Source organism: Hypomesus transpacificus, chromosome 19 (genome assembly GCF_021917145.1).
Source record: "Hypomesus transpacificus isolate Combined female chromosome 19, fHypTra1, whole genome shotgun sequence".
Lineage (NCBI taxonomy): Eukaryota > Metazoa > Chordata > Actinopteri > Osmeriformes > Osmeridae > Hypomesus > Hypomesus transpacificus.
The window spans coordinates 7,232,032-7,292,979 of record NC_061078.1 but is presented as its reverse complement, the minus strand read 5'-3'; the positions used below and the strand labels follow the sequence as shown (position 1 = coordinate 7,292,979).

Genomic DNA, 60,948 nt, shown 5'->3' with positions numbered 1-60,948 from the left:
ATTCTTTTCTTTCTTCCTCTGGGCTTCCATCTGTGTCCTTCTCTTAGTCTGGAATAGGTCTGTTCTCCAGACATCATCATTCTTATCCTCATCATCATCACCAATGTCCAAGCCAGTGTATTGCCAAACTTATACACACTGTGTGTGTGTGCGTGTGTGTGTATATGTTAACACAGTGTGTGTGTCTGTGTGTACAGTATGTGTGTTTGTGCGTGCATGAGAAGTTTGATTTATGCTGTTTCCATGGAAACTGCATTTATGAAACACACCCTTTAGTTTGTGTGTGTTTTCTGTGGCAGACAGTCTGGTTGACATGTCCTTATTAAGGTATCCAGGACAACCACAACTGTACTGATTAGAACACAGTGTGTGTGTGCACTTTCTGTTGAAGGGTGAGTGTGTGTTTTCTGTCAGTGACAGCAAAACAGCATACAAGAATAAGACGTCAGTTGTTGAGGCATTAAGATAGGATGGAGAGCAGAGCAGATTAAGACTAAATATAAACAACTTTTGACAGATTCTTTACAAAGCTGACAGGTACATTCAGAGGTGTGTTACTAATCCTGCTCTCTCACTTCTCCTTGTTGACTTGGCTACTGCACATCCCTCAGGTTTCCTCAACCTCTCATCATCTTAAAGCAGGGCAAAGCAATGGTGGACCAGTTCTACAGTGAGCGTGAGCTATATTTAGTCTCCAAGATTTTCCTTACAACCAATTATTGACCAAACTAGGCCAGACTGACTTTCACATTCCCTGCTTTGCAGCAACACACACACTTTCACATACACTCACTCACTCACACACACACACACACACACACACACACACACACACACACACACACAAACACACACAGGTTTGTGTATTTCTAAGGACAATGATTTGTAAAATGATCTTTCACACAAACAGTAAGAATTACAAACAGTAAATAATGTGTGTGCGTGTGTGTGTGTGTTTAGAACTGAGTTATTGCAGCATGGTGACAGTATCAACCCCCATTAGATCTCTGGTCTGAATTATTTATCACCAGGAGATTGAGATCACTTGAATAGAAACAGCCAGTTTCATCTATCTTTTCTCTCCTCCCCCTCCTCTCATTTTCTCTCCTCTCCTCCCCCTTCTCTCCTCCCCCTCCTCTCCTCTTCGTGACTCCTCTGCTTTCCTCTCTCCTCTGGATGTGAAATCTGAATGAGATTAGAAATGAGGAGCGGTAGGATGAATTTCAATTTGAGAGGATTACATGTCCCCAACCTCTCTCCCACTCTCTCTTTTCTCCATTCTCTTTCTCTGCCTCCCTCTTTCTCCCCATCTTTCTCCTCCCTCCATCCCTTTCTCTCGCTCCTCCCTCTCTCTTCCTCTGAAAACAGAATAATGACTACTACAATGAGGACTTGGGGAAATTGGCACCATTGTTGCTACATAACAATGCTTCCAGTGATTATACTCTGCCTGTCCTTCTCCGCCCCTCTCGTGTGATGGCACACGTTCTCTTTCACACACACACACACACACACACACAAACACACACACACATACACACACACGCATACACCCACACACATACATACACACACATACACACACGCATACACCTACTCACATACACTAAACAGACACCCACTTATAAACAACTATTCATACACTTCGGCAGATGGTCAGGGGATCTGGGTAGATTCTAGATCTGGCAAAGACAATAATCTTCCCACCCACCTGAACCCCCGGGCCCCCCCATCGCAGCCCAGGAACACATCAACCCTCCAGAGCCCCTTCCACAGCAGCGTCACCCCAAACAGTCTCATATCCTCCATGTGTATGTTTACGTTTAAAGACAAATAGAGAGAGAATAGAGAGATCACTGAGTGAGAGAGAGAGAGAGAGAGAGAGAGAGAGAGAGAGAGAGAGAGAGAGAGAGAGAGAGAGAGAGAGAGAGAGAGAGAGAGAGAGAGAGAGAGAGAGAGAGAGAGAGAGAGAGAGAGAGAGAGAGAGAGAAGAGAACATAAAGAGGTCTAGAGGATGCAGAGGTGGTGGAAAGAACAGAAAGAGAGAGAGAGAGATAAAGAAAAAGCAAACAGAGAAACAGCATAAAGGACGACAGAGAGATGAAAGAAAGAGATTCAGAGAGACAGAGAGCTGAGAGCATAGAGAGAGGGAGACATAGAGAGAGAGTAGAGAGAGAGAACAGACACAGAGAAATAGAGAGGGGGAGTGGTATATACGCGTGTAGCAGGGAACTTTAAAGCAGCATTCTTGCCCAGCAGCCGCAACCAGAGCAGCTCCGAGCAGCACTCTACCTGACACAGACACAGTCCCAGAGACTCAAAGACCCACAGACAGACAGTGACACAGGAGCACAAAGACACACAGGTAAGGAGTGCTGACTGCAGAAAGAGCAGTGCTGGCTCATGTGTGAAAAAGCTGTGTTTTGATTGCTGCTGTATCTTTCTTTCTATCAATCTATCCATCTATCTATTTAGATAGATAGATGGAATAGATAGCAGAATTTGTATCTTTATCTTGCTGCGGGCTAGAGATAGTGGTGCCTGTGTGTGAGCAAGCGAGCATGCAGTGTTTGTGTGTGTGTGTACTGATCCATTGTTCCAATATGTTGCACTAGTAGTGGTATCTCTTGTTTTCTCTTTGGGATGAATGCACAAATGCACAAGTACATACACATACTCACACATAGTATGTCAAGGCAGGTGTGACTGTCATAGAGAATACTCATATGGAGACAGAAGATACATACGGAAGGAAAGATAAAACATTGACTAGGTGTCTCTTCCCGCCCCTCTGCTCTGCTCTGCTCTCCTCTGCTCCTCTCCTTCCCCCTTTCCTCTCTTCCCTTCCCCTCTCCTCTCTTCTCTCCTCTTTTCCTCTCATCCTCTCCTCTGCTCCGCTCTGCTCTCCTCCACCATGGTATGGCTCAGGTATTTTAGGGGTCCAAAGTAGAGCTGAGGAGTGACATTGTCAGGCTGGGTGAGAGGCACTCTGGATGGGGGTGTGAGCAGAGGGCAGCTGTACTGGGGCAGGGCTGTAGGGTGGGGCACAACCACCTCTACTGGTACAAACTCTTTATACGGTAATCTGAACCTTACCTTCATCTGCATATTGTGGAACAATATATGGAATATTTAGGGCTGAGATCTAGTATTCATGTTCACCTCTTACTCTAACACCTGTGCTTAAGAGACCTTACGTGGAGACAGAGGGCTATACTGTTTAGAAATCCCTGAATGACGGTTTCAGATCTGATTGTAAGTGATGGTTGCAGGGATCTGTCCAGGAGCAGATCTAGTGGTCATCCAGTGAATCTCCAGAGGGAGGTGAGAAGAGTGTGTCGACGCTGAGATGGTTACTCACTGTCTCTGTCTGAGAGATCGATCATTACCACAAGTATCTGACTTACGTCATAGACAATAAATATATTATGAATGTCTGTAGCTGGATATTGTAGTTTAATGTAATCTAATGTAATGTAAAGCTATCAAATCAAATAGATCAAAAAGAATTCAGAGATAAGAGGTGACGTGTTGTGCTCTGTCGGTCTCAGCTTCATACTGGCTGCATGCCTCAGACAATTCAATTCAAAGTGTTATACGACCCCTCTTGAAAAGAAAGAAGATGTCATGAAGAATGGGGGCTGATTGGGGTCTGTCAGACAATGTCTTGCCTTCTAAAATCCGCCAGGTGTTAGACATTGTTACAAACGGTCGCACAGTCTGTTTGGTTTGTAGAATTAAAGCTTCTGAAAAAGCGTTGCACAAAATGTAAACTATCTAGACTAGTGCTGAGTAACCATAGAAGAGAAGCCCAGTATTGGCCAGACCCTGAACACAGAGATCATGTGCAGACCAGGGGGTTATATTCTCCTGAACGCTAGTCTGGGGTCTTGTCAAAGAGACTTGTCTTAATGTGACTCCCGTTTTAGTAAATGAAGGAAAATCTATCACTCATGTAAAGGTATTCACACAAACACAAACTCCCAAGGACATACCTGCCACTGAGGGGGGAGGAGTCTGAGGATCATGTGCCACCATGGGGGAGGAGTCCGAGGGTCAGGTGACGGTCATGTCAGTGGTGGTCATGGCAGAGCTCACCTCAGGGGGTCTCTATCCAGATCTTGATGTCCCTCCGGTTCTGTGGTGTGACGGCTCTGCAGGTAGGTAGGTGAGGATGGGTCTCACCATGGGGGATCTCACAGCAAGATCCAGGCAGCCTTGTCAGCCCTGTTACATCCAAAATGCATCCCACCATGTTTTCTATCTCTCCATTCCCACCTCCATCTACTCCTTGATCCATGTCTCAAACTCCCTTTCACACTACTGTCTTTTTTTTGTTTACACTTACATTTTATTAATTTAGCAAAGGCTGAACAAACTGTTGTTTGGCTAACATCAGCCTGCTCTGATATCCAGGCACTCAGAGAGGATGGTGCTTTGATGGCTCGCCAAAGTCTCACACACAGGCGCGGGCGGGTTCTAGCAGGGTTCTGAAGCAGGGGCCATTCAGGAGGAGATTAATCAGAACCTCAGAGACAACCTGAGCCTCTTATCCTGTTGGAGATAGGGTAGGGGCTGTGTGTGTGTGTGTGTGTGTGGCGAGGGGGGGATATAAACAGAGACAACAAAGTGTGTTTGCATTATTGTGTGATTGTATGAGTGTGTGTATGTGTGTGTTTATGTGTGTCTCTGTGTTACCGTAATAAGGAATAAACGTCCCATAGCCTCCACGGTCAGCATTGTTTTTCTCCAAATAAACAGTGATCTCATGGAGCCTGACTGGCAGGCTGTCCACCCAGACCATGCCTTACACCCTGGGAGGAAGTAAAAAATAACAAGAAAGTAAAATAGATTCCTCCTGTCCACCTGTCTGTATGGCAGTTTGCTCTGAGGGGGATGGGAGCTCATCCTTTTTCAGAGATGGAGAGAGATTGGGGTTAGAGAGGTGGGGTGGAGGACATGACGAGTTGAACAGACTAACAATGAGCTACTTGTTTTACATCAAGCGCTGAGTGGATGGTTCACAGCAACAAAGATAGATAGTGTGTGTGCGCCCAGACGCCGCGTGCGTATGTGTGTATATCTGGAGGTGTATGAGTGTCTGGCACCAGTCCCAGTGAGCGAGGCTGCCTCTCCCTGTGGTGGCAGGAGATAGTGAGGATATTCATATGTCTGGAGGAGGAGGATGTGAACATATATGTGCTGCCAACAGCAGACAAAGTGAATCATTTAAACTAACAGCAGTGAGATGTTCTGGTCTAATGATGTCCCTTTATCCCTCCATCCCTCAATCCCTACCTACCTTTCTTCTATTCCCTGTCTTTCATTCTTTCTTTCTCTCTCTCCATCCCATCTCTTCCTCTACTTCCTCCTCCTTCTCTGTCATTCCCAGAGTAACAGCAGTGTTTGTTATCGTCACCACCAGACAGCTCAGTGTGGAGGAGAGCCTCACAGACATAGTGACTCTGCCAGGGTGTGCTGCCCACACACACCTCCAAACACACACACACACACACACAAACACACAATCCCAAGGAGAAAATGTTGGTTCATAATGCATGAATCGAAGTGCATTACATGCTGCAGTCGAATAATTATTCACATTACATGATTTAGCTCATGACGAATGTTCATATTTTCGGTCAGCTTTTGCCCTCCCCCCTTGTTCTCTCTCTCCCCTCTCTCCCGCTCCTTTCATCTCGTCCTATATCCTTCTTTCTTTCTCCATTGTCGTCTTTCCCCTTCCGTGAGCACAGTTATTGATCTCCCTCAACGGAGGAGCTGACAGCTTTGATCTCTCACACTATATATAGAAGTAGGACTCCTGGCAGGACACAACATTGAAATATTCACTCAAGATGCAACTAAAATCTAAAATGCTACTGACAGACTGCTCCTGCCCCCTGCCCATAGATGTCAAGTTGAAAGAGATCTCCTGTTGTTAGGTCTTGTAGACTTCCTGTCGAGATTAGAGATTGAATGTAGAGTGAAGTTTTGTGTTGATTTCAAACAGCGAAGTCTCTGTTTATCAAGACGCCCCCCCCCCCCCCCCCCCCCCCCCCCCCTCCTGGGTGCCCCCCTCTCTGCCGTGTTCTAGAGTCCTGGCACGGAATCATGCCCAAGATGAAGAACATTTTGCCAAACACTACTGAACCACAGTAACAGAACCCTGTGTTTCCTTCTAGAACCTTGCCTACAGAATGCTGTTACTTATTCTAGAAACTTGGGTCTGGGGCTATACAGAATGTGGGCCAGTAGCAGAACCAGATCTCTGGTTGCGATATTAATAGTGCTCTCACATCTGTGGCCAACTCTCCAGGGGGCTCGTTAAGGAGGAGGAGATATCTTGTTTCTGTTTGCTTTGTTTCATAGCTGTTTCAAACTGACAGTCTCCATTGAGCTCTCCTCAGAATGCTTCTCAACCTGCCTACATGGGGGCTGTCGGCAGTGGCTGAGACAGAGCCTTCATCCACATACCAAGTAGCACACACAGGATGTGTGTGTGTGTGTACAGGCACAACGCATTTTTATGTGTGCTCAGACAGAGAGGTTGTGTGTGTGTATGTGTGTTTTGTGTGTGTGTGCCCGGGCACCAAGTACCAGATGTGTGTCCAGAATGTGTGGTCAGATAAAGGTGATTAATTATCTATTCTGCTCCCAGGACACTAGAGAGAATCTGAACCTGTTCACACAGAACAGAAGATCCTGATCACTACTATTGATCAGCCTAAGGGCTGTTTATCACCACAAGCAGGGATTGATCAAGCTGTGATTAACCACGTTTCACCTCTACAACAGCAAATACATGACAATCCTTAGAGATTGCACACAAACACCTACACAGCACCTGTGAAGACTGGTCTCATCTGGTTCACAGTGACCGATCTAGAAAGGTGAGGAGGAGGAGGAAGAGGAGGGAAAAGGAGATTGTTTTTTGAGGAGGTCTTCCCGAGGGAGGAAGGTTGTGTTTTGTGCAGTAGAGACACCTAGGAGGTGTGGAGAGCTGGTTATGAAGCTTCCTGTCTGAGTCTCTCTGAGGTATCATTAGCAGAGAATAGTGACATCACTCTGACAGGTCCTGAGTAGAGACACCTGCTCCAGCTACACAACAGTATCACAGTATAACAGTCACAGTCCCACAGATCACTACACATCTGCAGTCAGGCTTATAGACACACAGTTGCACCTGCAACATCAGCATTCTAGCTCTAAGACTATTGAGGTGTCTTACTAACACATTGACGTGTAATTACTTCTCTACTTCTACTGGTCCATTCTCTCATGACAGGCAGAGAGAGGAGGGGAGAAGGATGGGTTTCTAAACTCTGGACTGTTTTAACGTTTGTTCAGGATCAGCTAGTTAACAAACCTTTTACTTGCTGAGCAATGTAAGCTGACCTCTCCGTCTCCTGTATACCCACAGGTAACCATGGCAACCTTTATCAACCGTCTTCTGTTTGGCCTCCTGTGCCAAGCTGCCAGTGCGTGGGCGTTTGCCCGTCTCAGTGATGACGCAGAGCTGCGCTCTGCCTTTTCGGTGGCACGCACAAGCAGCATGGAGGGTGGGGCCAAAATGGTGGTGACCTTTGACACTGTGTATGTCAACATCGGCGGGGACTTTGACCCGGGGGCGGGGCTATTCCGCTGTCGGATCCCAGGGGCCTACTACTTCTCCTTCACGGTGGGCAAGTTCCCCCACCGGGACCTGTCCGTCATGCTGATGAGGAACCGGAATGAGGTACAGGCCATCGTGTACGAGGAGGGCGGAGGCGAAGAGAGGCGAGTCCAGTCCCAGAGCGCAATGCTGCAGCTGGACTTTGGAGACACCGTCTGGCTGCGTCTCCACGGCGACCCCCGCTACGCTCTCTACAGCAACATGGGACACTACACGACCTTCAATGGCTACCTGGTGTACCCTGACACATACACTTTCCAGCAGACGCGCCTGCCACCGGCTACAACGAGCAACAATGAAGCTGTCATCAGTGAAGCCACCGACCACCACACTCTGTCAGATGAGGTGAAGGAGAAAGAGGAGAAGAAGGAGGAAGTGGAAGGTGAGGAGGAGGAGGAAGAGGAGGATGACCAGAGGTCAGCATTCTCCGTGGGCCGCACCCAAAGCATCGTGGGAGAAGACCAGGGCTTCCCACAGCACCAGCCAGTCAGCTTTGACACAGACTTCGTCAACATTGGTGGGGACTTCAACGTATCAGCGGGCGTGTTCACGTGTCGCATCCCCGGAGCCTACTTCTTTTCCTTCAACGCAGGGAAGCTTCCCCATAAGACGCTGTCCGTGAAGCTGATGAAGAACCGTCTGGAGGTCCAGGCCATGATCTATGATGACCACCAGGGGGAGCGTGCGCTGCAGAGCCAGAGCCTGATGATGTCCCTTCGGCGTGGGGACATAGTGTGGCTATACAGCCACCAGAGGGAGGGCTTTGGAGCCTATAGCAACCATGCTAAATACATCACCTTCACAGGCTTCCTGGTCTACCCCGAGTTGCAGACCAGTCCCCAGGCTCCAGAGCTAGGACAAGACCTGAAGGTGGGACAGTCCAACCCCAACCCACATACATCTCATGCTGGCCAGGCCAAAGCCCACCCTCAGCCCCAGGCCCATCCCCAGAAGCAGGACAGCCAAAAGCCCTGACAGCTGCCTATGTGAGGGGACCAGGACCATACCACTGAGGGGGGTGGGTGTGGGGGGTGTTGAGCTGTGGAGCTCCTGATGTCGTCTTATCTGCATCCAGCTGGGTTCCCTCCTCTGGCTGACTCCACACTCAACGTAGTTGGGCAGCCAAGGCAGGGTTGTGTTTGTGTGTGTTAATATTCTTCTCCTCTGGAATGATACTGTCCTGTACTGTATGTCTTCAGAGGCATGTGATTTTACTTTAGGGATGCTTGTTTTGTGTCAAAATAAGTCCTTTATGAGTTTTTCCCCTCTTTCGCTCTGGAGTGTTGCACCTCAGTTGAGACAGCTGGCAACGGTCATTGTAACAGCAACATTCAGGTTGAATGAACAGCCCCCATGATGGAGATTGGCTGGACCGTGACAGCCCCCTTCCCCACCCCCCCGCCCTGCATCCTTCCTGGCTCAACCTTGCTTCCGTCCTCCAGGCAAGCTGCCATCATTTGTTAAAAAATAAATCTGAGTGAGATTCATTTCTCTCTGGCTGGAAACGGTGGGGAGAAAACGTGATTGTCTCCATCCTCTGTCCAGGGCACTGCTGAATTGCTGAATTCACACTCACAGTTGGAGCCTCTAACAGACCAGACTCCAGTCAATTACTGACTCACTGACTGTTCAGTGAGTCAACCAGAAGAAAAATAAGTCCACTTCAAACTGTGAATATCACACTTATGTCAAGCACACTACCAGAGGTTTTAGTCATTGATGACAGTGCCTACAATAAAGTGTATTTGTTTCTAGAAACATACCAATTTGGACAAGTGGGGCTTTATGCAATTGTGACATGCACAAAGTGACTAAGTACTGGTTTACTTAACCTCTGTGCACACTATCTGACTTCCTGGTCATACAAATAAGTCTGTCAGCCTTTGTGGGATGTTACAACTTGCCAAGGTATTAGCCCAGCCCAGCTAAAACTCTGCCCTTGTCCCTTATGACACAAACAGTTCTAATATCTACACCGCAAAATGTAGATAATCTCACTTTTAATCAAATATTTAGCTCATTTTGTACGGTTAATAAAAAATAGGGATGGCTGCAGCCTTCTGGACATGGTGTGTTTGTGTGAGGGAGATAGCTGTGATTTTGTCTGGGGATGTGATGAAGAAATGCACAAGGGGCCCTCCCAGAAGAAGCTAGCACTCCTACAGAATCACTTTCCTCCCTTTGGGAGGCACGGTTTCTGATTAGTGTTATGGACCCCATTTGGATTCTCTGAAATAGCAATCTTCCCCCATCCTCTGAGAACACACAGGTGAGAGCTGAGTGGAGGTGCTAGGAAGGGAGTAAGGTAGGTCCTGAGAGGGAGAAAGAAAGATAAGTACTAGTAGGTGAGAAAAGTAGGTTCAGTATGTTTGTGTATAAACAGGGTAGAAGCCTGTTCCATCTTACAGGACCACAGCAATCAGTTTCATGCATGCTGTTATGGACATGTCTACGACAGAAATACAAATTAATTGACGATTCCTTTAATAAATACTTGTCTTAAAGCTTTAAAGGTCTACTTTCCATGTAAAAATGTGTTTCTACAGACAGCTTGTTGTACAGTGCATAATACCGTGTAACGTTCCTGTTGTTATTCAAGACTATTCCCAGGATTACTGGGAAATTGTTTAATAAACTGCTCTAATCAGTGGCCTATTAAATCACTCCAGTCATGATAAATTTACTGTTCTGGTGTTTCCTAAAGTTGTACAGTGAATGCTTTATTGAACTATGTCTATCAAAATAAAGAGAAATCCAGTGATTGTTTCATCCCTGAGTTAATGCTAATGACCAACTCACAGGTAGTACTGATGTAGCATCATAGTTGGTGCACATCACGTTAACATTGCAACAGAAAACCATGAATGCTATTTTAACCACATCAACAGAGGCATCTGGTGGTCTATGTCCAGAACTGCAGGAGCCCCCCCCCCCCCCCCCCCCCCCCCCCCCCCCCATAATCTCTCTTCCCGTTGTGGAAATACAATGTGTTCTCTGGGGATAAACAAAAGATACATAGAACACAATACACAGAACAAAATGACACAAGATGACCCTCTTTTATACACGTCTTTATTTACATAAATACTCAAGAGAGAAGAAGCAAGGCTCCACTCCAGTTCAGACAGGTATGTCTACACAGGGTCTGGGACAGTATTAGGGGGGTCAATATGGGGGGTAGTTATTTCTTCTCGGGTGCCTTGTCCCCTGCAGGCAGCTTGGGGGCATCCTTGGGCTCACGGTATGCAGGGAACACCTCCCACGGAGTGTTCAGGTCAAACTTCCGGAACTCCTGAGAGAGTTCCACAGGTTCCGCCACCACACGCTTCACCTCGTCATCGTAACGCACCTGGATAAAGATGAGAAAGGACGTCAAGACGGATTAGATTCGATTTTTGACATAGAAGCGTTCTTGTTGCAGTTAACCGTTCTTAACTTATTCAGTCTATTTAATGATCCGTCAGATCACGAAGACAAATTCAATCTCCTAACATGCCTTACCTCCACATATCCGGACAGGGGGAAGTCCTTCCTGAATGGATGGCCCTCAAAGCCATAGTCTGTCAGGATGCGCCTCAGGTCAGGGTGGTTGGCAAAGAACACCCCATACATGTCCCACACCTGGACACACACAAGTAGGGCATATTGATGAGTCCTGATCTAGAAGTTAGGCTAGATGAGGACAGGGTTTAGGGCAGAGCAGCAGGTATGGGGTACTTACCTCCCTCTCATACCAGTTGGCTGCCTGGTGCACAGACACAGAGGAGTCCACTGGTGTCAACTCGTCTGTGTATGTCTTGATGCGGATACGAGAGTTAAAGCGCAGGGACAGCAGGTTGTAGACAATCTGCCAACACACACATGGATCTACTCACTTTCTAACACACACACCTGTTGTGTGAATGGATCATCTCTGACACAAGCATCACACAGCATGCAGTCAGGCAGCAGCAGGGGCACCGTATAGGGGTGAAAAGTTGAGACAATTCCAAGAGCCCCTGACTGACAGTAAATATAAAAACTAATAGAAATGATAAACTTTTCTTATTTTTTTTTCATGGGGCCCAAAATTCCTGGCGGCACCCCTGGGCAGCAGGGTCAGGTAAGGTACCTCAAAGCGGTTCTGGCGCGTCGGTATGTCGACAGCAGTGAGGTCAATCATGTTCCTAAACTGGCTGTTGGTGTGGTCCCTGAGGAAGGTCAGCACTGGAACCACCCCATCAGGATGGATCATCACCTCCAGCTCATTGTAGCAAGTCACCTGTGTGTGTAGTGTTTGTGTGGGGGAGAGACAACCTGGTCAACACTTGATTTAGTTTGTCAAACAATATAACGCATCCTTTACACAAAACACAAAAGGAAGCATGATGGTATGTTCCAAAGTCTCCAGGTTGGAAAAGCAGGATGGAACTGGACTGACCTGGACCTGCTGAACGTATTTAGGCATCATCTCTGCCACATACTCCCCAAAAGCAGACAGCTGGTTGTGAGTGACGGAATCCTTGGACCTTACTGTGGCTGCAGGGCGACAGAGAACAAAAATCACAACACAGAAGTGGTTTTCAGAGTACCAATATCGGCAACAGATCAAATGACGTGGCAATCCGTGCCGAAACGGCCAAATTGTCAGGCTACCGCGATTTCAAAAATAACATGCTGGGGCCCTTCTCTAATAGAGATCCCGTCTAATGTTTCTCTAATCCCCAAACTTTCTTAAAATACACTTACGTCTAGTTTCAGTCGTTGTGGTCTCCGCCCTCGCCTGCACCAGACATGCGCTTCGATTGGCAACTGGAAAACAGAAAACATTCACTTTCCATGTAGGCAAGCAAGATTGCTGCCTGGTTTGCTACGTCAGTAGATGACTTGGATGTCTTAAGATCATTTACCAGCTAGCATACAACATAGCACCACACAATGATAAACTAAACCTACCCTTCAATCATTAAAATAGTTATTTCTAATTTGCTAGCGAACTTAGCTTCTCTATTACACAATTATCAGTTGCCTATAATTGTGTGGCTGTCGGCAAGCTAGCGAGCCAGTTTCACAGAAGGTCATCGCTAGACAATTCGCAGGTTTAATCTTAACACATCGTAACGTAATTCCAACCTTGGCAAAAACATACGCAGGCCAGGGCATTCTAAATGACAGGCCAAATAAGCATGTTGTGAAGCTCGTATATTGCAAATACCATTTAAACTTCGGCAAAGACCTCCGCGGACGAGACGAACTAACGACGCCGCCATCTTTGTACAAATGTAATCTTTTCTTCTTCGCATAAAGGCAAGCGTGGAGACCAACTCAGGGTCTACTCACTAACGCCAACTTCTGCACTGGAGTCCGTGTAAGTCTGGTGTATTTCGTCTGCAGATCGGATAATCACTTAAAATTAACGGTAACATTAAATTGAATTAGATTAATGGGAGAAATGTGAGAACTTGTTTATTGAATTCCAAGCAAGCAACAGTCTTGTAGAAAATGTCTGGATACAGTTTGAGCCATTTCATAAACAGATAGTAGGCTTTACATTGCTTTATGGATGTTGCTGAAATTATACAAAAAATAGATTTGTAAACTTCAGTTTTTGACACAGCAGAGACAAGTCCTTCGATATCCCTCGTCATAAATATACGTTTTGAATACAATTTAGACCGAGTCAATTCTTGACCCCCCTTCACAGACTTGCTGGTGGTACCCTCTGAGCATCTCCAGTTGTGCTGATCGAACCAAGATGTGTGGTCGGACAGAGGCTAACGTCTGACAGGCTTCTTCTGGACTCAAACTGTGTAACTAAACAGATAGGACGAGTTAAACACAATAAAATACACAGAAAATCAGTCTCACTCTATATCTCACGTACACATGGTCTAATGGTACACTCTTGCTCTCTCTCTCATTAACATTTACATTTACTCATTAACGCTCACTTTCAAGCACACGCACATTCTCTTTCTATTGATACCTTCAGAACACACAAATGCTCTCTCTCTCTCATCTGCTTGGATCTTGACTCACCCGTATGAGGTAGGCAGCGGCTAGGGTGGCACTACGCGAGCGACCGGCCTTGCAGTGAACGTAGACGCTGGTTCCATTCTGCCGGTGCTTCAAGGCGAACTCAACCCCTCTATGGAGGTTCTCCATGCTTGGCACTCCCGTCAGGTCCACTGTACTCAGCCTCAGCTGTTCCACCCCTGCAGCACTCCACTCCTATGCATAGACACACACCCCGATGTGGTTAAAGGGGCAATTGACTGCAAAACCGATTTTACCTTGTCATTGTTGAAAAACGACAGTTCGGAGGGTAAACTGAACATACCGTGAATATCAAAGTCCATTGACACCTCTTTCCTATTCAAATCTCAAAAAGCAAAAATTTGGCTGTAAAACGCTAGCTTTTCAACAAAGCCACCGGTCCTACGTAGGACCGGTGATCGCCCTCTTATTGGCTCTGGTCTGTATCTTTGTCACGCCCCAGAATTTACATCCAGACCAGCCCGAGGTAGCGTCTATCTCCGATACTAGTTTAGCTGCGCGCTGCTCGGGGTAGGCTACTTATAAGGAATTACAAAGAAGAACGTTTTGAATTATAGCAAGGATATTGAAAATGGACCACGGTCGTAAATGCTGTGTTCCAGGCTGTACAGGGAAGGCTAACACTCACAGTCTTCCCAAGGAGCCAAACATTCAACAGGCATGGCTGCTGTTGTCTATGAGAAGATCCCGGCGAAGTTCGACACTCAATCATTCATTTGCTCTGAACATTTCACCCAAAACAGTTTTGACAACCTTGGACAATTTCAAGCAGGATATGCTAGGAAGCTGAACCTGGAAAGAGGTGCTGTTCCAACCGTATGCTCATTGCAACCGCAAGCTAAGGACAGTATGATGTTGTGCTAACAGTTATTAGCAATGCTAACGTTTCCTGTATATAGCATACCAGGTAGAATGCTAAATACGTTTCTACACACATCAAATGACTCTAGCTAGACTAGCTGTAGTCGGCATTAGAAGGGAAGCTTCCGAAAAATAGCCAGAAAACGAACTGCAGTCTGGCTTATTGCTAACGCCTGTCTAGATAATCTATTTGAAAGAACTGGAGAAAGGCAGGTTCTAGATACAGGATAGTTAGCATTGCTATTAACTATTACTAGTAACACTTAGACTGTAGGCATGTAAACAAGTTTAGCTTGCTAGTTAATGCAAGAGCATAGGTAGAATGTGTGATAATTTAGCCTAGTTTATTGGCAATGGGGCTAACGTTGATTCATGTTCCTGACTGTGTTTCATTCAAATAAATAACCTGTGTAATGAAAATCTACAATTCACGATGCATGTTTGTCCAGATCTTTGTCATGTTATTTTACAGCAAGATATCTAGAGCTAGCCTAGCTAACTAACTGAAGTCGAGTAGAATCAGGATATGGTTTGGTTGCTAAGCTGTAGCCTAACGTTCTACCCACCTGAATCAATCCAGTTTGCTTCAACAACAGAAGTGGAAACAAGTAATGTTATCATTTCAAATTATATATAGTCAATCTGTTGAAAACAGTGTTGTGTAGACACAATAGATTTATTTGCGCATTTTTATTTCAAGTCTCTAACTTCGGTGTTGCTGTTGGCCGTGTTGTGTTTTTGCTCCCAGCTTCACTCGTTGATAACCAACCAATCAGCTTGCAGCTGATCTAAATATTAACGAGCATACCATAAAAGGAGAAAAGCCAGTGTTTTTTCCCGGGAACATTTCAGAGGATCTGTCAGAGGGCATAGAACAGCACACGGGCCATTTTCAACCCAACCAATGTTACATACCCTATTCGGAGACCTTAAGGAACAGTGTGAAATACCCAAAAAACCCAGTCAATTGCCCCTTTAACACTTGAATTTTAAAGTTGGGAACCAAATACACCCACCACACAAGTGCATCCCTGTCAATATGGTAACACTGGTATGAATGCCATCAAACGTAGGCTGTAGTAGGACTCATGTTTTCCCTAACTTACCTCAGTCGAGTTGCAGAAGTATTTTGTCTCATACTCTTCGTTCATGGTGATGACTCCCCTGACATGCTCTTTTTGCACCAGCTGAAATGAGAAATACACGAATGATTGAGATTGTATTTCCCAGTCAAATGATGAAAGATGACAGAGTAGCACAAGCTAAATTGTTACCTCATCTGTCATAGATCTGAAAGGCAGAGCCCCAAGTATTATGGTTTGGTCCACCCGGTCGAACCACCGCCTCAAAGACACCTTCTCCATGACAACATTGTAGGCTAACGTGGGGTAAAACAGCAGTCTTGCTAGTACTCCAGACATAATGACAATTACAGTTATCCCTCTTTAACAGACGAGGAACTAGCTTTGGGTGACTTAATGATAACTTAACCGTGTTATACTTTTTACACTATGCATTTCAATGACATAATTCTGCCGGGAAGCTTCTGCTGGTTCCTTGGCTTGGTTTCGCTACACGTGAAGTTGTAGCTCGCCTCTTGTGGACGGGTGTCAAAGTACAGATCCAAGATGATAATAAATTACCGTTTAAATGCGCTTTTCTTAGGTCTCATTGAACATATAAACTCACAAACCACCCTGTCCGTAAATAAATACACGTGTATTTGAACAGACGGTCAATCATTTCACAAGCTACCTCAAGGTAACTTTTTCAATGTTATCCATAACTAAAGCACCCAAGTACAGTGTTGTTGTATTACAAATGAACATCGTCAATCGGATTGGCTTCCCCGTTTTGTCTTCCTGGCAAAATTGATAAAATATGACACCTGAATTAATTATTAAATTGAATGAGGGTGTCAGTGGGATGGCTACTGTCAGTCTCCCATTGCCCTCCTCTGTCGACCACACTATGTACAAAGAGAGGGGACAACTCGCTATCAAAACATTCAAGTGTTTCTTCAACAGCAGCGAAATATTTTTTTGGTCTATGATTTGACACATGTGACATTTGTGTTTAATGGTGAGCATCTTACATGTCATGTTAAAGTAGATAACATGGTTTCTCAGGATTGGTCCTCCACCCAATCCCCTTTTCTTGAAGACGGTTGGACAATTCAGGAAAGACAGCCATTTTGCACAGCTTCCTCGCAAGTGCACACAAGTAAAAGTAGGCTGTTGTTAAATAATATAACGGAGACAGCTATCTAGTTGGAAACAGAAGCAACAACACACGGTCTCATAGTTTCATTCTTGGCTTGTCGCATTTGTATTTAAACGACACAGGTAAGTACATTGAAAGCGAAAATATTTGCCAGCTAATTTGGTTGTTCTAGCTAGCTGGCTAGCCAGCTGTCAAACGTTAGACAGCCCACATATGGCATGTTTGGCCATCTCAGCTGATAAGCTAATGTTAGCTAACCAGCTAGCTAGCACGAATGCGTCATGACTGGAAGATTACAGAGGAATACCAGCATGCTGTCACATAGTATGGCTACCCTTTACTACAGGGACTCGCATCCAGGTCATTGCCACCATGCGACCTCCCGTGTAAACTAGTGTTCAACAATCATTTGAAGCAAGCATTCAGGCCTAGCTATGCCGCTCACTAGCTAGCTGACTAGGCCCCCTATCCGCCCCTTTGAGATGCACACCCCATTGGACATGTCTGCATTTAGACGCACGCTAAAGCCCTGTGCCCGTTGAACTTTTACCATGGGTGTCAAAATCAGGACAGCGGCCTCAAGACAGCCAAAAAGGCGTCTCTAATCGAAAATATGGATGCGCACGGCCGTGTCGTGGGTCTACTGTATACAGTATAGCTAGCATCCCTCGGGGTCTCTGTCCGCGTCACCTGACACACCTAGTCAGTCACAAACTAGTCATACCAGTGTTTTAAGAGACCTGTGACAGCCACAGTAACCAGACTGTGAGCAGCCCCTTACTTTACATGATAGTAAGGCAAATAGCCTGTTTGATAGTGAGACGCAATGAGATGCGTGTCATGTGCCACTGCCAGGCAACATAGTGTACTGAATGCAGCCCTGCCCTGTGCAACATGATCCTGAATGGCATCTTCAGGGGTGAAGGGTTAGGAGAGCAAAACAGTTGGCCACCTATGTCATCACGGGTTGTAACATTGCAGTGTATAGTAGCAAACAATACATGTTAGGATATCATGTTTCTTGTGATTCTGGTGGTTGTGGCATGATTTGACTGACATGTGTGGCTTTCCAACAGCACCAGTGTAAAAGGGCAGGTTTCAACGTGAGAAACTATACAGGGTGAGTACACCTCACTAACACCAGCACTCTGATACACTGACTACAGGCCTTGCAGTCACTTCCACACACTGCCACACTGCTTGCAGAGAACTCCTCACACATATTGCCATTAGCCTCACATAGCAGGTTAGCCTTAGCTTTGTTTGAAAGGTGCTGAGATGTCAGGGTTGTTCAGTTTCTGAAACTGACTGTACTAGTCTGAACCTTGGTGTGGACCTGACTGATAGCAGTAGTGATCTGTAGTGGCTGAATGAGAGGCTATTGGGCACACAGGTTGGCTTTTTTAGCTTAGTGACTGGCAGTGTGACTGGCACACTGAGTGGTTGATTGATTGACTGGCTGGTTTAGACCGTCAAGTGTGGCCTGCTTATGCCCATGGTTTGTTGGTATGTCTGTTGGGTGATTCCGACCTAAGCCATAACAGGCAGCACTGAGACTGCGCCTCCTCTACCTCCTTCCCCCAAGGGCTGGCATCCAGGCCCTCCTTCCTGTAGCACCACTGTGGTCTCCTCCCTGTCCTGTCGCTCAGCAACCTCGTCAGCTGTCTTCCTGTCCTGTCTGTCCTCCTCCTCCGCCCTGACTCTTAGGTGTGTTTGTTTTTCAATGTGGTCCGTCTGTGATGATGTGTATTTGCGTACAGCACTGTACATGTTTGTGTGTTTCTCCTGTCTTTCCCTAAGTGTCATCTGTGTGTGTGGCCTGTTTTGTGTGTGTGTGTGTGTGTGTCTGTTCCTGTAGTGTAGTGATCGGCCCTGGATGGATAGCCTGGAGGCTGAAGCTCTTTACCTGTCCCAGGAGCAACATGGGCAGGTCCAGTGTGACCTGGACCCCAACACCCTGGGGGGGTAAGAATTCCTCACTCTCCCCCTCCCTGTCTGCCAATCCTCCCCTTGGGGGCAAAACCCCCCCTTCCCTATCTTGGGGCAGGAGGATTTGTTTCTGTGTTGGTACAATACTGGTAATAGTCATTTCCTGTTAGCTTAGTGTGCTATGAAGTGGTACTGGCAGCTAGTCTGCTTGTTCAGACAAAGAGGAGAGGAGCTAGGTGTTGTGTAGCGAGGAGTAGAGTGTTGTTTAGAGGGTTTTGTGTAGACAAGATTTAAGGTGTTGTATAGACAGGATTAAGGGGTTGTGTAGAGAAGATTAAAGTGTTGTATAGAGAGGACAAATGTGTTGTGTAGAGAAGGGTAGGGTGTTGTGTAGAGAAGGGTAAGGTGTTGTGTAGAGAGGGGTAGGGTGTTGTGTAGAGAGGGGTAGGGTGTTGTGTAGAGAGGGGTAGGGTGTTGTGTAGAGAGGGGTAGGGTATTGTGTTGACTTTCTGTGACGGTGACTAAGCCAGCCATGCTGAGTGCAGGTTGTTTACTCTGTCTGCTGTTATTATGTCCTCTGTTTATGATGCCACTGGCATCTCCCACAGGTCAGCGAGGTGTGTGCGCGTTGTTGTGTGTGAGATACAGCCACTGTCACATGACCGACTCCCCTTCCCCAGCAGCGCCGGAACCTGATAGTTGATCGTCCCTATTCTGGAGCAGGGATTACCCTCTTTGGCCCTGTCCATCCATTCCTACTGTTCTGACAGCCTTATCTACATCGATCTGACAGCCTGTTTATCTGTGGAGGCAGCAGATCTGCTGGGCTAGGACAAAGCTGCACAATGGCTTCAGGGGCCATCAGCATTTTCATTGTGGCCCCAGGGGCCACAGCCCCTAGTGAGCTGGCTGGACGCAACGCTGCCTGGCTAGTCCTGCTCTCCTCTCCGCCTGCTCCGCGCTGGCCTGTCTGTCCTCTCCTCTGCCTCGCAGTGTTGCCGTCGTCCGGTCAGCGAGGAGCTGTCGTCTCACCGTCTTTTGAGAAGTGTTTTGGAAGGTTTTCTTCGTGCCGTGTCGGTGGTACAATAGTCAGCTTTTATTTAGATTTTTTTTAAGACGGTTCTCCATGAGGACCGTGTCTGTTTCTCCTCCCCAGCCTTTCCTCCTCCCTACCTCTGCTCCTTTCCTCCGTCTGTCCTCTTGTCCTCGGCTGCTCTCCTGTCTGTGACTCGTCCGGAGGCTGTCGCATAGGTCCGTCTAGCCGGAGTAGTTTTCCCCTGTTGATTCTGTTGCTCTGGAGAGATATCTGCACTCAACCATGGCCTCTTTTAAACTGGACTTCTTACCTGAAATGATGGTGGACCATTGTTCCCTAAACTCCAGCCCAGTGTAAGTACTGCATCTCTATTCTTTGCTGTCCATGTGGACCACCTGGAGTTTTTGAGTTGCTGTCTACTAAGGTCTACTGCATACAGCTGAACTAAATGGCGACAGAGATCCTGCTTTTTTTGTTAATCTATGAGCAGAGATCAAAAGCTGTGTCTGTTTTAGGCTGTGTGTTTGTGTGAGTGTGTAGGTTGTGTGTAGTTGGCCTACCAAAACCTACACTGTACCAGTTGTGTACCTGAATCCATGTCGGAAATGTGGTTGGATCAATCCCAGTATGACAGGCTCAAAATGTACGTCTTCACATTCAGTTTGGTTGCACTGTTTGAAATCTCTGCAAGATATAGAAGCCATAGAGATGCCATTGTTGTGTTCTTAGGTTGGTCAGACTATGCATCCCTCTGGGTAGAGTAATACAACGTCCAGTTTTGCACTGTGTTGGGCTGAGACTGGAAGTTGGCCTGGGCCTGACTCAGTCTCTGCGTTGTGGGCCTGAATATGGGTGTTGGCCTGAGTCCGGTCTCTGTGCTGTATCATGTCTGCCAGGTGTGTATCTGGGACAGCAAGTTCTCTGTTCCAGCATCACAACATCCTTTACAACTGACTCGTCATCTCTACTGTACTCTCTCTCTGTCTCTGTCTCTGTCTCTGTCTCTGTCTCTGTCTCTGTCTCTGTCTCTGTCTCTGTCTCTGTCTCTGTCTCTGTCTCTGTCTCTCTGTCTCTGGTATTGATCTCTCTCGGTCTCTTCTCAGAGCTAAGAAGATGAATGGGTCGCTGGAGCACCCGGACCAGCCTGACATCGACGCCATCAAGATGTTTGTGGGTCAGATCCCGCGCTCCTGGGCGGAGGAGCAGCTGAGGGAGCTGTTCGAGCCGTATGGCGCCGTCTACGAGATCAACGTGCTCCGAGACCGCAGCCAGAATCCCCCGCAGAGCAAAGGTATCTTAAAAGGACCTGTCCTTCCCTCCCCCCTCCCCCCCTCCACCTTTGTTTGCCTCCCCCTCATTTGTGACCTTCCTCTCCGTAACAGAGTATGCTTTGAATGCCACTCAGAGCCGTAACCTCTAACTCGATGCCATCCCCATTCCTCTCACCTAATGAAACTAGGTTTTGACCCCTGAACTGTGCTTTGCCCTTTTGTACTCCAGGCTGCTGTTTCATCACGTACTACACCAGAAAGTCTGCTTTGGAGGCCCAGAATGCACTGCACAACATGAAGATTCTCCCTGGGGTGAGAATACCCCAACTCCTCCCTCCCCAGCCCTGTGCCCACCCGCATCCCTTTCCCCCCCATCCCCCAAACAGATCGGTATCCATTCCTTTCTCCCCTCTTGTGTCTGTGCATGTCTCACTTCCTGTGTAAGTAAGCCCCTTCTCTCCCACCCCGGCTTTCAGATGCACCACCCCATTCAGATGAAGCCAGCTGACAGTGAGAAGAACAACGGTAAGTGTTATAGAATGTTGATTGTCTAGAGTTTCTGTGTCTGGGCTGTCTGGAGGTGTAACAGAGGATCTGGTCCCTTAGCTCTGTTAGAGGTCATTTCTCTCACGATCTCTCTGTGACTAGCTGTGAGGAATCCTGTACTTCTTGGTTCTCACCTCCTCTCTTCCTGTCTCAGCGGTGGAGGACAGGAAGCTGTTCATTGGTATGATCTCCAAGAAGTGCAATGAGAACGACATCAGACTGATGTTCTCTCCCTATGGACAGATTGAAGAGTGTCGCATCCTGCGAGGTCCTGACGGACTCAGCCGTGGTGAGGCAGATTCAGTTCACCTCAGGACACATGCACACACAGTCGCACGTGTGTTCAAAGGGCTGTTATAGCACTAAAGAATATGTTTGTGTGTATGTGTGTTGTGTGGCAGGTTGTGCCTTTGTCACCTTCACAGCCAGACAGATGGCCCAGTCAGCCATCAAGTCTATGCACCAGTCTCAAACCATGGAGGTAAGACCTGGGTGCTGCACACATACACACGCCTGTAACTCTATTCTAATTCCATGCCAACACCTTAGAACAAACGCTTAACCCTTTATTATTACTCAGCTATACTTTGTAGGGCTGCAACTAATGATTATTTTAGTAATCGATTAATCTGTCGATTCTTTTTTCGATTAATCGATGAATAAAAAACTAAAACGCATTAATTTCCAACCTTTTATTCAAAAACAGAACTGACAGTGCAAATTCACAGTGCAAAACTTTTTCAGAATGTGCACAAACAGGCACACAATTTTGAAAAAGTTATTAATATTAACGTAGATTTAATGCTATTTTCAGAGATGAGCAATTTATTTGAGTTTTGTCTAAAACATTTTTGAAAATTGAAAGGTTGTGGAAGTAGGTCAGACTTTATTAGAATAATCTGGTGTATATGTAGGATTTCTTGACACAAATTTGAAAAAAGTTTAGATTTGCGAGGAAATCTACCGAATGTCGAATATGAAACTAACTTCACCTCGGTCAATTAACACACCTTTTTGACGTATTTAGTGCGAAATGCTCCCACAGCTTGGATGACTGTCGTACTGATTTCTCCGCCATGTGTTTCAGAACAATGTTACTCAACAACGCCTCTCCGATGGTCTTTCTACCTCCGCTTTGCTGCGCGCTCAACTAAACTTAAAAAAAATACTCAAACATCTCCGCAACTTATTGAGTGGTGTAATTATCGCGCGACCCAACTAATCGATTAATAATCGATTTTAATCAATTCGTTGTTGCAGCCCTAATACTTTGGTTTGGTCTATTTTTTCTACTGCTCTCTCTCTCTCTCTCTCTCTCTCCACCTCTTCCAGGGCTGTTCCTCCCCCATGGTGGTGAAGTTTGCAGACACCCAGAAGGACAAGGAGCAGAAGAGGATGGCCCAGCAGCTTCAGCAGCAGATGCAGCAGCTCAACGCTGCCTCCATGTGGGGAAACCTGACGGGCATCAACTCCCTGGGGCCCCAGTACCTGGCAGTAAGCTCTCTTCAACACTCTCTTCCTAACTTTCATCCCCATCTCTCTTTCTCTCTCTACCCCATCTCCTCTTCCCCCACACCCTTACCCCCCCAAGGTCAGTCCTGACAGATGTTTCTGTGTGTGTGTGTGTTGTGTGTTGGTGTAAATGTCTAGCTTTACTTACAGCTTCTCCAGCAGTCTGCTTCCTCGGGAAATGCCCTCAACAATCTGCACCCCATGACAGGTACACACACATATTCACACATGGAAGCATGCACACACATATACATACTAGCAAGGCCGTACACATACAAACGCACACTTACCCTAACAAACTCACAGACAAGTCTCTCCCTTACTTCATCTTCCCTGAGAGAGAGATTGAGAGAGTGTGTGTGTCTTAACTCCACCCGGCTGTGTATCTCAGGGCTGAACGCCATGCAGAACCTAGCAGCCCTAGCGGCAGCGGCTAGCGCCACACAGGCCACACCTTCTGGCTCCAACGCCATGACGACGTCGAGCAGTCCGCTCAGCGTTCTCACCAGCTCAGGTACGACCACCGGGCAGAACCTCTCCTGGGACAGCTACAAGGGTTGGTCCCTCTCCTTACCTCCACACACACACACACACACCCTTCTGGGAAATCTCCAAGGGCATGGTCCCAGACGATGATGGCAATGATGATGACAAAGGCAGTGTAACAACATGGGCTCCCCCTCCCCCCAGCAGGCTCCTCCCCCACCTCCAGCAGCAGCTCGTCGGTCAACCCCATGGCGTCTCTGGGGGCTCTGCAGTCTCTGGCCGCCGGAGCTGGCGGTCTCAACATGAGCTCCCTGGCAGGTCAGCACATCCACCCGTACACACCCAGCACTCAGACTCTAACTGCCGCGGTGATCCTTATAGAATCATAAAGGATATATACCGCATGCTTAAACGTCTCTCTGTGTTTTTCCATGTCCGTCTTTGCTCCCGCGCCCCACCCAGGTATGGCAGCTCTGAACGGTGGCCTGGGCAGCGGGGGCCTGTCCAATGGGTCAGGCAGCACCATGGAGGCCCTGAGTCAGGCCTACTCTGGCATCCAGCAGTACGCTGCTGCGGCCCTGCCCAGCCTCTACAGCCAGAGCCTGCTGGCCCAGCAGAACGCCAGCGCAGCGGGCAGCCAGAAGGAGGGTGAGGACCTGGGAGAGGCCAGAGGGAGGCGCGGGGGAAAGCTGGCGCAGGGATTGGGATAGCGGGTTGGATGTGTCTGAATGCGTACCTCCTGTGAGATGTGACTGTCCTGTCGATGTGTAACTCAAACACTCCTGCTATCTCTGTACTCTGTGTTTGTGTGTGTGTGTGTGTCCTGGACGTTAGTGAACAGGAGAGCTAGGTCAGCCGGAACTAGAATAGAAATCTAGGCTAGAGAGTGTCACCTTCTGCTAAGGCTTGTGTCTTGTTTTGAATCTGCTGCAACAGCCAGTGAGAGTCGGAGCACGGGTAAGACCCCCATCCATCACCACCTACTTCTGGAATGTTCTCTTCATCTCTGACTAACACTGCTACAGTAGTGACGTAGCCTGAATGCTAGCACTCTCCGTCCCATCACTCACCTGCACCCAGTACTGTCAGTGTCAACCATTGATTGATTTATTGATTGGTTGAAAGGTTAATTGCCTACCAGTTCACTGAGTGACTGTGCCCCCCACCCTTAGGTCCAGAGGGGGCCAACCTGTTCATCTACCACCTGCCCCAAGAGTTTGGAGACCAGGATCTGCTCCAGATGTTCATGCCCTTTGGAAACGTCATATCAGCAAAGGTCTTTATCGACAAGCAGACCAACCTCAGCAAGTGCTTTGGTGAGGGGGTGGTCAGGGGTTAACATGTGAAGGCATGGTTAGATGCCATGTGTGGTTAGTTCATGTGATATAGGCAGGCTCCATTAACATTTAACTGTGTGTTTCCCCCTAGGTTTTGTGAGCTACGACAACCCTGTGTCGTCCCAGGCAGCCATCCAGTCCATGAACGGCTTCCAGATTGGCATGAAGCGCCTTAAGGTGCAGCTGAAGAGATCCAAGAATGACAGCAAGCCCTACTGACCCCCCCTTCTGCACCCTCCCTCCCCCCCCCCCCACCCTGCCTCCTATGTGCCCAACTGTCTGTCTGGGGCAGGCTCAGAAAGGGGGGCTACCTGGTAAGTGAAGAGAGAATCAGAGCCTGTTAACGCCCCCCCTCACCCAAACACACACACCCACCCCTTATTTAACCCCTCCCTCTCTCACTGTAACTCACCTCTACTGGGGCTTGCCCCCGCCCTCTCCCCTCTGTATTAACTCAAGTTCACAGACACCACTATTGCAACACAAATGTGTTGAAGCTGCAGGAGGGGTTGTTGCTTATGAGTTTGTTTACCTGAAACTGGATTCTTGTGTTCTGTTGTGATTTTTGGGGAATTCGTTTAATTTTTTTTCCATTTATTTTTATTATTTTATTTAAAATATACTTGTATTTTTTATTTAAGAGATTTGTCATATTAGTTTGCTGTGTTCTATTTAAAGTCTTGATGATGTGTTGCACAATGACAGCCTGTTGCCAAAATACACTCTTGCTGTTATCCCTGACCCTCACACCCCACCTAATTTTTTAGCCCTGCCTCCTGCCCCACTCTTAGATACACACACACACACACACACACACACACACACTGACATTGACCCCCCCCCAGCCCAGAGCCGGTCAACTCCCACAGATTCTCTAGACACCCTGTCTATTACCCCACAGACAACGACATCTATCACGCAAGATAGACGCTCAGAGAGACTGCGTAGCAGCTGTCTACTTTCACTCTTCCTACTACTAGCCTGGGTACTTCTGACACTATTAGCCTGGGTACTTCTGACACTATTAGCCTGGGTACTTCTGACACTATTAGCCTGGGTACTTCTGACACTATTAGCCTGGGTACTTCTGACAGTACTAGCCTTGGTACTTCTGACACTACTAGCCTTGGTACTAATTCCTACTGTATCTGTGTGCCAGTAAACCTGATGCACATCAGTTCTTCTCCAAGTCTTGATGTTGTATCAGGGAAAGAAAATCATGAGTGAGAGACTAAATGATTATTTATTAGTTGTTTTGTTTGTTACTTTTAATTTATTAATTCAGTAACCAAAAATAATAAGCTTGAATTTTTGTTCTGGGAATCTTCAGCTAAAGGACGAGTTGAGTAGGGCTGGATTACTATACTGGGACAACCGGATGAGCAGGAGGTAGCTCTCTGCTTTTCTCCTCTTATCTCCTCTTTCTCCTCTCCATTTACAATCTTCCTCTCCTCTCCGGTTGCTGCCAGAGCTTGTCTTAGTTTTAATTGACCCAACTCAGAACCCTCCTAACGGGTAGAACAGGAGACCCCCCCCCCCCCTCCAGAGGTTCTAATGGGTAGAATAGATCTTGATCACCACAAACCCTGTCATCTACCCCAGCCTTTGACGAGGCATCCAGGAACTTGTGTTTTTATAGATACTGTAGGAGAACCAGGTGTCCACATGATGATGATGATGATGATGATGATTCTGTATATTACTAAAGTATTATGATGCCTTTTCTATTTTTATAGAGGTTTTATACTCCTCCTGAGCAACAGGAATCTATTTATTGCCTAAATTATTTCACTGAATTGAAATGATTGTTTTGAGAATCTTCAACAGTATTTTGTAGAATCCTTATGTGAAGAGGTTGCCATGCCTACTTTAAGACTACTAGCCTTAGTGGGCGGTCCTATCCATCTACACAGCAATTGTCAATTATCTAGGTGTTGTTGTGGGCCGGTCCTTGTTGCCATGACGCTGTGTCATGGTGTGGAGGTCTGAGGTACAGGATAGCGGTCCTAGCTGCTGAGGGCCACAGATAATCCCTCTAGCTCGGTCTCATTTCCAGTCTCTCTGTCTCACTCTTTCTTTCTCAAAGGTGGTGACTGGGCTGGGGTGTTATAGAATTTTCCTAGTCTTACAGAGATAGTGGACATAGTGGCACCTTGTCCAACTAAACCACCATTGTCACCATCACTAAGATGAAACTCGAGCCTTAGACCATCCCCCCCTAGTGGTCTAGTGGATCATTTGCCAAACGCCACAGACCTGTGTGTGTGTGTTACAGTAAACATGACGAGCTGTAACCACGTTGGAATAGGAAGTATGTTGGCTCAACTGTGTTTCACTTTATTTAGTGTACCGTTATATCCACCAATCGCTACCGTTACGTTCTAAAAGACTCATTTAACACTATCCAATCAGGGTAGAGGTCTTTGTTGTCGAGGCCCTCGCTGCACTGCTGCCTAGGACACACCAAGTACACACTGAGACTGATAGTAAAGCACAAGCCCACACCCAAAGATGTTCAGCTCTGATGAGAGGTGAAGCCACCAGGTGGCGTCAGTGAGTCCTGAGAGGCCGCATAGCCTGATGCCAGTGCAGAGCGATACAGGCCACCTAGTGAGCACTACTGGAGGGAATGTGAAGGCACATGTTTATACTGAGCTGAAAACCAGCCTCGATCTATTTTGCTCAAGGTTTCCACAGAAACCTATGGCGTGTGTTCAATTTTGTACAGAAATCCAGACAGGTTTGGTAGAAGCTATGCTAGGAGAGGCAGACTTGTTGGTTGGTGTCTCGGTGTTGTCAAGTGCTGTATGTTTTCATCTCACTATGTTACAGCATGTTACTTGTTGTCTCTCTCCCCCCCCCCCCCCATCTATCCCTCCCTCCTTCATTCAGTGTTAAGTGTCTAGGCTACATGTGTATTTGTGTCCCCCCCCCTCCCCCCCACATCCACCTGTTCTCCACCACTGTATAAAGACAATCATTTATGATTTTCTTTCCTGCCCCTCTGTGTGTGTTACCTGTGGTAGTGTTGTTAACCTAGGGTCCTCCTTCTGTCTGTCTTCTGTTTTTATCCTAGATCTCTTCCAGCCCACGTTTGTTCCTCGTTTGCCTAGCATGTTGATGTGACGTCAAAAAGCTCATCGTCCAGTCCCTTACCCTCTACTCTTCTCTGAATCCTTTGACTCCTTTAGTTGTTTTTTTTTCTTGTGTTTATAAAGACGTTTGTGTTTGTGTGTTTCTCATCTGTCCTTTGTGCTGCCAAAAGGGGGCGCTAGTAAGACTGCTGTTTGGGAGAAAAAAAATGTATAAAGTTACATGAGTATTGTTACGAGTAACAAAATAAAAAAGAGGATCTATTTTTCTAGAATTTTCTGACATAACCACTAGAATTTTGCAAACCTTTTTGTTTATTTTTCACTTAGTTGGACCTGTTTTCCTTGGCGGTGTGATTGTATTTGAGTTCTCGTAGTGTTGGAGCAGTCGTCCTAGCGCCTCCCTGCTGTGTTCCCTTGGGTTTGTGTGTTTGTGTGAAAAAGCAGCCAATCAATTTCTAGAGAGTAGTTCAGAGTGTGAGTGTTTCTCTCTCTCGTCTGCTCTAACCCCTTTTGTAGAATTGTCTTTGGTCACATTTTGCTAAACAGGGGAAGACTTTGTAGTTTTGTGCTAGTTAGTGAGTTGGCATGGTGTAATTTTTTTGGGAGTTCCTACTGAGTGATGACAGCGATATACACTTGAATCATTGTTAGTCCTACAGAGTGTGTTTGTGAGATCATCACTGGCACATACTGTTCTCATTTTCTTCTGGCATGGTGAACCAGCAGGGTCTGAGTACTGACATCGTTATTACACTAAGAGCAGAACTGCGTGTCATCAGTCAAGCAGATATTAAGCATGCACCTTTCAGTTTTTTTTTTTTTTTTTGTAACTGCACTGAAATCCTCAGCAAAATGTGATTTAGTTTTGTTTAAAGAATAACGACTTACAACAAATAAACCAGTGCCAAACATTTTGCACATGGGTCATATTTTTCTCGGACACATTGCCGTTGCTGATGCTAGGATTGAGAGTCTGGGGCAATTGTGGGTGTTGCTGTGGTGGATGGGAGCATGCGTATGAGCGAGAGAGAGTAGAATTAAAGGTGAAGTTGGCAGTCATGCAGAACAGTATAGTGAGAGATTAGTAGTCACCCACTTGTGTTATAATGTTCAATATCATTCATCAAAATATGGGCCTGCACTGGCTTTGTTGAAGCAATTTGAGGTAAAAAGTGTGTTTTGTGTGTGTGTGCGTGCGTTTGCTCAGGGGTGTGTGTGTGTGTTGCCAGTCTGTGTTCGCGTGTGTTTTAGTGCCTCAATAAAAGCAACCTGATCAGTGCTTGGTCTGATAAACTCAAATATGGATCCTGTAATTTAAACAACTACAAACATTGCCTCTGTAATACGACCAGTCGATGGGTTCCTGTGTTACCATGTGATAGCTCATACGACTCCAGTCAAACGGGAGTTCTCGTAGTCAGTATGAAGGTGAAAGGTGTGTTTATAACTCTTGGTTTGTACAGTACTGCCTTTTCTACTACAACAAACACTCTGTAAAATGTTAGTGGTGAACCCTGTATAGCTTGACACAAAGACCAAACCCTAGTCTTATAGAAGGCCATACAAATCAACTGGTATGAAGACAATTCTGTAAAAGTCGCCTTTTTCTGCATTCAATAAAATAAACTGTTTTTATTTTCCTTAATTTTTTATTTTTTGTTTTACATTGTTGTGGTTTTGATGTGACACATAGTAACTGCTGACATTGTTAGATGGCTTAATCAGTTGTAACTGCTTGTGATGGGTAGATAGCATACCGAATGTTCTGGAATGTAGAAGGCTTCTGTCTCGTCATCCAGGGGACTGGGGCCACACTCCAGCAATCCTCTCTGTCAGCAGACTGTGTGATTCTGATTGGTTGGTTGGTTTGTTTGTTTATTATGTACAATTAAAATGTTTGAGAAGATTCACATTCAGGTTTTTTTTTTTTACTCATTTGTGTGTATTCAAATGTAAATTCTTATTCAGTTTCATTAGAGTGCGCTACAGCATATTTAGTGTACAAGTATAAAAATGGGAGTAAAAAATGTATCAATTAATGAAAAATTATACAAACAATCAATACTGCATGGCATTGGGCTCAAATAAACATCAGGTAACCAACTATGAATCCCAGCAACACCTTGACATTTCAGAAGGGAGGGTGAGGGTAGACGGGCAGTGAGCGTGGCTGAAGCCCAGGGCTCATGCTGATATATGACTTACTAAGCTGTTCCCTTGTTATAGTGTTGAAGCTTTCTGCTCCTTAGGCAAATACTGGATCTCCCCTTCAGTCATGTACACACTGCTGACCATTCTTTTAACAGTTTTGATACTGGTTGTGTGGTTCTTTGTACCTTTCACTGCACTGTGTGTGTCTGGGCAGTGGGCAAGCAGCTTAACAACTCCAGCTGGATAATAACACCATAACAGAGGGTTGTACCGTGTCACTGCATTAAGTCAAGATGGAGGGAATAGCTCAGTGGTTAGAGCACTTCACTGCAGATCAAAAGGTCACAGTTCAAATCCCCCTTGTACTATATGTCGCTTTGGATGAAATCTGCTTATTGAATACATTACATTGCAATGGATAAAGCAAGCATGACTGTTCTTAGATTTTTTAACACAGCCTTTGTTTTGTAAACAGGTCCCTGAAAACGGTGTTTTTACAGACGAGTCCGTTCAGCATGCTAAACTTCATTAATCCGATGAGGCTGTGGTATTTCAGTAGAGAAGAATCATGTAAAGATAATGAACCAGCACTCCAGACTCAGGTCTGATTCAAGTGTTTATTCTGCAAAGTACAATGGATTACATGATTGTGTCTGACAGTGTGGTCTAAAGGACCACACAAAACACACATCTCTCTCTCACACACACACACACTTTTCTCTATCTCTCTCACACACCTCTACATCACCCACAGACACTTCCCTAACCCTTTTCTCAGTACTTCCCTTAAATCCTCATTCTTACAACTTTAGTCTGATTAGTTCATGACAAAAAAAAACATGAATTAAATGATTTAAAAGTTGAAAATAAATTAAAAAGCAATTAAAAGTCTGAATGTAGAAATCTACCATGAGCAGAATCAAGTGCTGGATGATAGGGTCTGTGTGTCGACATAAAACACCCCTTACCATTCAGAGAGGAAACATCTGGTCTTAACACACACAGATCACAAACATGGGTTTGAAGAACTAAATTACATCAGCATTATCTGAAGTTTACCCTTAAAATGCCTTTTAAGGATTCAGAAACTTGAAATGAAGAGATGAGGAGCAGCTGGGCCATACTAGATATACATTATGGCTGATGTGCTTCTCTGCTCTTCAGAACCACTAACAGTAACTCAAACTGTACATAGACAGTTTGAACATGAAGAGAGAAGAAAGGTGAGTTTTGACCAGAGCCCCACCTTGATCACTCTGGGCTGTCTGTCATGTCAGGACTGGTCCACTAGGGGGGGCCGAGGCACTGCTCGCCCCTCACTGGAGGTCTGTCTGACAGTCATACCAGCCAGCAGAACTCTTTAGTAAGGCACTGGGTGGGTCTTGGTTTGGTCTAGATGGATCTGGTCTAGGTCTGGCTCTTGTAACAAGTACAATTTTTGTAAACAGTACGTGTAGTCTGTAGTATTAACTTTGTTCTTGACTAGTCGTATGGTGACTGTCCTCTGGTGACTAGTCTTCTGGTTAGTCTGAGGGGGAGGGGTTTAGTTAATTCAGTATTCCAGCTCGCTGGTCTAGTAGCTTCCACCACTTCTGCAACGCAAGTTACCATGGGGACGTTCCCGGTGCCTCTGTGTTGTTGGCGGAATGTCCAGGGGCAGGGTTTGGGTGGTTATGGGCATGGGGTTGGCAGGGCATCAGGAGGTCACAGCCTGGACGTAGTTGGCGGGGTAGAGGCCCATCTTTCCACTGGTCAGTCGGCCTTTACACCAGCCCTGCTCATCCTCCTCTCCCAATTTCATCAACTCTTCACCTGGAGGAGGAGCAGAAGTTGACCTCAATAAATACACCACTTCCATACATCTCTCCATCTGTATTCAGACCAGTGTCTGACCTGAAAGCCAATAGACCTCTTTAGACCTCATCTAGGGATCCATTCCACTCCAGAGAGTGGTATCCTTGCCCCCCCCCTGCCTCCCAGAGGATCACAGATCAGACCAAGGACACATTGAGTCCTGTAACACTGTCCCTGTTTTACCTCGGCTGATGGTAATCCAGGATATATACCATAAGAGACATGAGTTTATTTGAAGGTTATAGACCAGGCCAGACCTTAACCCTAACTCTAAAGAAAGTCATGTCTATGCATGTTATTAGTCAGGAGGGTTGTGGATCTTATCACAGCAGATCTCTGACAGAATCCGTCCGTGCGCAACTCCGCCCCCCAGAGGGGCTCAGACTGGCTTAGCACCACAGGAAGCCTGATTGGACCAGGAGCTGACAGGGATCAAGCCAATCACAGAATACGATGCCAGGCAGACAGATTTCTTTACACCAACGCTCCCCAGGGGGGGAGGGGCTCGACAGGATCAACCTGCCAATCAAACGATGAAAGCACAGTTCCGTCCTGGTTCCTCAGAAAAACCTAGGCCAATCACATTCGAGCAGCCACCATATGATGAACACGCTCCTGGTACAGGATACATTTTAAAAAGTGGATCTCTGACCTGTCAGAACAAGTATGGTGAATTTATTCCTAATATCATTAATTAATAATAATAATATGCCACAGTACTATGACAACATCCTGAACACTTACCAGCCATGTTGATGGTTCAGGAAGCGGTGAGAGGGTTTAGACATACTATAGTTATCATCTGATAATCATAGTGGTTTGATAGATCAGTTATGAACGTTACACCTCCTTCTGTCAGGCTGGATAACTCCATAAATGGTTTGTTACATTCACACTGGAAACCATGACTACCCCACACATACAACAGTGGGTCCTATGGATACAGACAGTGAGAGTGTATCATATTCTTACACAAGTACACACACACAGGTACCCATACCCACAGGTTATGAGTACTGTTGGTATAGCCGGCTGAAGCAGAGGCAAACATGCAGATTTTTTTTTTACACGAGCTTTTTGTGCGTATGTGTGTATGTGCGTGTGTTTGTGTGTATGTCATTAATAAGCATTAGTAAGGATTAATACCTGCTTTAAAGCTCAGCTCGTCAGCCTCCTGGCCAGTGTAATCATATAGTGCTTTGACTCTCACGGCCGCTACCTTCTCCTCCTCTTCCTCTTCCTCCACCTCCTCTTCACCCAGCCCGTTGGCTGAAAGGCCCTTCTTAGGGCTGTCTTCATCTGACCAATCAGAGGAGTAGTCCTTTGTCACCCTGGGAATCACACATGCGTGCGTGCACACACAAACACACACAAGAGTCAGTAACAGTCCACCTCTGACAGCAATGCTGACTGGGTTTTAACATGATTAAACTTTGTAATTCCCTCTTTCCCAGCAGAGGGTGCTGGTAGACATTTTAACACCCCTCCCCCCCTCCTCCTCCTCCTCCCCCTTCCCCCCGAACACAAGGACTTGTTCTGGTAATCAGATCTCACTGGTGACTGTGTATGAACAATAAAGGAACACACAGGTTTACATCAAACACACAAAAAGAGGACACAAACAAAGAAAAGACAAAAACATACAAATTAATACCCCCCCCCACACACACTAACCCTTGGGCCCTGACTCAGCATTATCCTTTTAATTACAGACTAGTGAGTGAGGCATGCTGGGAACAGGAAGCAGCCTCCATAAGACCCCAGACACCTTAAGCTCTATTCAGTTTGGGCCTGGAATCTACCCTAACTCTGAGTGAACAACTCTGGCCTGGTCTGGGTCACAAGTACAAATCCCCAAACCCCTTTCCCACCAGCAGGTCATGGTGGTCCTGGTACCTGGTGTTCTCTTGGGGGGTGGGAGGAGCCTCCTTCCCTGATGACACAATGTTGGTGAGAGTGACCACATCATCTGCACAACTGCTCCTCTCCTTCCTGCCGATGGAACAGTTCGCCTCCGGGGACCACTCCTACACACACACACACACACACACACACACACACGGATTACGGCCATGTCTTTCATCTTGTTGGGTCAGGTATCAAGTCTATTGTAAGTAATCGGTTTCAACCATCAGACACACCCTTTTGGCACAATGAACCCAGACGAAGTGAGGAGGAAAGGAGAGGGGGAGGAGGAGCAGAGCTCCAGGTTCTGGTTGTCCAGAGCAGCTCTCAATCTGACCAGCCAGGCCACTAAGACAATGGAGCTTCTGTGTGGGAGGAGCTCTGAGCTGTGGGAACGCCAGAGGATGCCTGCTTCCCTGCCAACCTCTCTGCCAACCTTCCCCACTTTGCCCTAGCAGCCTGTCTCTGGCAGCCTGTCTCTGGCAGCCTGTCTCTGCCAGCCTGTCTCTGCCAGCCTGTCTCTGCCAGCCTGTCTCTGCCAGCCCGTCTCTGCCAGCCTGTCTCTGCCAGCCCGTCTCTGCCAGCTTGTCTCTGCCAGCCTGTCTCTGGGGCTGAGAGGGGGGATGGGGTTTGGAAGGGTTACTGTCTAGTTGCTGGATAGAGGAGCAGAGGGGAGGGGCTTGGCTCAGAGAGCCAACCAGCATTCCAGGGCCCACTCATCTCCACCCTCCAACACAACAGGCTCCTTTTACCAGGCTACCTCTGGAATGCATCGCCTGGCAACCAACATGGCAACCAACAACTTTATACCGGTTAGTAACCAGGAAATGAAACAAGAGTATGTGTGTGTATGATTATGTCTTTGTATTTATGTGTGTGTGTATACATATATGTGATAATGTGTGTGTGTTTGTGTCTCACATCAAACTGGGGCCAGTTCATGCCCATCCCAGGTCCGTGTGTATTCCTCCACCACTTCAGGTCCTCGCTGTCATTGGCTGAGTTGATGGTCTGGCCAAGGTCCCGGTACAGAGCGTTAAACCTGATAGGACATCTCACATTTCAATCACAGGCCGAGTCTAATAGTTATACTAACACACACACAACTGGTGTGCAGAAAAACACATTTATTATATAGTATTTTAGTACATAGTTACAGTTATGTAGGTATAGTTATACATTTATAATTGGATTGGTACATTTCCTGCTATATATTAGTTCGAATTTCAGGACAGGTTTCATGGGTATTTGGCCATGTTGCCAAATTTGTGGTCAAATTCCACTGAATATTTACTCAGTGTGAGGGACAGCGTTGACATAGTAACCTAAGCAGTGTTTAAACAGTAAACAGTGCTTGGAGGACGATACAAGGTTGTTGGTTAATAAACAACATCTCTGGAGTTTCATTCACTCCCTAGGCACACACACAAACCAAGAGACTTGATCAATAGTGAACCAGTAAACACCCTCACTCATAGTTAAGAAAGAAATGGTGCTGTACGGTCCAGTAGGGTTTTTGTGTGTGTTGTTTGTGTCCTACCCATCGCGGGAGGAGAGGTCCAGGTGTGTGTGGATGTCCAGTAGCACCTCCTTGAAGAAGCAGAGCCTGTTCTTCTCTGCCTCCTGAGTGAGGTCAAACACCTGCTCCATGTCCTCCATATAGCGAGGGTTCACCCGGTTCAGCTCATCCAGGGCCTTCTCATAGCGATCCTTGGCCTAAATACACACATGCAGCAGTTACTGGCAGGTTAACACTCCAGTTTACAGTCTTGAGAACAGTGGATCTCATTACAACTACACGCACACACACACACACACACACACAGCAGTACCTTCTCGGCCTCCTCACTGCACCGCTCCACGCGCTCGCTGTACTTCCGTACTTCCTCCAGAGACTTGGTGGTGTCCGCCTTTGCGTGCGTCTCCCTGGTAATGGCGGTGCGCTCCTCCTTGCGGGCCTGGTGGTAGCTCTTCCGGGACGCCTCCACCTGGGAGTCAGGGGTCACAGAGATAGCCACACAATCACCGTCACAGACCGCAAGAGAGAGAGAGAGAGACAGAGAGGAAGAAAGAGGGAGATTTGAATAAGCCCCACCTCCTTCAGTTTCCTGACCCAGGGTTTCTGGGCCTTGCGGAACCCTTCATCAGCGTCCTTGGACTCACGGAAGCCCCCGATCATCTGCTTGTGGAAGGCCTCCTTCTGCCAGCAGCGCACCTTCTCACTGTCCTCGCCTGCCAGGCGCTCCTTCAGCTCCAGGTGCAGCTCGCTCAGCCTATCAGCAGCCAGCATGAAGGCGTGCCACGCCTTCTCTAGTGTCCCGTATTGAGGCCCTGGAGGAACAGCATTCAGAATACTTCACTTTAAACTGTTCCATTTCCTTCAGCATAACCCGATTTCTGATTCAATGATATATACTGTATATATTTTGAAATATACTGGTAGTGAAGCCCCGTGGGAAGCGTAGTTCATCCCAGGTGATGTTTGTTGCGCAGGTCATTCCTGCTCACCTTTCTCGACCACGCCCCTCCACTTCCTGGCCCAGTCGCTGAGCTGTGTGGAGTAGCTCTTCTCTATCTTGGCTCTCTCCTGGAAACAGCTGACCAGATCATTACACAGACGGTGGCCATCATCGATGCGCTTCACTGTCCTCTTGTAGTTACCCGGCTACACATGTGCACAGACACGCATACAAATAGAAGAGCAGGTATGTGGTTAGGCAGGCAGGGCGTAGAGCCAGTGTAGAGACAGCTACATCATAGGATAGGTGTCTGTTGCAAGTGGGAACTGGCCTGGAGAAGAGGGTGTGTGTGTGTGTGTGTTTGTGTGTGTGCGTGCGTGCGAGAGAGAAGCAGTGTGGCTCATGGAAAGGAAGAGTCAACAGGGACTCATTAAGCATGTGTGTGTGTACATGTGTTACACAGTCAAGTGTGTGTGGGGTGTTTCTTTTGTTAACATGCAAGTTTCCCAAGCTTCCTGGTAAAATGCAGGGTGTGTGTACGTGTGTGTCCTCACCTCCCAGAAGCTGTCGCTGCTGCCCATGTCTCTCAGGTCTCCGTTGGAGGACATGGCCGGGTCACCCTTGCAGCACGGAATGATGGCGGCTAGCGGTCAACCTGGTAACAGACAGATAGCCTGGTAACAAACAGACAGCCTGGTAACAGACAGACAGCCTGGTAACAAACAGACAGCATGGTAACAAACAGACAGCCTGTTAACAGACCAACAGCCTGGTAACAGACAGCCTGTCAGCCAGACAGTCTGCCTGCCTCCCTCCCTGCCTGCCTGCCTGTCCATGTCCAGCAGATGACCTCCCTAAAGACAGACGACCCCAGGACTTCCTGTAGCCTCATCCTTCACATCCTCACAGCTCACACCTGATTGGATGGCCCTGTTGCCAAGGTCATTCAGCTTCCCATCAGAGCCACAACAACTTCCTGTGTTAGACAACACAGTGTGGCCTGGGCCAGTCACTACTACATCACGGGATGTGTCTGTGTGTGTGTGTGTGCGTGCGTTTGTGTGTGTGTGTGTGTGTGAGGGGCCATTGGAAAGTATGCCAGCAGGATAGGCATCTCCCACAAACATGCAGAATGAAGAGCAGTTGTGAGAAGCTTACTTATTACATTTCTAATTACATTGCCACACACTCACTCTATCTCTCTCCCTCTCTCTCATCCACACACACACACACACTATTGGTTTGTATGTGTCTTTGTGTTATGGCACATGGGCATGACAGGGTTGACCAGGGGTCAGGGATATCCTGTCTGCTTTAACAGTAGTCACCAGAGCAGAGACACACCGACAGGCCCCAGCAACTAGGTCTGTGCGCGCACACACACACACTTCCCCTGAGACCTCAGTCTTCCTTCTGGATTACGACAACTGAAGAGAAAAGGAGATGAAATGGAAGAAAGAAGAGGAGATTGGAAATGCATCATAAAAAAGTTACAGAGGATTCTTTTAGAGAGAGGGAGGGGGCACACTGTTGACCTGCAGTTACTTATCCCTCCCTACCAGGCCTGTCCTAGTGATGCTGGTCATACTGAAAATCAACACAGAATTCTGAAGCCCAGAATCAGGACCAGGACTTCTAGGAGGCATCTTTACCCAGAGTTCATACCTTTCAAGCACAGCAAACACATCGCTGGCACTCACAGAACTGACGATAACAATAAACCACAACAAAAGAAACATGCATAAACACACACACACAGTGAGTGAGAGAACTCTAGAAATATGTGTGTGTTCCCTCGGTCAGTGACTCCATAGTGTGTCCACAATGTACTGAGGTCTGTCAGGGTGACTAACTGGAGACCGGTGGGGAGGGGGGAGGATAATCAGAGTCTCTGGGCTGACAGGGCTGGCTGACATCAAACAGCAGCTCCTCTGTAGGAGCAGTGTGTGTTTATAGGGGAATGGCGGAGGGAGGGGGCGGGGGGGCGGATGGGGGGTTGCATTGGGGAGGGTCATATGTCTGAGCTGATGGAGGAAGAAGAGGAGGAGGAGGAGCAAGGCTGTAGTAGTACAGCAGTAAGCCTACTGTGTGTGGGTCCTGGAGGACTCCACACACAGACAGGAGACTGGGCTGCACACCACATGGCTGCACATTCACAACCCATGACAGAAGCTTGTACCCCTCCTCCTCCACGCACGCACGCACACGCGCACACACACTTCAGATGTGGTTACAAGAAGACAACTTGTAAGCATGTGGAACTCATTTACATTCAAGGTTTACACATAGGTTTTGTTGGAGGAGAAGATACCCGAGCAGAGAGAAGAAGAAGGGAGAGAAGAGGAGGAGGTGGAAGTGGGTCAGGGAAGGCAGGCCAGGCCACTAAGCCCCTCTGGAAACTGGTTATCATTAATCTGATTAATGTACAGCACCATGTGCTTCTCCATGCCTGGCCTAGCCTGGCCTGACCTACTCTGGCCTAGCCTAGACCTCCAAAACCTTTGTCCATTACGCTCTACTGCAGCTACGCTGACCCGGCACACAAAGTAAAAATCCCAGTAGAACTACAGTAGAATCCCAGTGGGAGTGGCAGCACCCAGCTGTAGACTGAGAAGTGAAGGAGCGGACTTACCCAGTAAGAGAGGAAAACGGAGGAGAAGAGGGTGCGTCTCTGATAAGGACTGGTGTTTTCTCTCCGGCCCTGACGGAGAGAGTGAGGGGAGGATGATTACTCCAGAGAAAAGAGGAGAGAGAAGGACGAAGCCTGTGACTATAACCGACAGAGTCTCAGTGAGTCATTGGAGATCCACACCAGGTCCCTGTAGCTGCCTGGGTAGCTAGCTGCCCGACTAACTGGCTGTGTTGTAGGTGACTGGCTTGACCGGCTTGCTGCTTGACTGACTAGCTAGCTGGCTGGTTAGTCGACTGTTATAGATGCTGAGTGTGGGAGGTGTTAGATTCTGAAGAGGAGGGTGAAATGCCACACATGGAGATGTGGATGATGAGTGGAGGGAGAGGAGGAGTGATCTTGGTCTTGGGGAGTGGGAGAGGGAAGGGGTCTAGAGGGGTCAGGGCACATCACACCTCCAAAATAACCAGCTGGGATTTTGCTTATTGGGATGCCCTCTTTTTTGTTAAATACCTGTTAACTGCTGCCAACACTGACACCACCTACAAGCTCACTAACACACTGCCATCAAGGCCTGGTAGTTCTGAGACCTGTTGTTCTCCTCAGTTACACCTCTGACACAGGAACAATCTCTCCTACACTGGAGACCACACCCACCACCGTGCCCACATTCCTCCTCCAACGACAATGTCAGGTCCCAACCTGTCCTCTTTCCTTCTAGCCTTCACAGACTCCACACACCACAGGAGTGGTGAGGAGAAGAGTGGCGTAGGAGTAGAAAGAAGAGGAGTCGAGGAGAGAAGAACAGAGGCCTGGCACGGAGGGGCAGAGTGGACTGGAAGGAAGAGGAGTGGAGAAGAGAGAGGGACGAGTCAGCCTGCTCCTGACCATGTGCTCTCCCAGACTGATGGACTGACGCTGTCATTTCCAACCCACAGCAGAAGGCTCAGCTTTCAAGAAACTGTTTATAGAACAGAACCACACAAACACACACGTGTGTGGACATGTTTTCTTGTATATTTATTAACACACACATTTCAGAAACCTTGAGAACCCACCCTATACAGTGGCAGAGTAGGTGTGGTATAAAAACGAGTCCATACTTCCACTAAACAGTGGCCTGGCTGGGGGTGCAGGAAGGTTCGAATGTTGCTGAGCTACAGTGGCAGACTCTGGCTGTTTGAAGGGCAAGGGCAAAAAAAATAAAAGGGGACATACTAACACAACATGGGGCCAGCACACAAAAAGCTATGATGCATTATTTGTGATGAAATTGTCTTCATCCTTGATTAAGATTAACACGTTATAAAGTAATCCATATTATGAATGTAACCACAACCAATTTGGTGGCATCCCTGTTTTCACGGGCAACCGTTATGAAACTTCCCCACATTCTTACTCATGTAGTGACATCATTTAGAGCACTGGATCACTATACACTTGAGGGGCACTTGTCCATTAGAGGAGCACCCAAATTGCACACTTCCGTGCTTTCTTCACCCGTAGGACCATATACAGGACTGCATTAGATTTTCTCTACTGGAAAGGGCACCCTTTGGGACACTGTCATGTAGTCAACATAGTGGGAACGGCACCGTTTTCAATTGTAATGAAGGCCACCCAGATAGAGGAACATCAAGTTTAGACCATAAGGATACCTTACAGAAGTCTGGTTGCCAGCCCAATTTAGCCCGCCCACAAAAAAAATTGGTCGGGAAGTTGGGTCTGGGGTCGCTAGTTTTGGTGAAAAAGTATGTCCGAGTAGGAGCTGTTCGGACCAATCAAATTGTCACGGCGGATGGACAGATGATCAACGATAACGTAATCAACCACGTCACCAAAGAGCACTTGGGTTAAATTTGTTTTCAACAAATAACATATTACGTTGCTCTGATTGATTGAAGGGCTATCCAATTTAGCGAAGAGGCATTTTTCCCCGGGTTTGGTTGAAACACGCCCCATATTCACAGCCCAACGGAGCGGTTTCAGACTCATATTCTGACTAGAATTATGAGTATGACAACGTCACGCTAACTTTACAGGCACGTCATTACGTTCTCAACTAGAAGGGCATTCATAAAGACACGTTATTGAATTGTCTTGCACTAGATGGCACATTATAATTTATTGCATTAATGGACACCCGTAGGACACAATCAACAAACTATTTTGTCCTTGTGAAGTGCAGCCATTAGGGCACTCTCGTTTTCGCCACACTGTAGGGCAGTTGAGGAAGGGGCCTACTGTAAACTCTGTAACAAGGGAGTTTTCAGTAAACCTGTAACTCAATAGCGTATACACGCTGGTCAGCGGCTAACAACGAACGCGGATACATTAGATAATGTATAGGGCCTACGTTAAATCAACGCCAAGATCTCTTGAGCAGTCTGCGTCTGCAGATTATGACCATTGAGTAGATATATAGACTAGCTGGCCCATACCGGTATAATCCGCGTTGATTTGGCAACATAGTCCGCTTCTTTTATTACCTTACCAACCTGTAGGCCAACCTAAACATTAAATTAGTACTCAGATGATTTGGAAGAACAAATTATTTTACATTAAATCCTAAAGCTAGATTTAGGTAATCAAAGAAAGAAACAACCATAATTTATTGAGGGAATACACTAGCCGCATGAATATGCTAGCGTTATATATCTATAACAGGCGAGTTTTACAGACGTGGCATGGTGCGGATACATTGTTACTCGTTGACTAGTTGCGACTATTCCACCGCTCGGGTTTACCTGTTGCAGCCTCGAGGTCGTTGCTCCGTTAGAACTTTAGTTGACAAACCACCGAAACCTGCTATAGATCCGCTGTATCACGACTAACAACGTGTAGTCTCGTGTCCTAGTTTGATTGCGATGTGCTCCACCACGAACTCAGAAACGACAGTTTGTTGACAACGACTGGTCCTCGCTCCCCCTCTGCCATTGCAACGAATCCATCTGTATTCTCGAGCCACTTGAAATTCACTAGGTGGGGCGCTCCACTCGTGAATTGGTCAGGTCGCGTGAATTTAACCATTGAAAAACAAATATATCCGTAAATATATCCCTCTGGGAGTTTGACAGACAGGCGGGCCTTATTGTTCGCTGTGTTCTAGAGAGGTCTTGCATGCGTAATCAGATGCTGCCTCGCCACAATATCCATTCATCCAATTATAGGGTTAACCGTTGCCTGGCCAGAGGAAACCCATACAGAGACCACACTAGTGTAGGCTAGTTCAGTAGTTCACTTGCTTCACTGAGGTTAATGTTGTCATGGGTTCTGTTTGATGTAGTTAAAAGACACAAACTTTGTGATTTCAAGATATATAGGTCTAGTTATTGTAGTAAAATATAATTTGTTCAAGTGATGCAATATTCCATAAGCAGTTTACAAACACAGAACAGAACACCTGATTATACCCTTAATATATGTTAAAATTTAAAATAAAAACGCTGGATCAGTGTTTTTCAAGGCTCCGTCATTTCTTTTGAGTGTAGTTTACAGTTCACTGGTTATAGGCGACAGCGCACCCCACAGGAAGTGGAGGGAATATCCCAACGCAGAAGAGGTGGAGAAGAACTAGCCTGACGTTGTCATACAAGTTGGGCTGGCAGCCAGGCTAGAGAAGAACACCGAAGTGAAGTAAATTTCATATTCGACATTCTTCTCACATTTGGAAGACGCTACTTTGCAGCGTTGCGTTAGGGACCGGGTGAAAACTACCCATAACATTTTGACGTTTATAATATTTTTATGAATATAAAACCTCAAACGGACACCAGAATATTCTAACAATGTCTGGTAGGCCTATAGGCTACTTCCACAGCCTTTACTTTTTCAGTTAAGTTTCCACGCAAATCTTAATAACTTTTTCAAAATGGTGTCAAAAAATCTCAAATACACCAGATTATTCTAATAAAGTCTGGCCTACTTCCACACACTATACATTTCCAATTACATGTTTAACAAAATTATATAACATTGCCAATCTCTGAAAATGGCATGACATCCTTACTAATCTTAAAAACTTTTTCTAAATAGTGTGATTTTTTTTTTTTTTTTTTTTAAACTACACCAGATTATTCTAATAAAGTCTGTCCTACTTCCACACCCTTTACATTTTCAATTTGGTCATCTCTGAAAATACCATGAAATTCTCGCTAATCTTAATAACTACAATTTAATTTAATTGTACATTTTCGACATTTTTATGTTGTTCATAATGTTTAAATGGTCATTCATGTTCAGTTTGGATGTCACACTCACAATTAACAACTGGGAATTTAAAGTTCAATATTTTATTTGACAGCACACCAGAACTGATTGGATAAACCTTGTTAAAAAGACAATACTATTATGTGGCACCTCATACTGTGAGCTTACCATGGCAACCTCCTAAACGGACCCAGAATTCCTTTATCGCTGGAACAACAATACATTGTGTGAATTAATTACATTCTCATTGGAAAAGTTGCAATAACAACACAAGATCCTTAATTTAGATGCAATAAAATGTACAAACGCTGACAGAAAATGCAAACTTTGCTAATTAGTTTTACAAAACAAGATGAATAATCAGAAAGCTGCTGAAATCATGTCAAGCCTTATTACAAAGACATTGGTAAAGCTTATTGTAAATTATCTCAGAGAACATCCTAGAATCCAATGGTAATGGTCTCAGAAGATTCTCAAACATAATGGCGAAGGCCATTGATGCCATGTTAAGATCAACCTAGAATGGTGAAGATCTCATAACATCCTAGAATTCAGAAGCTTGTGTCAGCTTGGACTGCGTGAAGGAGGCATCACATTCTTCTAAGAACATTCTTAGGTTGAGCACAGCAACAACTAGTCAGGAATCACACATGGAATGAACACAGTTAGCAATGTTATAAAAAAAATGGCATTGCAGTGTAAATCAAGGGATGCTACACAGGGGTGATACAGGAGGGTGATGGTGGTTGTGGGGGGAAGGGGGGGGATCAGAGATAGTTCAAGGGGAACAGTAGTACCAGCGTTTCACAAGCCTTTTCCCCAGATCAGCCATGAGCCTCAGACCACAATGTGAAGGCCTGCTCAGGACAGTACACAGTCTGGACCCTGTGGTTCCTGTTACAATGTCAGCCAGAACTACAGGCATCAAGCCACACACACACACACAAGTTCAACTTTCAGCGATAAACTCTCTGGTTATCAGAGGTCAAACTCAGGACTGGACGTCACATAAAAGGCAGAGTTCAAGACCAAGATTAGAAGCAACCTAGAAGTTCCCTTCTCCTGTGGCACCAACAAGTGGCAGGTAGACAGCCAATCAGTGGTCACAGCAGGGCAGAACACCAGCTGTTAATTTGCGAGGTGGAGGGAAAAGTTCAGAGGTCGTCCTCGCTGTCCCAGGGGTCATATCGACGGCTGCCTCTGCTGCCCAGCAGGCAGAGCTTGCCCATCTGTCAGGACTCCTCCCCCTCATTCATCACATGACTGTAACCACCGCCCACATCCTTCTGCCGATACATGACGGTAAGGAGGAGGATGATGAGGAGAAAGAGGAGGCAGCCACATACCGCTAGACCAATCATCAATTCTGAGGGAAGGGCAGCAAGAAAAAAAAAAACTGATTAGGTGGGAGACGATTTAGTGCAATATCCACGTTTATTGTCTCCAAGTAAAAAAACATTTAATCCTGCTCTTCAGTTGGTGGTTTTTGAAGGTCTGAGCGTTGTCGTGGTGCTGAGCCCCAGCGTACCTGAGTCCCTGGAAGAGGCGTCCAGCTGGCACTCTTTCTCCCAGTCGTTTGAGATGGAGGGGCTAGTCAGGTGGATGAAGTCTTCCAAGGGGCAGTGGAGGGTACAGCCAGGCAGAACCATGGGGTAGGGTTCTGCGGCACTGTCGTTATGATAGAACATGTCCACAGATAGGGACCTGGGGGGGGGGGGGTTAGGACACTCATAAGGGGGACAGATAGAACTACTTCTAAAATAAAATGTAAATATTTCTAAAATGTAAACTAATTAAGTCATGACTGAGTCATGAGAGATTAGGAGAAGCTATACCGCCCTCTGCAGGTGTTTAATAATTTAATTTGGTGCATCGGTTTCACTAGGACGCCGACATGGCCTGAGGTTGAAGCTTATACAACCACCCCTTTCTGCAGTGCGTTTCTGTGACGACCACCTACCCGTTGTCTTCCTGGTAGAGCTCGAACATGTGACAGGAAGCGTATGGAGGCTGCTGGCCGTTGAACACGCCGAGACTGGACTGAAGAGCCACGATGGTGGTGTCATGCTACAGACACACACACACACACACTGATGGAACGGTGCTAAAAAGCTGATGAAGCATTAAATAGGATGTGGTAAAGCAGAAAGGTTCTTACAGCAGACAGCATCATCATGCGTAGACGACGCTGGGGGTCTGGAACAGAGAACTTAGACATGTTCTTCACTATCTGGCCCAGCAGAATACCTGGGGGGGAGGGGAGACAGACAGTTTGTTTCAGTGGTGAAATAAAATTACCTGTCTATCCCTCCGTCTATCCCTCCCTCTATCCCTCCCTCTATCCCTCCATCCCTCTCCTACCTCCGTTAAGCCGACTCTTCTCCTGCTGCTTGTAGACTCCAAACATGATCTGGAAGCCAAAGTCCTTCAGTTTCCTCAGGTTTTCCATCACCTCCGCCGTCACCCAGGAGGGGGCGCTCATGTTGTGCTTTGACTGGAGAGGAGACACGCACACACACACACCATTGCCAGCCAATACAAGTGCATACATTTCTCCAAACATAAGTACACTGTCAATCACTTTTATGGGCAGAGAGAGAGATCATGTGAAGCTGTGGCTACAACTGAGCAAGAAAGGAAATCAACACTGCATGTTTCCCTGACAACACTGACCGTTTCTGCTGACACAACAAATGCCTGGGGACAGAGTGGCAAGGGGGGAGAAGGAGGGGGGGGGGGTCCAGTTCTCCCCTCTGCTTGGTCACTCACAAGACAGAAAGCAGCTGTTGTCTCCTGGGCTTCAACTGTGGCCACACTACTGAAGCCAGGCAACATACCCCACTCTCTCTCCCATCCTCTCACCCTGCTGCTGAAATTCACACTAGATTCAATTCTCTTGATATTCCTTCAGTTCCCTTGTGTACTATGCTGTGCTGTCTTGTTTTGTCGTTCATGTGCTGCTCACCTCACAGAAGAGGGTGTCGTGCACACTCCAGACAGACTGGATGTTGGCTGTCGTCAGACCAGTCTTGTTCCTCACCATCTCTAGGAAATCCTGCCAGGAGAACATGGTCACACTGTTCCTCAGGGTCTAAAGTGCATACCAGAACCAGGCTGGCCACTTTGATTCCACCAACATGGAACAGGTTCCGTTTTGGTTTGCACATCTTTTTTTGAACCAGATGAACTAGTTCAGAAAAGAAAATGTGCGTTTCTAGCATTCCAACATAGCAGGTTTTCCTTGACCTAAGTCAGGACCGTGATATCAGTGTCATTCTACAGGTTGGAAAAGGACGATGGAGAAGGCGACAATGGAGGAGTCAAGTGAGAAATTGTAATGAGAGTGCGGTAGCCAAACCCAATGCTTGGTGACAATTTGATCATCTCCTGAGTTTTAGGAAAAGCTAGAAAATTGGGTTGAGTAAGAGTAAAATGTATGCCACAATTGTAGAAGAGCTGGCCTAGGCTGGGTTCATTCAAACTCAAAAACAAATAATAAACAAACTAAAATAAAACAACAAAAAAACACACACTTGATGACGCATCCTTGATTAGAATGGTTCCGCTCAAAACCGGTGAAACGCATGCAAGTTCACTAGATGGCACAAAAGGTTCCAGCGCCAATTGGGTGGAAAAGTGGCAGATGGCAATGAGAGGCCAATACCTTGTAAGTGTCAGTCATGTTGAGGAACTCAGGTGTCTGCTCCGTCTCGTTCATGAGCAGTTGGTAGCGAGGGCAATCTGACATGGGGAAGGACAGCAGCTGGAGGGGGTGGGAGGAGAGAGAACCAAAGAGCGGATATGAAAGCACAGCAGTAATCCCTAGTCCTATAGCAGTCCCATCTACATAAAGGGCCCAGTCCCTCAGCCTCTATCCTCCAGCACCCAGCCCCAGCTCACCCTCTCCTCCGCCTGGGGCACAGTGTGAACGGGGATAGGCTGCCAGTCCAGGCCTGGTCTGAACACCTGGGAGCCGTTGGGAGGATAGAGGCCTGCCAGGTTAGCCTGGGCACTCATCAGGGTCCGGTCATAGTCTGTACTCCTCACTGAGATCTGGATGGGGGAGTTCATTCGTTATACTTCCTTGGATGCACAGGTGCAGCTGATTGTACGGATGCTAATGATGTCGTTATAGAAAGAGACTGGATGGCCAGTAAGGGAGCAGGTACCTGGTGTCGGTCGTACATTTCATCGAGGAAGCCCTGGTATCTGTGCCTGAGCACCTTGCCCAGCTCAAAGTGCTGCCGCATCCCCTCCTGGGAGGAGAAAGAGGGAGACAGACAGACAGAGAGAGAGACAGACAGACAGAGAGAGACACAGAGAGAAAGAGAGAGAGGGTGTGGGGGTGGTGGTTAGTGGTCACCCAAGACAGCTGTATCACTTATATAGTGATACAAATAGGTGGAAGTGTTGTGAGAGAACAAGAAAGAAAACAAGAGATTTTAGAGAAGTGATGTGTACCTGAGACAGCTGTCCAAAGCCCTGGGGCCAGGAGCTGTCTTGATAGGGATCTGTAGGATAGGCTTTGACAGGGGATCTGTCTCCATGACGATACAGCTGAGAGGACAGAGACTGTAGTTTCATAGATAGCTCTAATTGGGAACTAGAAAAACGTATTTCTTGCGCTGTTGAGTACAGCAAAACCCAACAATGCTTGTCTGGGTTATGGGTCTAGGATCAACACAGGATACACAGTCCACCACTGTATGCAAACATACCTCCTTATCAAACATATAGGTGAGACAGACAAACAGAAGCATCAAAAACGTCCAAGCTGCCCTGCACTTGGTTTTGCATAGTTAGCACAATGCAGCTATGTCGTGTTACCGATCAGACTGTGTTGCCCGGTAACTGAGACTAATCCAACCTTTGTATTTTACTATGTCACAGGCCGTGAGCAAGAAAAATAATTCCAGGTCGCTCGCCGGTTGAGTAATGTAAGGCTGGTTAATTAGCGGCGTCAGGTAGACTCCTGACCACTTCCTCAAAATCAACCAAGACTTGTAGCCAAGTAATGATGAAAAATGTGTTTGTCTTGAGTTGGTTACGGTTTCACTTTTGTCTGACACTGACTGAGCAATAACCCTTTCGATCACAAGACAAACATCCCTAGGAGATGACTAGACAGCTTAAGTCTACAGAAGACTGTTGGAAGGTAGCCATATAAGTGGAACTTGGCTTAGGAAACGCCAAGTTTTTCTACTTAATGACTATCATGCATGACTTCTAGCAAGTCTGGCTAGACAAATATTTTAACGAGCCAATATAACTCCCTTTTCAGACTACAAAAAAGACTGAAAAATAAAAGGCTGTAGACATTTGCTAAATCTGTCTGTGTGCAATCCTTTGGTGCCTCACTGTCTTCTCAGTATGTCAGCTATGCGAGGCCAGTTTGTGAGAATATATTCTGAAAAGGAAATTGAACTTGGAACTCCCTTTTCAGACTACAGTACAGTACTGTATATTCTCACAAACTGCAGCCTCGCATATAGCTGGGGTTTCAAAGGATTGCACACAGACAGACTATTTAGCAAATGTCTAACAGCCTTTTTTTTACAATGGCAACTCACCACAGTGACGAATGTTAGTCTCTTGTCTCCCAAAATTTCGTTGAAAACAACGACTAATGTCAGTATAAACGTAGGCAGTGTCGAAGCGCCCATTGTTAGCTAGTTACGCTTGACAGAAGCAAAACACCTGACTGACTGTTAGCCAGCTAGCTAGCACAACAATCTACTGCCAGAAACAACGAAAGATGGGCGGGATTAAAGACACCACGTAACGATGTGCGCGTGCTTCCTTGGCCAATCAAAAAGACACCCGTTTATAGCGCGAGTAGATACATTTTGGGGGCGACTACAGTATAATGCCCTAAATGAGTCTAAAGTACGAAATTTACAAGGGTTCTTTATTTAAATCCAAACGTAACCATGTATATGTATTTCCTAGCTTAGACAATGATGAGATAAGGAATGTGAATATCTAAAGAGTAATGTTATCAGGACAAGTGACACGTGTGAGTCAAAGTTGTTTGATTCTTCATGTCAATTCTCTCTCAACAGTGACGCCCATCCGTCAGATCCATTGGACAGCAGCTTATAGATGTAACATTCAACACTATAGTATGATCTAGAAAGCCACAACCACACATACCTGGGGAACAGCAGTCTTATCCAGTACAGGTTGTTTGGTGACTCTAGCAAGGGAGTTGGAGGCCACCATGGCATGACACAGATATTTTTTTTACATGCTCGTTCAGCATTCAGACCAAGGTGAGACGTTTTGTAAATGCATTCATTTGTTGGTTAATTGTTTACTGATTGTTTTGGGGTAATGGAAAACACTTTTTTAACAAGCAGTTGTCAGTGTGAGATGACCAGGCTGTGCTTGGACAGCCTCATACCATCAGCGATGTCAGGAATGTTGAGATCAGCTTAGAGCATGAGGCTTCACCTCAGCAGACCCATGTGCTTTGTGTTTCCAAGGTAGGGTAGTCCAAAAGCAAGTGAGGAACAAATAAGAGCAACAGAAAATAGAATTGTTCTCATGTTGTTACTTCCTTGTCCACGTGGTGGCAGTGTGGCACTATCAGAACACCCACAAGCACTGTAGTGTACATGAAGAAAGATTAGGAATTAGGAGTGGAAAATGATTGCATCCTCCTCATTAAATCTCTTGCCTTCACTTCCTGTCTTTTTCTGTTATAACTCCCTCTTGCTGTTCTGTCTTTTACAAGCTCACTCCTTCGCTCTTACACTCACTCTTTTTCTGTCTCTGTCTCTCCCCTTCATCTCTCACTATCTCTTGAGGGAGAAAGGAAGACATGGAGCGAGAGATGGAGAGAGAGGGAGAGAATCAAATATGGAGTGAGAAAAAAGGAGGTGGAGAGATCCTGAGTGATAGAGAGTGGAATAAGAGAGATTACTGAGACAGCTGAATAAAGCCCAGCCATAGGTGAACTGAAGAGCTGGGGGGGTTTTCAGGGTTTCATCACCCACAGTGGTGACGGTCTCAGAGGGCCCAACAGGGTGTCCAGACTGTCCCCTCCTTGCTCTAATGATCCCAGTGAGGGCTGTGACTTGGATAGCTCAGTGTCAGTGTGTCTGTCTAAAAAACACAATGCCTGTAACATCTGTCCAATCCGAGCGGGATAGACATCTGATTGTCTGTCCAATCCGTTTGTCAGTTTGTGAGGAACATTCACCCCATCACGCGGTATTGTAGCTGAGACAAATGAGCAGATCAACTTGCCCCCGGAGTCTCCGATTAGCTCAGTCCCTGGAGTGTCTGTCCAATCAGCGCTTGGTATTGTAGCTAAGACAAGTACAGCTAGTTCCCTGTTAGAAAAAAGTTATTCCTAGTCTTAAAGGACTACCCTGAAGTGAGACTAGCTCACTGTGACTGATCACATTATCTATTATCTGTCAAACTTGATTACCTCATAAAGCACAGAGGTACTGATAACTATTTGACTGACTCATTTCAAGAGACTATCAGGACTCACGCTATCTTTTCCTTCTGTCTCTCCCCAAGACACCACATTTTCATTTCCTCTCCAGTCCGTGTTCTCCTATATATCTTGTAGCTTGTGATATCGCTTACCGACTAGAATGTCATTCAAATAACAATTTCATTAAATCACCAGGAACGTTTTTCCTCTTGATTGAGAGTATTATCTGGGCAGAAAAACCTGTCTCCATAAAATGTAATGAAAATACTAAACTACTGTAGCGATCAGAAAACAGAGAGTAAAGCTGGCTGACTGGTTAAATGGATGGCCGGCTGAATGGACAGCTGACTAGCTTACTGGCTGGATGGCTGAATGGATGATTACTAACTGAGTGGTTGACACACTGGCTGGCTAACTGGCTGGTGTGAACGGGATATGAGGACTGGTTTGCTGTAGAAAGGTAGAATGCATAATGAGGAAGTAAAAAGGCCAGCAGGTCTCGGCAGCAGACTGTCTGTGGTCAGGCAGGAGGAGGATGTCGGGCTGGGAAAGGGCACTGTCGTGATGGAGACCTCTAATTGATTATGAACTTTATAGCCCGTATTCATGTGTAAATTCTGGTTGAACCTGTGGGAGAAGGGAGGCAAGTAGAGGAGAGAAAAAGAGTGGAGAAGAGGGGGGCAGAGCGGAGGAGAGGGGAAGAGAAGATGGAGGAGGACAGAAATAATTGAGAATATATTTTGTGTGCATTGACAGTTTGTTTCTGTACTTTCTCTTCTTTCTCCCGTTCTGTCTTTCCATCTCTCTCCATCCTCCACCTCCTCATTTACTGGAGTCATTTCACAGCTCTAATTCGCTACTAGACCCTCTTACCCTGCTGCATAACACACTGGAAGAGGAATGGGAGGGGGTAGAAAGAGAAAGGCAGAGAGAAAGAGAGAGAGAGAGAGAGAGAGAGAGAGAGAGAGAGGGGGGGGGGGGGGGGGAGCAGCGGTTGTTTAATAATGACATGAGGGGGATAATCTCATTAGCAGCTCCACCTCAGATGACTCTAGGGACAGCATCTCCACAACGGCCTTATGAGAGGAGAAGGAGCAGGAGCAGGTGTAGGAGGGACAGGACAAGGAGGAGGAGGAGTAGGAAGAGGAGGTGGAGGAGGAGGAGGAGGAGGAGGAGGAGGAGGAGGAGCAGAAGGAAGAGGAGGTGGAGGAGGAGGAGGAGGAGGAGATGGAAGAGGAGGTGGAGGAGGAGGAGGAGGAGGAGAAGGAAGAGGAAGTGGAAGAGGAGGAGGTGTCTTTCCTCCTCTACAGACCCAGGCGGCACCAAGAAGAGCTCTGAGTGTTTGTCTTCATGGAGACACTTCTACTCACTGTGTGCCATATGTGTTTTTAAGTTCTGTCAGGAGCCCCACTGTCCAACACTACTCACTATGTATGTTGGGAGGGACTGAGCTTGTAGTTTAAACCCGGATGGTGAACCTGAAATCCTCCTTTTGCCCTAAACTTTAGTTTTGACAAACTCCAGCTCTACTCCCTATTCTAACTCAAACTACCCAAGGTGAATGTCTAACCTAGTAAAGCACTTGAACTCACGTTGGCAGATCTTTGGGCTCACGTTGGCGCTGTAGGACCTGCCCTCCCACTCAGTGTTCCATCAGAGCTGGAGGAGGTCCATGATTGGCTGCTGCGGGTAAGTGTTTTGCACAAAGCCTTTGTGGTGATGGCGCCCCCCTGCTCCCCACCCACGCCTCCTGTAGGGTCGTTGTGCGGCAGCCATGTTTTTGTGGACGAGAGGATAATGAATTTGTTGTGGAGAGCCTCTCTGGTTGCCCTCCTTCTCTGACTCTGACATGCAGCTACGCCCACACTCCACATCTATCTGTCTATCTATCTATCTATCTATCTGTCTATCGGTCTGTCTATCTGTTTGTCTGTCTGTCTGTTTGTCTTTCTCTCTCTTCCATCCTCTCTCTCTCTGGTGTGTGTGTGTCAGGATCAGATGAAATGTGTTTCTTTAGTCAGATGTGGTGCTTACTGTATGTGTGTACAGTCAGGAGCATGTGTGGGCAGAGTCAGGGTTGTGTGTGTGTGTGCGCGCGCGCGCGTATGCGTGCATTTGCTTCTGATCCATCTCTCCAGAGAAGCATTAGCGTCCCACGCTGATAACAGCTGATGGTTTAGAAGGCTTCACTCAAAATATGTGTGTGTATGTTTGGGCAAGTGTGCGTTTATAATGTGTGTGTGTGTTTGTTTATATGTGTGTGTTTGTTAATGTGTGTGTTTGTGATAGTGTGTGTGTTTGTGATAGTGTGTGTGTGCAAATGCACTCATTTACGACTGTAGATGAGAGTAGTCGACACCTGACACTTCGCCCCCCTGCCCTCTCCTCTCGTTTTCCTCAGTCCTCTCCAACATCCCCCCTGCTGTCTCTCCTGCTTACTCTCCTCCTTCCCTGAATCCCTCCTAGTCTCTGCCTAGGTCCCAGACCTGTCACCAGTCCAGAGTAATACCCGGAGCTTAGCTCCTCCGAGGGACTTTTCCCTGACACCAACCTCCATTCACATTGTCCCTGAATGACTTGTCTCTATTAGTCATCTGTCCTCACCTCCACAGCAGAGCGATGGTGGACCATGAAGAAGTCATTTACTCACATACAACTACAACACAGTCAGCATGTATGACTCAACATGAAACTGGCACACGATCCAGCCGTCTCCCTGAACAAACACAAACATGCACTATTTTTCACGTCCCTAAACTCACATGCACATCAGTGTGGAGAGGAAGAGGGATACAGAACAAGGAGGAAGAACAGTGAGACTTTCTCCACCCGACATCAGTTCCAGACAAGCAGACACACACACACACGCACACCCATCCTCAGGTTCAATACTGAGACAGTCCACTTAGTCATTTTGATATAAATATTCCCGACAAGGTCTCCCGGAGTAACAACATTACAGGACCACAGCCATTAGAGCTAATGGTCCAGGACGGCTCCCATTCTGGGGGAAGGCCGTCTCTCTGCTGCCGGGGTCTCTCCCGATATCTCCAGCCTCTCACCCCAGGTCTGTCTGCACCTGCTCTCCAGCCCTCTCTCTTTCACTCTCCTGCTCTCTGTTCCTCTTTGTTCATCACTGTTTCTCTTTTTTTCTCTCTCTCTCTCTCTCTCTCTCTCTCTCTCTCTCTCTCTCTCTCTCTCTCTCTCTCTCTCTCTCTCTCTCTCTCTCTCTCTCTCTCTTTCTCAAACTGGATACCCCTCTCCCTAAATCTCGCTCTGTTCCTCGTCCCCTCTCTGCTCTCTCTCTTTGCCAGATGGACACTCATACAGAGAGCAGGTCTATTACTGGAGGGGGGCTCTGACACCAACATGGCTTCCTGTAATAGATGGAACTTTTGAACCTCTTCAAATAGTAAATGATCTTTCCTTTCCTGTCCTCTGTTCTCCTTTCCTGTCCTCTGTTCTCCTCTCCTTTCCTGTCCTCTGCTATCCTGATCTGATACCCTGATACTGTCCTCTCTTCCTATCTTTACCTCCTGTCCTGTCCTGTACTGTCTTTTAGTTTCCCTTCCCTCCCCTGTCCTCTCCTATCCTCTCATCTTTGACTCCTCCTCTCCTCTCCTCTTCTCCTTTCCTCTCCTCTCCTCTCCTCTCTGGGCAGAAGGAGCAGCAACCAGACCATAATAAACGCGGTGCTGCTTGGTGATAAACTGTAAGAAGTTAATCCCCAACACTCGGCAGCCTCTGACTGTGTCTGATAAACTTGTGTAGCTGGCGGAGCTAATCATGGCGGCTTCCATCTGCTCTTAATCTGCCTTGTTTCTGCAAACATGAAGGGAGCTAAACCAGGCTCTGTGTTTCTGTGTGCGCTGCTGGTTGATATTCTAAATAGCACAGTCCAGGAAGTGTGGTGTATTTCGTATGTCTGTGTGTGTATGTGAATGAGCATCTGAGTGTGTTTCCGTCTACATGTGTGTCTGAGCGTATGTTTGTGTGTGCGTGTCAGCCTGTATCTGGTCCAGTGAGGAAGTTCTTGTGCTGCCAAAGTGTCTGGTGACATCATCGTCTCCGTCTCCGTCTAGCCCCCCTGAACAGCAGGGGATGCCTGCACATGCACACGACTGCTCACTCACATGTACTGTGCTGTCCCTTTCTGTACTGCCCTCTCTCCTGCCCTCCACTTTAGCCCCTCTAGCCATCACCTCCTTCAAGATGATCTTTAATACCCCCGAGTTCAAATCTGACCATAACCAATTGCATTAACCATAGCGACCTGAGCAAAGGTCAAAGGTTGTACAGTAGTTCAGTCAGGTCTTGCCAGGGGGTATGTGTACAGTAAGAGCTGTGTCTTAGCGTAGTAGCATGTTAGCCCACAGGCTGGTTTGTTCTGCCCGGATGCTTTCCTTTTAGCTCCCATTCACACACACACACATATACACTCTCATACTCAAATCCTCCTTTGAGACTAGAGCTCCAGCGAACAGAGAAAATGACCATAAGTTATCAAGCTGCTCTTTTACTGGTTATCCTACCATCCTATTATAATGAGGGTGTTTGTGTGTGTGTGTGTCTGCTTGTGTATAATAACTATTCCTGGCCGGGTTATGAAATGGCTCACATTGACTTCTTTATCTGTGGCTCTATCTATGGCTGAGCTGAGAGCTCACTGGATTACATCAGAGTCTGCATCTCTACCTCCTGACAGACTGAGTGGGAGTGGAATACTACCCGTACACCTCTCTCCCTCCTTCTCTCTCTCTTTCTCTTGTACTCTTTCTTTCTTTCTTTCTTTCTATTCCCCTCCTCCCCTCGTGTGGTTGGAAGTCTCTCCTTAGTCCCGGCAGACTAGGTGCTGGTGGAGCCTCTAATGACTAACCAGAACAGCTGTTGAGAGCGACAGGAGCTAGCAGTGTGTGTGTGTGTGGGTGTGTGGGTTAGTGAAAGTTTGTGTGAGAAAACGTTTGTGTGAGAGTGTGTGTGAGTGTGCCTGTGTACTCAAACGTGTGTGTGTGTGTGTGTGTGTGTGTGCGGTAAGCAGAGCAGTTTGTATTCAGCCATCATAGTCCACGCTGAGCGCCTCAGTGTGCCGTGCCCCTGGTAACCTTGCCATATGTAGATGGCTGGATATGCTAATAGCCAGCATGTAGGCAGGCAGCGCCTGGTAAGGAGGGGTTCTGTGTGGGCTGGAGCCCAGATAGACACTGACATTTAGCAGCTTCCTAGTGGCTGAACTGAACTTCCGTCTGTCAATCTGTCAGCTTGTTATATCACACATGCACACACACACACACACACACTCTCTCCATTACTATAATAACCCCCAATAATAAGCCCCATGAAAGTTTTGGTCAACGTTTGAAGGTATTGGAGCCTGACCAGACCAGGCCAGACCAGGCTTAGCTGGATCCTACAGCTCAATCTTCTAATACCCCAGAACAACCAGGACAGAGACCATGGGCGTCTCTCTGGTTTAATCGGTCTGTTCTCACTGACCTTGAAGAAGAGCTCATTCGCACTAACAATTTCTTTCCTTTCTTTTCCTCCTGTCTTCCTCTCCTCTATTCTCCTATATCCTCTACTATCCTTTCCTCCTCTCCTCCTCTCTTCTCCTAAATCCTCTACTATCCTCTCCTCCTCTCCTCTCTTCTCCTATATCCTCTACCATCCTGTCCTCCTCTCTTCTCCTCCACTTTCCTCTCATCCCTTTTTAGTCAAAAGATTTACTCCTCTTTCTGCATCCCACTAGAGACGCTAAGAGGGGAAGCTCATTTGTGGTGTGAAACTCCCCTCCAAATCCTGTCTGCGGAGAGAGAGAACGAGAGAGAGAGAGACAGGGAGAGACAGAGAGAGAGAGAGAGAGAGAGAGAGAGAGAGGAGGGGGGGGGGGGTGGGGGGGAGAGTGAGGAAATGGGATGTAGAGAGAAAGACAGATTGAGAGTAAGAAGGGAGGTGTATTTATTGATTGAATTATTTCCATCCCTCTATCCATATATCCATCTATCTATCCATCCATTGACTTATGTCTCTCGCCATTCACGTGGTTCTCTTATTGCTGATCGGCCTGGTGATCTCCCCCCCGGGCCCTCTTCACACCCCCCCTCCCCCCCAACACTCTCACACACCAGCAGGGGAAGGGAATAATAAACAGTGTGGAAAACAATCTAGTCTAATTTCAGCTGCACTCACCCCTCCATCACGGTGCCTGTGTGTGAGCCTAGATAATGAACAGTTTGTGCGTGTGTATGAAACATACTGTTTGTCTGTTTATGTGTGTGTGTGTGTTTGTGTGTGTGTGTGTGCTTTTGAGTGTGTGCGTGCATGTGGAACACAGTGGCTAAGTAATGGCTGGTGATCGTAATGACCTGCCTGTTCATTAGGGACTACAATCGCTTGTTTCAATTATGCCCTCTCTCTCCCCTGCAGATCACAACATGGTTGCTCAGAGCACTAATGTGATGATTACATGTAGTCTTTGGAGTTGTTATGGTTGTTATGGTTGCAAGCGAGCTTTTTCAGGTCGTGTCTCAGCCTGGTTCTGTTCCTGCGCTGCGGGCCCTCAGCGGGGCCAACCAGGCAGCCCCAGGTAACACTCCATCCCTCGTCATCTCGCCTTGAGATTTGACGTGTCAGTTTTTAGAACGTTCGTTTCAACATTTCAAAAGCGTCTCAAACATGAACGATCCCCCCGTGGTTGCTGTTGGTTACGCAGCCTAGGCAGAGGACAGCCGTGGCAATATGCAAATGTACCAAAAATCCTTCTCTCTCCGGGACTTTTGATGGGGGCGTTTTCTAGTAGTTTCCATGGTCCACTCGGATACGTGGCTCTAGCATCTGTGCGTGTAGCAGGTGTAACAGTCGTAGAAGTAGCTCTTTACAAAACACACACACACACCTCACACTCCCTCTAAATGCTGGAGCCATGTGGAACATTAGAGTGTTACTGTGTTTATTGCTGTGTTCACATGTACTGTGTACTGACAGATAAGCCTAATAACACTGCCCCCCCCCCCCCCCCTCCATCACACACACATACACTCACAGACTCCTTGGCCTCCATGTACCTCCAGTACAGCAGTTGATCCATGCTCTGGAGTCCAGACTATTAACAGTCTCTTAATGATGGTCTGGATATGAATGTGTTTTGTCTTCCTGAAGAAGAGATGTCAGGATACTGGGATCAGCTCCTAACCTCTACTACTCCTCATCTATCCTTGTTCTGTCTTTCTCTATTGAGAAAGACCTCAGGCGTATTTAAGAGAGTAGTTTACTGTTTCTCTATCCTATGCTAATGACTGTATATGCCACAGGGGGTAGCGTTCGCTACTCTAACTCAAGTATGTTACCCCCTCCTGCCTTCCCTCTCTCTCTCTCCCCCTCCCTTCTTCACTCCATCCATCCCTGTTGTGCCAAGCCTGACAGAGCAATGATGTTGTACTATGAGAGTGAGGGAAACTTCATCTTCTCATCTCTTCACTCCTATTCTCTTTGTTTTTCTCCTCTCCAGAGTGAATGTTGATATTTCTCCAGCAGTGTTATCAGGATGCCAGGGTTCTGTCTGTGAGCCCCAGTGCTGTCCTTGGGGACAGGCTTGATTATACTTGTCTAATTAACAGAGCGTGATGACAGCATTATTAAAGGTGAGATGTAGGTGGAGCCACGCTGGGGGCCAGCTGGGGAACCCTTCTAATTAAGTCATTAAATCCAGACAATATTAAACAGAGTTCATAACCTTAGAGGCAAGGTAACTCCACTGGGTCCATAGAACTACTGTCCTTGTGTGGGACACACACATCTGTGTGTGTGTGTGTGTGTGGCATTCACTGGGATCTACAGTAAGAATTGGAGAGGAGTTCTTGGATAAACAGTCTTTATTTACTGTTGCTGAATTGTACTAGGTAATAAAGCTGAGTTGTCCATGTCTCTACAATGTAACTATCCTGCTAGGACATGGAAGAGATTGGCCAGAGAGAGAGATAAAGGGAGAGCGAGAGAGAGAGAGAGAGACAGAGCGAGAGAGAGAGAGAGAGGGAGAGGGAGAGGGAGAGGGAGAGGGAGAGGGAGAGGGAGAGGGGAGAGGGAGAGGGAGAGGGAGAGGGAGAGGGAGAGGGAGAGGGAGAGGGAGAGGGGGATTTTCTGTATTCAGTGTGGGCTAGGTTATGACAAACACTGTCTAACCAGGGACACTCTGAGCTGGCTGACATGACAGCTCACACACACACACACACACACACACACTCTCTCCTTTATTCTTGAACTAGTTTTGCCCTATTTTCTTTCTCTGCCAGGTTATAACACAGGCACACAGACAGGCAGGCAGGCAGACAAACAGACAGGCAACCACGTTAGTGGTGATGTTGATGATAGTTTGTGTCTCAGGGTGTAGGTAGGGTGGGAGGGGGTACGAAGTGAAATCACTTCGTCCTGCAGCTGGGGCTTTCAGTCTCCCTGGGCCTGGCCTAGCTGGGCCTGGCTCCCTTTGGACCTGGTTCTGTCTGGAATAGCTCTATCTGGGCCTAGGTCAGTCTAGATGGGCCAGCTCTAGAGTTCCTAGAGCTCACAGAGGAGTGTGTTTGTTGGGGGGGCAGCTGTGCCCTGGTAAACTGAATTTAACCTGCATCCAAACCCAGCTGTCACACACACACACATGCACACACATAAGACTCAAGTTAACAGGCAGGCTTATTCTCATTAGTTAAACATTGTCACTGCACTAAACCTGCTGCTTGGTCAAAACTTGGCAACCTTGTCCTGGCTACTGTGTTAAAAACACACACAAACACACAAAAACACACAGATACACAGACAAGCTGTCAAGGGGCTCTCTTAATGGCCGGGTTTCCCAGATTCGTTAAGAAGCTCTTAACGCTAAGAGCTTCTTAACATCATTCTAAGAGCGTTCCAGAGCGTTCTTAGAATGCTCCTAACAAGCTCTGAGCGTTAAGAGCTTCTTAACAAATCTGGGAAACCCGGCCAATGTCTGTCACACAGGTGTCATGTCCTGGTGTATGTCTGGGTGTGTATGTGTGTGTGTGTGTGTGTGTGTGTGTGTGTGTGTGTGTGTGTTAACTGTACAGTGTAATGGTATATTATATGAAATATGTGGGTGCGTATTGGTGCATCGCCATATTTATGTTTGCATGTGTTTGTGTGAGTGAGTGTATGTATGTTTTTGTGGCTGTGCATGTTAATGTGTGTGTGTGTGTGTGACAGCAGAAGAAAGAAGCAACATGTCAGGATGCTTCCGTTGCAGGGATTTAGGTGTCATGCACTCAATTTGTCTCTCAGATGCATATTCCTCTAGCTTGAGGGAGAGTAGAAAAATAAACAACCCCCATCTCTCTCTCTCCCTTTCTCTCACTCCATCTGTCATTCTCTCTACCTTGCTTTCTCTGTCTTCTTCTCCCACCCCCCTCTCTCTCTCTGTCTCTCTCGCTTTCGTTCTCTTGTCTTTATTGTAGCTCTCATGTCTTTTCCGTCAGCCTACCAGTTCATCTACTGGTACATGGACCTTTTGTTTTTGCTCTGGTGTATGGTATTCATACTGTCCAACCCAGGCAGCATAACTACACATGCAGACACACACAGAGCACCACACACACATACACATACACACGCAGAAAACCCCATCCTTCACACTCACTCAACATACAGACGACTGTGTGCGTAAGTGTGTCGTTACTTTATTAGCTGCTTAAGTTTTTCTGCTTTGCAGCACTTTCCCCAAATCCACTGGGGAAGAAATCCAAAAAGAGCCATTGCCCATTCTGTTATCAACTATTTCACTTTCCTGTGTCTCTATAAGGTGATGAGTGGTGGCGGTGTGGAATGTGTGTGTGTGTGGGGGGGGGGAGCTTATGTCGTTAAGCGTATGCGATTTATCACTGATGTCTGTAGCCGGATGCTGATTTGCTGACTGGTCATGCTGTCTGCTGGAGCAGGGATTAATGAGACATGGTTTCCTTTAATGATAGTCCGGACGTGTCTCAATCCTAACACTGCTTCCTCAGCTGAGGGACACATCTCCATCCTGCTGCACTTCTTCCCATGCATACACCTCTGCTGTCTCTGCAGCCTCTGCTGTGTCGTGTGAGTGTTTGTGTATGTCAGCTATTAGGTGACTCATTTGGTGGGAGAGGAGACCAATTATCACCCTACGTCACACAACTGTCAAGCAGGCTCAACTGCGCATGTGGGTTGCAAAAGACGAACTTCTCCCCGTTCTATTACTCTTGGAGTGTCGTTCAGGTCATCATATATCTCTGGCCACTGGATTGCAGGGCTTGA

General features: G+C 46.8%; 6 protein-coding genes across 25 annotated transcripts; 2 read left to right on the top strand and 4 right to left on the bottom strand.

Annotated features, from left to right (window-relative positions):
• The first annotated feature begins 2,212 nt into the window (after positions 1-2,212).
• Positions 2,213-10,095, top strand: c1qtnf4 (C1q and TNF related 4). The gene is made up of 2 exons (XM_047042027.1): positions 2,213-2,365; positions 7,424-10,095. The coding sequence occupies exon 2, from the start codon at positions 7,430-7,432 to the stop codon at positions 8,648-8,650; it is 1,221 nt and encodes a 406-aa protein (XP_046897983.1). The 5' UTR covers positions 2,213-2,365; positions 7,424-7,429; the 3' UTR covers positions 8,651-10,095.
• Positions 10,096-10,733: 638 nt separating this feature from the next.
• ndufs3 (NADH:ubiquinone oxidoreductase core subunit S3) lies at positions 10,734-12,957 on the bottom strand. The gene is made up of 7 exons (XM_047042770.1): positions 12,870-12,957; positions 12,404-12,466; positions 12,096-12,193; positions 11,787-11,936; positions 11,397-11,522; positions 11,177-11,296; positions 10,734-11,024 (listed from the first exon to the last, which is right to left on the bottom strand). Exons 1-7 carry the CDS (start codon positions 12,955-12,957, stop codon positions 10,857-10,859), a joined length of 813 nt encoding a protein of 270 aa, XP_046898726.1. The 3' UTR covers positions 10,734-10,856.
• On the bottom strand, positions 12,122-16,241 carry ptpmt1 (protein tyrosine phosphatase mitochondrial 1). The gene is made up of 6 exons (XM_047042772.1): positions 15,847-16,241; positions 15,679-15,759; positions 13,694-13,885; positions 12,870-13,468; positions 12,404-12,466; positions 12,122-12,193 (listed from the first exon to the last, which is right to left on the bottom strand). The coding sequence occupies exons 1-4, from the start codon at positions 15,991-15,993 to the stop codon at positions 13,325-13,327; spliced, it is 564 nt and encodes a 187-aa protein (XP_046898728.1). The 5' UTR covers positions 15,994-16,241; the 3' UTR covers positions 12,122-12,193; positions 12,404-12,466; positions 12,870-13,324.
• A 493-nt stretch (positions 16,242-16,734) lies between these two features.
• On the top strand, positions 16,735-29,913 carry celf1 (cugbp, Elav-like family member 1). 18 transcript variants are annotated; one of them, XM_047042799.1, is made up of 17 exons: positions 16,735-16,917; positions 17,872-17,915; positions 18,381-18,502; positions 18,654-18,760; positions 20,864-21,051; positions 21,261-21,343; positions 21,508-21,556; positions 21,732-21,863; positions 21,979-22,058; positions 22,910-23,071; positions 23,240-23,297; positions 23,481-23,645; positions 23,780-23,893; positions 24,038-24,223; positions 24,748-24,891; positions 25,004-25,226; positions 27,989-29,913. In XM_047042799.1, the coding sequence occupies exons 4-16, from the start codon at positions 18,672-18,674 to the stop codon at positions 25,129-25,131; spliced, it is 1,578 nt and encodes a 525-aa protein (XP_046898755.1). In that variant the 5' UTR covers positions 16,735-16,917; positions 17,872-17,915; positions 18,381-18,502; positions 18,654-18,671; the 3' UTR covers positions 25,132-25,226; positions 27,989-29,913. The 18 variants fall into 18 exon arrangements, with proteins under 18 accessions (XP_046898755.1, XP_046898752.1, XP_046898754.1 ...); XM_047042796.1 differs by having other exon boundaries at positions 23,228-23,297; XM_047042798.1 differs by having other exon boundaries at positions 21,732-21,866.
• An 848-nt stretch (positions 29,914-30,761) lies between these two features.
• Positions 30,762-42,188, bottom strand: pacsin3 (protein kinase C and casein kinase substrate in neurons 3). 3 transcript variants are annotated; one of them, XM_047042811.1, is made up of 11 exons: positions 41,753-42,185; positions 39,009-39,077; positions 36,931-37,031; positions 36,426-36,582; positions 36,013-36,248; positions 35,750-35,905; positions 35,458-35,633; positions 34,839-34,959; positions 33,909-34,039; positions 33,159-33,343; positions 30,762-31,970 (listed from the first exon to the last, which is right to left on the bottom strand). In XM_047042811.1, the coding sequence occupies exons 3-11, from the start codon at positions 36,982-36,984 to the stop codon at positions 31,855-31,857; spliced, it is 1,332 nt and encodes a 443-aa protein (XP_046898767.1). In that variant the 5' UTR covers positions 36,985-37,031; positions 39,009-39,077; positions 41,753-42,185; the 3' UTR covers positions 30,762-31,854. The 3 variants fall into 3 exon arrangements, with proteins under 3 accessions (XP_046898767.1, XP_046898768.1, XP_046898769.1); XM_047042813.1 differs by lacking the exon at positions 30,762-31,970 and adding an exon at positions 32,108-32,946 and having other exon boundaries at positions 41,753-42,188; XM_047042812.1 differs by lacking the exon at positions 39,009-39,077.
• A 1,093-nt stretch (positions 42,189-43,281) lies between these two features.
• acp2 (acid phosphatase 2, lysosomal) lies at positions 43,282-48,972 on the bottom strand. The gene is made up of 11 exons (XM_047042542.1): positions 48,785-48,972; positions 47,676-47,771; positions 47,384-47,470; positions 47,115-47,267; positions 46,879-46,977; positions 46,180-46,269; positions 45,576-45,708; positions 45,373-45,461; positions 45,175-45,281; positions 44,743-44,918; positions 43,282-44,580 (listed from the first exon to the last, which is right to left on the bottom strand). Exons 1-11 carry the CDS (start codon positions 48,875-48,877, stop codon positions 44,447-44,449), a joined length of 1,257 nt encoding a protein of 418 aa, XP_046898498.1. The 5' UTR covers positions 48,878-48,972; the 3' UTR covers positions 43,282-44,446.
• Positions 48,973-60,948: the final 11,976 nt, after the last annotated feature.

Coding starts and splice junctions, on each gene's coding strand:
- pacsin3 (XM_047042811.1), bottom strand. CDS start 36,984: ATGTCCTCCAACGGAGACCTGAGAGACATGGGCAGCAGCGACAGCTTC. Junction 36,583..36,930: donor GCAGCGACAGCTTCTGGGAG/GTGAGGACACAC, acceptor GCACATGTGTAG/CCGGGTAACTACAAGAGGAC. Junction 34,040..34,838: donor TGAACTGGCCCCAGTTTGAT/GTGAGACACAAA, acceptor GTGTGTGTGTAG/GAGTGGTCCCCGGAGGCGAA.
- celf1 (XM_047042794.1), top strand. CDS start 18,672: ATGGATAGCCTGGAGGCTGAAGCTCTTTACCTGTCCCAGGAGCAACAT. Junction 21,344..21,507: donor ACATGAAGATTCTCCCTGGG/GTGAGAATACCC, acceptor CCCGGCTTTCAG/ATGCACCACCCCATTCAGAT. Junction 21,557..21,731: donor TGACAGTGAGAAGAACAACG/GTAAGTGTTATA, acceptor TTCCTGTCTCAG/CGGTGGAGGACAGGAAGCTG.
- acp2 (XM_047042542.1), bottom strand. CDS start 48,877: ATGGGCGCTTCGACACTGCCTACGTTTATACTGACATTAGTCGTTGTT. Junction 46,978..47,114: donor TGCCCCAGGCGGAGGAGAGG/GTGAGCTGGGGC, acceptor CACCCCCTCCAG/CTGCTGTCCTTCCCCATGTC. Junction 45,462..45,575: donor GAAGAGTCGGCTTAACGGAG/GTAGGAGAGGGA, acceptor CCTCCCCCCCAG/GTATTCTGCTGGGCCAGATA.
- ptpmt1 (XM_047042772.1), bottom strand. CDS start 15,993: ATGTCTGGAGTACTAGCAAGACTGCTGTTTTACCCCACGTTAGCCTAC. Junction 15,760..15,846: donor TCAGATCTATGACAGATGAG/GTAACAATTTAG, acceptor TTCTCATTTCAG/CTGGTGCAAAAAGAGCATGT. Junction 13,886..15,678: donor ACTTCTGCAACTCGACTGAG/GTAAGTTAGGGA, acceptor GTCTATGCATAG/GAGTGGAGTGCTGCAGGGGT.
- c1qtnf4 (XM_047042027.1), top strand. CDS start 7,430: ATGGCAACCTTTATCAACCGTCTTCTGTTTGGCCTCCTGTGCCAAGCT.
- ndufs3 (XM_047042770.1), bottom strand. CDS start 12,957: ATGCGAAGAAGAAAAGATTACATTTGTACAAAGATGGCGGCGTCGTTA. Junction 11,937..12,095: donor AATACGTTCAGCAGGTCCAG/GTCAGTCCAGTT, acceptor CTACACACACAG/GTGACTTGCTACAATGAGCT. Junction 11,297..11,396: donor CCAACTGGTATGAGAGGGAG/GTAAGTACCCCA, acceptor GTGTGTGTCCAG/GTGTGGGACATGTATGGGGT.